Raw genomic sequence first — 71,820 nt, 5'->3', positions numbered from 1 at the left:
ACACACGTCGCCCAGGACCGAAGCCCAGGGTCCATATCCGGATGCCTGCCGCTCTGGACTGTCTGAATCCCCGGTCCCCGGCACTGCGTAACTCCGAGCCGCTGAACGACAGCCTCCACTTCTCGACACGGCTGGCAGCCACAGCGCTTGTGGCCGGACAACCGTGTCGTAGGATCTCCTTCCCGAGGCGCCCGAAATGGGATCCGGACCCCGGTGCGGCGAGGAAACACGACACCCAGGATGGAATCAAAGGGCTCGGGAAGCCGGACCCACGCTGCCCGTGGAGGGACACTCTTGTCCTGCGATCGAAAGAGCTGAGCCGACCGAGGTCCCACCCGGTCCCCAGTGCGGCTAGCACACACGTCGCCCAGAATAAAAGCGTGCTTGTTCGGGACGGACGGCTGCCGCTCCGGAGAGGACAGAACCCCATGTCCCCGCGACTGCCAGCCCACGAGCCGGCGGAGGACAGCCACACGCTTCGCGGCAAGGCTGGCAGCCACACCGCTTGTGGCGGGTCACCCGTATCTTGCGATCATTTTAGTCGAGCCGCCCAAGGCGGGACCCGGACCCCGGTGCGGCTAGCACACACGTCGCGCAGGACCGGAGCCTAGGGGCTCGGGAAGCCGGACCCACGCTGCCCGTAGAGGGACACACGTTTCCTGCGATCGAAATAGCGGAGCCGACAGAGGTTCGACCGGGTCCTAGTGCGGCTAGCACACACATCGCCCGGGACCGGAGCGTGGCTGTTCGGGAAGGACGGCCGCCGCTCCGGACAGGACAGAAGCTTTCGTCTCGGGGACAACCAGCCCCCGAGCCAGAGGATGACAGCCTCTTGTTTCACGACACGGCTGCTACGCATGCAGCTCGTGGCCGGCCACTGTGTCGTGGGATCTCCTTCCCCGATTCGCCCAAGACAGAACCCCGAACCCAGTGCGGCTAGCACACACGTCGCCCAGGATAGGAGCGTGGTTGTTCGGGACGGACGGCTGCCGCTCCGGAGAGGACAGAACCCCTTGGCCCCGCGACTGCCAGCCCACGAGCCGGCGGAGGACAGCCGCACGCTTCGCGGCAAGTCTGGCTCCCATGCCGCTCGTGGCCGGACAACCGTGTCATGGGATCGTTGTCCCCAGTCCGCCCGAAACGGGATTCTTACCCTTGCGCGGCTAGCATACACGTCTCCCAGGACCGGAGTCTTGGCGTTCGGGAAAGACGGCGGCCACTCCGGGACGAATAGTTGCCGAGAGAACGGAACACAGCCTCCTTCTTCGCGGCAAGGCTGGCACCCACACCGCTTGTGGCCGGTTACCCGTGTCTTGCGATCACTTTCGTCGACCCGCCCAAGCCGGGACCCGGACCCCGGCGCGGCTAGAACAAACGTCGCGCAGGACCGGAGCCTAGGGGTTCGGGAAGCCGGAATCACGCTGCCCGTAGAGGGACACACGTTTCCTGCGATCGAAATAGCGGAGCCGACAGAGGTTCGACCGGGTCCTAGTGCGGCTAGCACACACATCGCCCGGGACCGGAGCGTGGCTGTTCGGGAAGGACGGCCGCCGCTCCGGACAGGACAGAAGCTTTCGTCTCGGGGACAACCAGCCCCCGAGCCAGAGGATGACAGCCTCTTGTTTCACGACACGGCTGCTACGCATGCAGCTCGTTGCCGGACCACTGTGTCGTGGGATCTCCTTCCCCGATTCGCCCAAGACAGAACCCGGACCCCAGTGCGGCTAGCACACACGTCGCCCAGGATAGGAGCGTGCTTGTTCGGGACGGACGGCTGCCGCTCCGGAGAGGACAGAACCCCTTGGCCCCGCGACTGCCAGCCCACGAGCCGGCGGAGGACAGCCGCACGCTTCGCGGCAAGTCTGGCTCCCATGCCGCTCGTGGCCGGACAACCGTGTCATGGGATCGTTGTCCCCAGTCCGCCCGAAACGGGATTCTTACCCTTGCGCGGCTAGCATACACGTCTCCCAGGACCGGAGTCTTGGCGTTCGGGAAAGACGGCGGCCACTCCGGGACGAATAGTTGCCGAGAGAACGGAACACAGCCTCCTTCTTCGCGGCAAGGCTGGCACCCACACCGCTTGTGGCCGGTTACCCGTGTCTTGCGATCACTTTCGTCGACCCGCCCAAGCCGGGACCCGGACCCCGGCGCGGCTAGAGCAAACGTCGCGCAGGACCGGAGCCTAGGGGTTCGGGAAGCCGGACCCACGCAGCCCGTAGAGGGACACACGTTTCCTGCGATCGAAATAGCGGAGCCGACAGAGGTTCGACCGGGTCCTAGTGCGGCTAGCACACACATGGCCCGGGACCGGAGCGTGGCTGTTCGGGAAGGACGGCCGCCGCTCCGGACAGGACAGAAGCTTTCGTCTCGGGGACAGCCAGCCCCCGAGCCAGAGGATGACAGCCTCCTGTTTCACGAAACGGCTGCTACGCATGCAGCTCGTGGCCGGACCACTGTGTCGTGGGATCTCCTTCCCCGTGCCGCCCAAGACAGAACCCGGAACCCAGTGCGGCTAGCACACACGTCGCCCAGGACCGAAGCCCAGGGTCCACATCCAGACGCCTGCCGCTCTGGATTGTCTGAATCCCCTCTACCCGGCACTGCGTAACGCCGAGCCGCTGAACGACAGCCTCCACTTCTCGACACGGTTGGCAGCCACAGCGCTTGTGGCCGGACAACCGTGTCGTAGGATCTCCTTCCCCGAGGCGCCCGAAATGGGATCCGGACCCCGGTGCGGCGAGCAAACACGACACCCAGGATGGAGTCAAAGGGCTCGGGAAGCCGGACCCACGCTGCCCGTGGAGGGACACTCGTGTCCAGCGATCGAAATAGCGGAGCCGACAGAGGTTCGACCGGGTCCTACTGCGGCTAGCACACACATCGCCCGGGACCGGAGCGTGGGTGTTCCGGACGGACGGCCGCCGCTCCGGACAGGACAGAAGCTTTCGTCTCGGGGACAACCAGCCCCCGAGCCAGAGGATGACAGCCTCTTGTTTCACGACACGGCTGCTACGCATGCAGCTCGTGGCCGGACCACTGTGTCGTGGGATCTCCTTCCCCGATTCGCCCAAGACGGAACCCGGACCCCAGTGCGGCTAGCACACACGTCGCCCAGGATAGGAGCGTGGGTGTTCGGGACGGACGGCTGCCGCTCCGGAGAGGACAGAACCCCTTGGCCCCGCGACTGCCAGCCCACGAGCCGGCGTTGGACAGCCGCACGCTTCGCGGCAAGTCTGGCTCCCATGCCGCTCGTGGCCGGACAACCGTGTCATGGGATCGTTGTCCCCAGTCCGCCCGAAACGGGATTCTTACCCTTGCGCGGCTAGCATACACGTCTCCCAGGACCGGAGTCTTGGCGTTCGGGAAAGACGGCGGCCACTCCGGGACGAATAGTTGCCGAGAGAACGGAACATAGCCTCCTTCTTCGCGGCAAGGCTGGCACCCACACCGCTTGTGGCCGGTTACCTGTGTCTTGCGATCACTTTCGTCGACCCTCCCAAGGTGGGACCCGGACCCCGTGCGGCTAGAACACACGTCGCGCAGGACCGGAGCCTAGGGGCTCGGGAACCCGGACCCACGCAGCCCGTAGAGGGACACACGTTTCCTGCGATCGAAATAGCGGAGCCGACAGAGGTTCGACCGGGTCCTAGTGCGGCTAGCACACACATCGCCCGGGACCGGAGCGTGGCTGTTCGGGAAGGACGGCCGCCGCTCCGGGCAGGACAGAAGCTTTCGTCTCGGGGACAACCAGCCCCCGAGCCAGAGGATGACAGCCTCTTGTTTCACGACACGGCTGCTACGCATGCAGCTCGTGGCCGGACCACTGTGTCGTGGGATCTCCTTCCCCGATTCGCCCAAGACAGAACCCGGACCCCAGTGCGGCTAGCACACACGTCGCCCAGGATAGGAGCGTGGTTGTTCGGGACGGACGGCTGCCGCTCCGGAGAGGACAGAACCCCATGTCCCCGCGACTGCCAGCCTTCGAGCCGGCGGAGGACAGCCACACGCTTCGCGGCAAGGCTGGCACCCACACCGCTTGTGGCGGGTCACCCGTATCTTGCGATCATTTTAGTCGAGCCGCCCAAGGTGGGACCCGGACCCCGGTGCGGCTAGCACACACGTCACCCAGGACCGAAGCCCAGGGTCCACATCCGGACGCCTGCCGCTCAGGATTGTCTGAATCCACGGTCCCCGGCACTGCGTAACGCCGAGCCTCTGAACGACAGCCTCCACTTCTCGACACGGCTGGCAGCCACAGCGCTTGTGGCCGGACAACCGTGTCGTAGGATCTCCTTCCCCGAGGCGCCCGAAATGGGATCCGGACCCCGGTGCGGCGAGCAAACACGACACCCAGGATGGAGTCAAAGGGCTCGGGAAGCCGGACCCACGCTGCCCGTGGAGGGACACTCGTGTCCTGCGATCGAAAGAGCTGAGCCGACCGAGGTCCCACCCGGACCCCAGTGCGGCTAGCACACACGTCGCCCAGGACCGGAGTCTTGGCGTTCGGGAAAGACGGCGGCCACTCCGGGACGAATAGTTGCCGAGAGAAAGGAACACAGCCTCCTTCTTCGCGGCAAGGCTGGCACCCACACCGCTTGTGGCCGGTTACCCGTGTCTTGCGATCACTTTCGTCGACCCGCCCAAGCCGGGACCCGGACCCCGGCGCGGCTAGAACAAACGTCGCGCAGGACCGGAGCCTAGGGGTTCGGGAAGCCGGACCCACGCAGCCCGTAGAGGGACACACTTTTCCTGCGATCGAAATAGCGGAGCCGAGAGAGGTTCGACCGGGTCCTACTGCGGCTAGCACACACATCGCCCGGGACCGGAGCGTGGCTGTTCGGGACGGACGGCCGCCGCTCCGGACAGGACAGAAGCTTTCGTCTCGGGGACAACCAGCCCCCGAGCCAGAGGATGACAGCCTCTTGTTTCACGACACGGCTGCTACGCATGCAGCTCGTGGCCGGACCACTGTGTCGTGGGATCTCCTTCCCAGATTCGCCCAAGACAGAACCCGGAACCCAGTGCGGCTAGCACACACGTCGCCCAGGACCGAAGCCCAGGGTCCACATCCAGACGCCTGCCGCTCTGGACTGTCTGAATCCCCTCTACCCGGCACTGCGTAACGCCGAGCCGCTGAACGACAGCCTCCACTTCTCGACACGGCTGGCAGCCACAGCGCTTGTGGCCGGACAACCGTGTCGTAGGATCTCCTTCCCCGAGGCGCCCGAAATGGGATCCGGACCCCGGTGCGGCGAGCAAACACGACACCCAGGATGGAGTCAAAGGGCTCGGGAAGCCGGACCCACGCTGCCCGTGGAGGGACACTCGTGTCCAGCGATCGAAATAGCGGAGCCGACAGAGGTTCGACCGGGTCCTACTGCGGCTAGCACACACATCGCCCGGGACCGGAGCGTGGGTGTTCCGGACGGACGGCCGCCGCTCCGGACAGGACAGAAGCTTTCGTCTCGGGGACAACCAGCCCCCGAGCCAGAGGATGACAGCCTCTTGTTTCACGACACGGCTGCTACGCATGCAGCTCGTGGCCGGACCACTGTGTCGTGGGATCTCCTTCCCCGATTCGCCCAAGACGGAACCCGGACCCCAGTGCGGCTAGCACACACGTCGCCCAGGATAGGAGCGTGGGTGTTCGGGACGGACGGCTGCCGCTCCGGAGAGGACAGAACCCCTTGGCCCCGCGACTGCCAGCCCACGAGCCGGCGTTGGACAGCCGCACGCTTCGCGGCAAGTCTGGCTCCCATGCCGCTCGTGGCCGGACAACCGTGTCATGGGATCGTTGTCCCCAGTCCGCCCGAAACGGGATTCTTACCCTTGCGCGGCTAGCATACACGTCTCCCAGGACCGGAGTCTTGGCGTTCGGGAAAGACGGCGGCCACTCCGGGACGAATAGTTGCCGAGAGAACGGAACATAGCCTCCTTCTTCGCGGCAAGGCTGGCACCCACACCGCTTGTGGCCGGTTACCTGTGTCTTGCGATCACTTTCGTCGACCCTCCCAAGGTGGGACCCGGACCCCGTGCGGCTAGAACACACGTCGCGCAGGACCGGAGCCTAGGGGCTCGGGAACCCGGACCCACGCAGCCCGTAGAGGGACACACGTTTCCTGCGATCGAAATAGCGGAGCCGACAGAGGTTCGACCGGGTCCTAGTGCGGCTAGCACACACATCGCCCGGGACCGGAGCGTGGCTGTTCGGGAAGGACGGCCGCCGCTCCGGGCAGGACAGAAGCTTTCGTCTCGGGGACAACCAGCCCCCGAGCCAGAGGATGACAGCCTCTTGTTTCACGACACGGCTGCTACGCATGCAGCTCGTGGCCGGACCACTGTGTCGTGGGATCTCCTTCCCCGATTCGCCCAAGACAGAACCCGGACCCCAGTGCGGCTAGCACACACGTCGCCCAGGATAGGAGCGTGGTTGTTCGGGACGGACGGCTGCCGCTCCGGAGAGGACAGAACCCCATGTCCCCGCGACTGCCAGCCTTCGAGCCGGCGGAGGACAGCCACACGCTTCGCGGCAAGGCTGGCACCCACACCGCTTGTGGCGGGTCACCCGTATCTTGCGATCATTTTAGTCGAGCCGCCCAAGGTGGGACCCGGACCCCGGTGCGGCTAGCACACACGTCACCCAGGACCGAAGCCCAGGGTCCACATCCGGACGCCTGCCGCTCAGGATTGTCTGAATCCACGGTCCCCGGCACTGCGTAACGCCGAGCCTCTGAACGACAGCCTCCACTTCTCGACACGGCTGGCAGCCACAGCGCTTGTGGCCGGACAACCGTGTCGTAGGATCTCCTTCCCCGAGGCGCCCGAAATGGGATCCGGACCCCGGTGCGGCGAGCAAACACGACACCCAGGATGGAGTCAAAGGGCTCGGGAAGCCGGACCCACGCTGCCCGTGGAGGGACACTCGTGTCCTGCGATCGAAAGAGCTGAGCCGACCGAGGTCCCACCCGGACCCCAGTGCGGCTAGCACACACGTCGCCCAGGACCGGAGTCTTGGCGTTCGGGAAAGACGGCGGCCACTCCGGGACGAATAGTTGCCGAGAGAAAGGAACACAGCCTCCTTCTTCGCGGCAAGGCTGGCACCCACACCGCTTGTGGCCGGTTACCCGTGTCTTGCGATCACTTTCGTCGACCCGCCCAAGCCGGGACCCGGACCCCGGCGCGGCTAGAACAAACGTCGCGCAGGACCGGAGCCTAGGGGTTCGGGAAGCCGGACCCACGCAGCCCGTAGAGGGACACACTTTTCCTGCGATCGAAATAGCGGAGCCGAGAGAGGTTCGACCGGGTCCTACTGCGGCTAGCACACACATCGCCCGGGACCGGAGCGTGGCTGTTCGGGACGGACGGCCGCCGCTCCGGACAGGACAGAAGCTTTCGTCTCGGGGACAACCAGCCCCCGAGCCAGAGGATGACAGCCTCTTGTTTCACGACACGGCTGCTACGCATGCAGCTCGTGGCCGGACCACTGTGTCGTGGGATCTCCTTCCCAGATTCGCCCAAGACAGAACCCGGAACCCAGTGCGGCTAGCACACACGTCGCCCAGGACCGAAGCCCAGGGTCCACATCCAGACGCCTGCCGCTCTGGACTGTCTGAATCCCCTCTACCCGGCACTGCGTAACGCCGAGCCGCTGAACGACAGCCTCCACTTCTCGACACGGCTGGCAGCCACAGCGCTTGTGGCCGGACAACCGTGTCGTAGGATCTCCTTCCCCGAGGCGCCCGAAATGGGATCCGGACCCCGGTGCGGCGAGCAAACACGACACCCAGGATGGAGTCAAAGGGCTCGGGAAGCCGGACCAACGCTGCCCGTGGAGGGACACTCGTGTCCTGCGATCGAAAGAGCTGAGCCGACCGAGGACCCACCCGGACCCCAGTGCGGCTAGCACACACGTCGCCCAGGATAGGAGCGTGGGTGTTCGGGACGGACGGCTGCCGCTCCGGAGAGGACAGAACCCCTTGGCCCCGCGACTGCCAGCCCACGAGCCGGCGTTGGACAGCCGCACGCTTCGCGGCAAGTCTGGCTCCCATGCCGCTCGTGGCCGGACAACCGTGTCATGGGATCGTTGTCCCCAGTCCGCCCGAAACGGGATTCTTACCCTTGCGCGGCTAGCATACACGTCTCCCAGGACCGGAGTCTTGGCGTTCGGGAAAGACGGCGGCCACTCCGGGACGAATAGTTGCCGAGAGAACGGAACATAGCCTCCTTCTTCGCGGCAAGGCTGGCACCCACACCGCTTGTGGCCGGTTACCCGTGTCTTGCGATCACTTTCGTCGACCCTCCCAAGGTGGGACCCGGACCCCGTTGCGGCTAGAACACACGTCGCGCAGGACCGGAGCCTAGGGGCTCGGGAACCCGGACCCACGCAGCCCGTAGAGGGACACACGTTTCCTGCGATCGAAATAGCGGAGCCGACAGAGGTTCGACCGGGTCCTAGTGCGGCTAGCACACACATCGCCCGGGACCGGAGCGTGGCTGTTCGGGAAGGACGGCCGCCGCTCCGGGCAGGACAGAAGCTTTCGTCTCGGGGACAACCAGCCCCCGAGCCAGAGGATGACAGCCTCTTGTTTCACGACACGGCTGCTACGCATGCAGCTCGTGGCCGGACCACTGTGTCGTGGGATCTCCTTCCCCGATTCGCCCAAGACAGAACCCGGACCCCAGTGCGGCTAGCACACACGTCGCCCAGGATAGGAGCGTGGTTGTTCGGGACGGACGGCTGCCGCTCCGGAGAGGACAGAACCCCATGTCCCCGCGACTGCCAGCCCACGAGCCGGCGGAGGACAGCCACACGCTTCGCGGCAAGGCTGGCACCCACACCGCTTGTGGCGGGTCACCCGTATCTTGCGATCATTTTAGTCGAGCCGCCCAAGGTGGGACCCGGACCCCGGTGCGGCTAGCACACACGTCACCCAGGACCGAAGCCCAGGGTCCACATCCGGACGCCTGCCGCTCTGGATTGTCTGAATCCACGGTCCCCGGCACTGCGTAACGCCGAGCCTCTGAACGACAGCCTCCACTTCTCGACACGGCTGGCAGCCACAGCGCTTGTGGCCGGACAACCGTGTCGTAGGATCTCCTTCCCCGAGGCGCCCGAAATGGGATCCGGACCCCGGTGCGGCGAGCAAACACGACACCCAGGATGGAGTCAAAGGGCTCTGGAAGCCGGACCCACGCTGCCCGTGGAGGGACACTCGTGTCCAGCGATCGAAATAGCGGAGCCGACAGAGGTTCGACCGGGTCCTAGTGCGGCTAGCACACACATCGCCCGGGACCGGAGCGTGGGTGTTCGGGAAGGACGGCCGCCGCTCCGGACAGGACAGAAGCTTTCGTCTCGGGGACAACCAGCCCCCGAGCCAGAGGATGACAGCCTCTTGTTTCACGACACGGCTGCTACGCATGCAGCTCGTGGCCGGACCACTGTGTCGTGGGATCTCCTTCCCCGATTCGCCCAAGACGGAACCCGGACCCCAGTGCGGCTAGCACACACGTCGCCCAGGATAGGAGCGTGGTTGTTCGGGACGGACGGCTGCCGCTCCGGAGAGGACAGAACCCCTTGGCCCCGCGACTGCCAGCCCACGAGCCGGCGGAGGACAGCCGCACGCTTCGCGGCAAGTCTGGCTCCCATGCCGCTCGTGGCCGGACAACGGTGTCATGGGATCGTTGTCCCCAGTCCGCCCGAAACGGGATTCTTACCCTTGCGCGGCTAGCATACACGTCTCCCAGGACCGGAGTCTTGGCGTTCGGGAAAGACGGCGGCCACTCCGGGACGAATAGTTGCCGAGAGAACGGAACACAGCCTCCTTCTTCGCGGCAAGGCTGGCACCCACACCGCTTGTGGCCGGTTACCCGTGTCTTGCGATCACTTTCGTCGACCCGCCCAAGCCGGGACCCGGACCCCGGCGCGGCTAGAGCAAACGTCGCGCAGGACCGGAGCCTAGGGGTTCGGGAAGCCGGACCCACGCAGCCCGTAGAGGGACACACGTTTCCTGCTATCGAAATAGCGGAGCCGACAGAGGTTCGACCGGGTCCTAGTGCGGCTAGCACACACATCGCCCGGGACCGGAGCGTGGCTGTTCGGGAAGGACGGCCGCCGCTCCGGACAGGACAGAAGCTTTCGTCTCGGGGACAGCCAGTCCCCGAGCCAGAGGATGACAGCCTCTTGTTTCACGAAACGGCTGCTACGCATGCAGCTCGTGGCCGGACCACTGTGTCGTGGGATCTCCTTCCCAGATTCAACCAAGACAGAACCCGGACCCCAGTGCGGCTAGCACACACGTCGCCCAGGATAGGAGCGTGGTTGTTCGGGACGGACGGCTGCCGCTCCGGAGAGGACAGAACCCCATGTCCCCGCGACTGCCAGCCCACGAGCCGGCGGAGGACAGCCACACGCTTCGCGGCAAGGCTGGCACCCACACCGCTTGTGGCGGGTCACCCGTATCTTGCGATCATTTTAGTCGAGCCGCCCAAGGTGGGACCCGGACCCCGGTGCGGCTAGCACACACGTCACCCAGGACCGAAGCCCAGGGTCCACATCCGGACGCCTGCCGCTCTGGACTGTCTGAATCCCCTCTACCCGGCACTGCGTAACGCCGAGCCTCTGAACGACAGCCTCCACTTCTCGACACAGCTGGCAGCCACAGCGCTTGTGGCCGGACAACCGTGTCGTAGGATCTCCTTCCCCGAGGCGCCCGAAATGGGATCCGGACCCCGGTGCGGCGAGCAAACACGACACCCAGGATGGAGTCAAAGGGCTCGGGAAGCCGGACCCACGCTGCCCGTGGAGGGACACTCGTGTCCAGCGATCGAAATAGCGGAGCCGACAGAGGTTCGACCGGGTCCTAGTGCGGCTAGCACACACATCGCCCGGGACCGGAGCGTGGCTGTTCGGGAAGGACGGCCGCCGCTCCGGGCAGGACAGAAGCTTTCGTCTCGGGGACAACCAGCCCCCGAGCCAGAGGATGACAGCCTCTTGTTTCACGACACGGCTGCTACGCATGCAGCTCGTGGCCGGACCACTGTGTCGTGGGATCTCCTTCCCCGATTCGCCCAAGACAGAACCCGGACCCAGTGCGGCTAGCACACACGTCGCCCAGGATAGGAGCGTGGTTGTTCGGGACGGACGGCTGCCGCTCCGGAGAGGACAGAACCCCATGTCCCCGCGACTGCCAGCCCACGAGCCGGCGGAGGACAGCCACACGCTTCGCGGCAAGGCTGGCACCCACACCGCTTGTGGCGGGTCACCCGTATCTTGCGATCATTTTAGTCGAGCCGCCCAAGGTGGGACCCGGACCCCGGTGCGGCTAGCACACACGTCACCCAGGACCGAAGCCCAGGGTCCACATCCGGACGCCTGCCGCTCTGGATTGTCTGAATCCACGGTCCCCGGCACTGCGTAACGCCGAGCCTCTGAACGACAGCCTCCACTTCTCGACACGGCTGGCAGCCACAGCGCTTGTGGCCGGACAACCGTGTCGTAGGATCTCCTTCCCCGAGGCGCCCGAAATGGGATCCGGACCCCGGTGCGGCGAGCAAACACGACACCCAGGATGGAGTCAAAGGGCTCGGGAAGCCGGACCCACGCTGCCCGTGGAGGGACACTCGTGTCCTGCGATCGAAAGAGCTGAGCCGACCGAGGTCCCACCCGGACCCCAGTGCGGCTAGCACACACGTCGCCCAGGACCGGAGTCTTGGCGTTCGGGAAAGACGGCGGCCACTCCGGGACGAATAGTTGCCGAGAGAACGGAACACAGCCTCCTTCTTCGCGGCAAGGCTGGCACCCACACCGCTTGTGGCCGGTTACCCGTGTCTTGCGATCACTTTCGTCGACCCGCCCAAGCCGGGACCCGGACCCCGGCGCGGCTAGAACAAACGTCGCGCAGGACCGGAGCCTAGGGGTTCGGTAAGCCGGACCCACGCAGCCCGTAGAGGGACACACGTTTCCTGCGATCGAAATAGCGGAGCCGAGAGAGGTTCGACCGGGTCCTACTGCGGCTAGCACACACATCGCCCGGGACCGGAGCGTGGCTGTTCGGGACGGACGGCCGCCGCTCCGGACAGGACAGAAGCTTTCGTCTCGGGGACAACCAGCCCCCGAGCCAGAGGATGACAGCCTCTTGTTTCACGACACGGCTGCTACGCATGCAGCTCGTGGCCGGACCACTGTGTCGTGGGATCTCCTTCCCAGATTCGCCCAAGACAGAACCCGGAACCCAGTGCGGCTAGCACACACGTCGCCCAGGACCGAAGCCCAGGGTCCACATCCAGACGCCTGCCGCTCTGGACTGTCTGAATCCCCTCTACCCGGCACTGCGTAACGCCGAGCCGCTGAACGACAGCCTCCACTTCTCGACACGGCTGGCAGCCACAGCGCTTGTGGCCGGACAACCGTGTCGTAGGATCTCCTTCCCCGAGGCGCCCGAAATGGGATCCGGACCCCGGTGCGGCGAGCAAACACGACACCCAGGATGGAGTCAAAGGGCTCGGGAAGCCGGACCCACGCTGCCCGTGGAGGGACACTCGTGTCCTGCGATCGAAAGAGCTGAGCCGACCGAGGTCCCACCCGGACCCCAGTGCGGCTAGCACACACGTCGCCCAGGATAGGAGCGTGGGTGTTCGGGACGGACGGCTGCCGCTCCGGAGAGGACAGAACCCCTTGGCCCCGCGACTGCCAGCCCACGAGCCGGCGTTGGACAGCCGCACGCTTCGCGGCAAGTCTGGCTCCCATGCCGCTCGTGGCCGGACAACCGTGTCATGGGATCGTTGTCCCCAGTCCGCCCGAAACGGGATTCTTACCCTTGCGCGGCTAGCATACACGTCTCCCAGGACCGGAGTCTTGGCGTTCGGGAAAGACGGCGGCCACTCCGGGACGAATAGTTGCCGAGAGAACGGAACATAGCCTCCTTCTTCGCGGCAAGGCTGGCACCCACACCGCTTGTGGCCGGTTACCCGTGTCTTGCGATCACTTTCGTCGACCCTCCCAAGGTGGGACCCGGACCCCGTTGCGGCTGGAACACACGTCGCGCAGGACCGGAGCCTAGGGGCTCGGGAACCCGGACCCACGCAGCCCGTAGAGGGACACACGTTTCCTGCGATCGAAATAGCGGAGCCGACAGAGGTTCGACCGGGTCCTAGTGCGGCTAGCACACACATCGCCCGGGACCGGAGCGTGGCTGTTCGGGAAGGACGGCCGCCGCTCCGGGCAGGACAGAAGCTTTCGTCTCGGGGACAACCAGCCCCCGAGCCAGAGGATGACAGCCTCTTGTTTCACGACACGGCTGCTACGCATGCAGCTCGTGGCCGGACCACTGTGTCGTGGGATCTCCTTCCCCGATTCGCCCAAGACAGAACCCGGACCCCAGTGCGGCTAGCACACACGTCGCCCAGGATAGGAGCGTGGTTGTTCGGGACGGACGGCTGCCGCTCCGGAGAGGACAGAACCCCATGTCCCCGCGACTGCCAGCCCACGAGCCGGCGGAGGACAGCCACACGCTTCGCGGCAAGGCTGGCACCCACACCGCTTGTGGCGGGTCACCCGTATCTTGCGATCATTTTAGTCGAGCCGCCCAAGGTGGGACCCGGACCCCGGTGCGGCTAGCACACACGTCACCCAGGACCGAAGCCCAGGGTCCACATCCGGACGCCTGCCGCTCTGGATTGTCTGAATCCACGGTCCCCGGCACTGCGTAACGCCGAGCCTCTGAACGACAGCCTCCACTTCTCGACACGGCTGGCAGCCACAGCGCTTGTGGCCGGACAACCGTGTCGTAGGATCTCCTTCCCCGAGGCGCCCGAAATGGGATCCGGACCCCGGTGCGGCGAGCAAACACGACACCCAGGATGGAGTCAAAGGGCTCGGGAAGCCGGACCCACGCTGCCCGTGGAGGGACACTCGTGTCCAGCGATCGAAATAGCGGAGCCGACAGAGGTTCGACCGGGTCCTAGTGCGGCTAGCACACACATCGCCCGGGACCGGAGCGTGGGTGTTCGGGAAGGACGGCCGCCGCTCCGGACAGGACAGAAGCTTTCGTCTCGGGGACAACCAGCCCCCGAGCCAGAGGATGACAGCCTCTTGTTTCACGACACGGCTGCTACGCATGCAGCTCGTGGCCGGACCACTGTGTCGTGGGATCTCCTTCCCCGATTCGCCCAAGACGGAACCCGGACCCCAGTGCGGCTAGCACACACGTCGCCCAGGATAGCAGCGTGGTTGTTCGGGACGGACGGCTGCCGCTCCGGAGAGGACAGAACCTCTTGGCCCCGCGACTGCCAGCCCACGAGCCGGCGGAGGACAGCCGCACGCTTCGCGGCAAGTCTGGCTCCCATGCCGCTCGTGGCCGGACAACCGTGTCATGGGATCGTTGTCCCCAGTCCGCCCGAAACGGGATTCTTACCCTTGCGCGGCTAGCATACACGTCTCCCAGGACCGGAGTCTTGGCGTTCGGGAAAGACGGCGGCCACTCCGGGACGAATAGTTGCCGAGAGAACGGAACACAGCCTCCTTCTTCGCGGCAAGGCTGGCACCCACACCGCTTGTGGCCGGTTACCCGTGTCTTGCGATCACTTTCGTCGACCCGCCCAAGCCGGGACCCGGACCCCGGCGCGGCTAGAGCAAACGTCGCGCAGGACCGGAGCCTAGGGGTTCGGGAAGCCGGACCCACGCAGCCCGTAGAGGGACACACTTTTCCTGCGATCGAAATAGCGGAGCCGACAGAGGTTCGACCGGGTCCTACTGCGGCTAGCACACACATCGCCCGGGACCGGAGCGTGGCTCTTCGGGACGGACGGCCGCCGCTCCGGACAGGACAGAAGCTTTCGTCTCGGGGACAACCAGCCCCCGAGCCAGAGGATGACAGCCTCTTGTTTCACGACACGGCTGCTACGCATGCAGCTCGTGGCCGGACCACTGTGTCGTGGGATCTCCTTCCCAGATTCAACCAAGACAGAACCCGGAACCCAGTGCGGCTAGCACACACGTCGCCCAGGATAGGAGCGTGGTTGTTCGGGACGGACGGCTGCCGCTCCGGAGAGGACAGAACCCCTTGGCCCCGTGACTGCCAGCCCACGAGCCGGCGGAGGACAGCCGCACGCTTCGCGGCAAGTCTGGCTCCCATGCCGCTCGTGGCCGGACAACCGTGTCATGGGATCGTTGTCCCCAGTCCGCCCGAAACGGGATTCTTACCCTTGCGCGGCTAGCATACACGTCTCCCAGGACCGGAGTCTTGGCGTTCGGGAAAGACGGCGGCCACTCCGGGACGAATAGTTGCCGAGAGAACGGAACACAGCCTCCTTCTTCGCGGCAAGGCTGGCACCCACACCGCTTGTGGCCGGTTACCCGTGTCTTGCGATCACTTTCGTCGACCCGCCCAAGCCGGGACCCGGACCCCGGCGCGGCTAGAACAAACGTCGCGCAGGACCGGAGCCTAGGGGTTCGGGAAGCCGGACCCACGCAGCCCGTAGAGGGACACACTTTTCCTGCGATCGAAATAGCGGAGCCGACAGAGGTTCGACCGGGTCCTACTGCGGCTAGCACACACATCGCCCGGGACCGGAGCGTGGCTGTTCGGGAAGGACGGCCGCCGCTCCGGACAGGACAGAAGCTTTCGTCTCGGGGACAGCCAGTCCCCGAGCCAGAGGATGACAGCCTCTTGTTTCACGAAACGGCTGCTACGCATGCAGCTCGTGGCCGGACCACTGTGTCGTGGGATCTCCTTCCCCGTGCCGCCCAAGACAGAACCCGGAACCCAGTGCGGCTAGCACACACGTCGCCCAGGACCGAAGCCCAGGGTCCACATCCAGACGCCTGCCGCTCTGGACTGTCTGAATCCCCTCTACCCGGCACTGCGTAACGCCGAGCCGCTGAACGACAGCCTCCACTTCTCGACACGGCTGGCAGCCACAGCGCTTGTGGCCGGACAACCGTGTCGTAGGATCTCCTTCCCCGAGGCGCCCGAAATGGGATCCGGACCCCGGTGCGGCGAGCAAACACGACACCCAGGATGGAGTCAAAGGGCTCGGGAAGCCGGACCCACGCTGCCCGTGGAGGGACACTCGTGTCCAGCGATCGAAATAGCGGAGCCGACAGAGGTTCGACCGGGTCCTACTGCGGCTAGCACACACATCGCCCGGGACCGGAGCGTGGGTGTTCGGGAAGGACGGCCGCCGCTCCGGACAGGACAGAAGCTTTCGTCTCGGGGACAACCAGCCCCCGAGCCAGAGGATGACAGCCTCTTGTTTCACGACACGGCTGCTACGCATGCAGCTCGTGGCCGGACCACTGTGTCGTGGGATCTCCTTCCCCGATTCGCCCAAGACGGAACCCGGACCCCAGTGCGGCTAGCACACACGTCGCCCAGGATAGGAGCGTGGTTGTTCGGGACGGACGGCTGCCGCTCCGTAGAGGACAGAACCCCTTGGCCCCGCGACTGCCAGCCCACGAGCCGGCGGAGGACAGCCGCACGCTTCGCGGCAAGTCTGGCTCCCATGCCGCTCGTGGCCGGACAACCGTGTCATGGGATCGTTGTCCCCAGTCCGCCCGAAACGGGATTCTTACCCTTGCGCGGCTAGCATACACGTCTCCCAGGACCGGAGTCTTGGCGTTCGGGAAAGACGGCGGCCACTCCGGGACGAATAGTTGCCGAGAGAACGGAACACAGCCTCCTTCTTCGCGGCAAGGCTGGCACCCACACCGCTTGTGGCCGGTTACCCGTGTCTTGCGATCACTTTCGTCGACCCGCCCAAGCCGGGACCCGGACCCCGGCGCGGCTAGAGCAAACGTCGCGCAGGACCGGAGCCTAGGGGTTCGGGAAGCCGGACCCACGCAGCCCGTAGAGGGACACACGTTTCCTGCGATCGAAATAGCGGAGCCGACAGAGGTTCGACCGGGTCCTAGTGCGGCTAGCACACACATCGCCCGGGACCGGAGCGTGGCTGTTCGGGAAGGACGGCCGCCGCTCCGGACAGGACAGAAGCTTTCGTCTCGGGGACAGCCAGTCCCCGAGCCAGAGGATGACAGCCTCTTGTTTCACGAAACGGCTGCTACGCATGCAGCTCGTGGCCGGACCACTGTGTCGTGGGATCTCCTTCCCAGATTCAACCAAGACAGAACCCGGACCCCAGTGCGGCTAGCACACACGTCGCCCAGGATAGGAGCGTGGTTGTTCGGGACGGACGGCTGCCGCTCCGGAGAGGACAGAACCCCATGTCCCCGCGACAGCCAGCCCACGAGCCGGCGGAGGACAGCCACACGCTTCGCGGCAAGGCTGGCACCCACACCGCTTGTGGCGGGTCACCCGTATCTTGCGATCATTTTAGTCGAGCCGCCCAAGGTGGGACCCGGACCCCGGTGCGGCTAGCACACACGTCACCCAGGACCGAAGCCCAGGGTCCACATCCGGACGCCTGCCGCTCTGGATTGTCTGAATCCACGGTCCCCGGCACTGCGTAACGCCGAGCCTCTGAACGACAGCCTCCACTTTTCGACACGGCTGGCAGCCACAGCGCTTGTGGCCGGACAACCGTGTCGTAGGCTCTCCTTCCCCGAGGCGCCCGAAATGGGATCCGGACCCCGGTGCGGCGAGCAAACACGACACCCAGGATGGAGTCAAAGGGCTCGGGAAGCCGGACCCACGCTGCCCGTGGAGGGACACTCGTGTCCTGCGATCGAAAGAGCTGAGCCGACCGAGGTCCCACCCGGACCCCAGTGCGGCTAGCACACACGTCTCCCAGGACCGGAGTCTTGGCGTTCGGGAAAGACGGCGGCCACTCCGGGACGAATAGTTGCCGAGAGAAAGGAACACAGCCTCCTTCTTCGCGGCAAGGCTGGCACCCACACCGCTTGTGGCCGGTTACCCGTGTCTTGCGATCACTTTCGTCGACCCGCCCAAGCCGGGACCCGGACCCCGGCGCGGCTAGAACAAACGTCGCGCAGGACCGGAGCCTAGGGGTTCGGGAAGCCGGACCCACGCAGCCCGTAGAGGGACACACTTTTCCTGCGATCGAAATAGCGGAGCCGAGAGAGGTTCGACCGGGTCCTACTGCGGCTAGCACACACATCGCCCGGGACCGGAGCGTGGGTGTTCGGGAAGGACGGCCGCCGCTCCGGACAGGACAGAAGCTTTCGTCTCGGGGACAACCAGCCCCCGAGCCAGAGGATGACAGCCTCTTGTTTCACGACACGGCTGCTACGCATGCAGCTCGTGGCCGGACCACTGTGTCGTGGGATCTCCTTCCCCGAGCCGCCCAAGACGGAACCCGGACCCCAGTGCGGCTAGCACACACGTCGCCCAGGATAGGAGCGTGGTTGTTCGGGACGGACGGCTGCCGCTCCGGAGAGGACAGAACCCCTTGGCCCCGTGACTGCCAGCCCACGAGCCGGCGGAGGACAGCCGCACGCTTCGCGGCAAGTCTGGCTCCCATGCCGCTCGTGGCCGGACAACCGTGTCATGGGATCGTTGTCCCCAGTCCGCCCGAAACGGGATTCTTACCCTTGCGCGGCTAGCATACACGTCTCCCAGGACCGGAGTCTTGGCGTTCGGGAAAGACGGCGGCCACTCCGGGACGAATAGTTGCCGAGAGAACGGAACACAGCCTCCTTCTTCGCGGCAAGGCTGGCACCCACACCGCTTGTGGCCGGTTACCCGTGTCTTGCGATCACTTTCGTCGACCCGCCCAAGCCGGGACCCGGACCCCGGCGCGGCTAGAACAAACGTCGCGCAGGACCGGAGCCTAGGGGTTCGGGAAGCCGGACCCACGCAGCCCGTAGAGGGACACACTTTTCCTGCGATCGAAATAGCGGAGCCGACAGAGGTTCGACCGGGTCCTACTGCGGCTAGCACACACATCGCCCGGGACCGGAGCGTGGGTGTTCGGGACGGACGGCCGCCGCTCCGGACAGGACAGAAGCTTTCGTCTCGGGGACAACCAGCCCCCGAGCCAGAGGATGACAGCCTCTTGTTTCACGAAACGGCTGCTACGCATGCAGCTCGTGGCCGGACCACTGTGTCGTGGGATCTCCTTCCCCGATTCGCCCAAGACGGAACCCGGACCCCAGTGCGGCTAGCACACACGTCGCCCAGGATAGGAGCGTGGGTGTTCGGGACGGACGGCTGCCGCTCCGGAGAGGACAGAACCCCTTGGCCCCGCGACTGCCAGCCCACGAGCCGGCGGAGGACAGCCACACGCTTCGCGGCAAGTCTGGCTCCCATGCCGCTCGTGGCCGGACAACCGTGTCATGGGATCGTTGTCCCCAGTCCGCCCGAAACGGGATTCTTACCCTTGCGCGGCTAGCATACACGTCTCCCAGGACCGGAGTCTTGGCGTTCGGGAAAGACGGCGGCCACTCCGGGACGAATAGTTGCCGAGAGAACGGAACACAGCCTCCTTCTTCGCGGCAAGGCTGGCACCCACACCGCTTGTGGCCGGTTACCCGTGTCTTGCGATCACTTTCGTCGACCCGCCCAAGCCGGGACCCGGACCCCGGCGCGGCTAGAACAAACGTCGCGCAGGACCGGAGCCTAGGGGTTCGGGAAGCCGGACCCACGCAGCCCGTAGAGGGACACACGTTTCCTGCGATCGAAATAGCGGAGCCGACAGAGGTTCGACCGGGTCCTACTGCGGCTAGCACACACATCGCCCGGGACCGGAGCGTGGCTGTTCGGGAAGGACGGCCGCCGCTCCGGACAGGACAGAAGCTTTCGTCTCGGGGACAACCAGCCCCCGAGCCAGAGGATGACAGCCTCTTGTTTCACGACACGGCTGCTACGCATGCAGCTCGTGGCCGGACCACTGTGTCGTGGGATCTCCTTCCCCGTGCCGCCCAAGACAGAACCCGGACCCCAGTGCGGCTAGCACACACGTCGCCCAGGACCGAAGCCCAGGGTCCACATCCAGACGCCTGCCGCTCTGGACTGTCTGAATCCCCTCTACCCGGCACTGCGTAACGCCGAGCCTCTGAACGACAGCCTCCACTTCTCGACACAGCTGGCAGCCACAGCGCTTGTGGCCGGACAACCGTGTCGTAGGATCTCCTTCCCCGAGGCGCCCGAAATGGGATCCGGACCCCGGTGCGGCGAGCAAACACGACACCCAGGATGGAGTCAAAGGGCTCGGGAAGCCGGACCCACGCTGCCCGTGGAGGGACACTCGTGTCCAGCGATCGAAATAGCGGAGCCGACAGAGGTTCGACCGGGTCCTACTGCGGCTAGCACACACATCGCCCGGGACCGGAGCGTGGGTGTTCGGGACGGACGGCCGCCGCTCCGGACAGGACAGAAGCTTTCGTCTCGGTAACAACCAGCCCCCGAGCCAGAGGATGACAGCCTCTTGTTTCACGACACGGCTGCTACGCATGCAGCTCGTGGCCGGACCACTGTGTCGTTAGATCTCCTTCCCCGATTCGCCCAATACAGAACCCGGACCCCAGTGCGGCTAGCACACACGTCGCCCAGGATAGGAGCCTGGGTGTTCGGGACGGACGGCTGCCGCTCCGGAGAGGACAGAACCCCATGTCCCCGCGACTGCCAGCCCACGAGCCGGCGGAGGACAGCCACACGCTTCGCGGCAAGGCTGGCACCCACACCGCTTGTGGCGGGTCACCCGTATCTTGCGATCATTTTAGTCGAGCCGCCCAAGGCGGGACCCGGACCCCGGCGCGGCTAGAACAACGTCGCGCAGGAGCGGAGCCTAGGGGCTCGGGAAGCCGGACCCACGCAGCCCGTAGAGGGACACACGTTTCCTGCGATCGAAATAGCGGAGCCGACAGAGGTTCGACCGGGTCCTACTGCGGCTAGCACACACATCGCCCGGGACCGGAGCGTGGCTGTTCGGGAAGGACGGCCGCCGCTCCGGACAGGACAGAAGCTTTCGTCTCGGGGACAACCAGCCCCCGAGCCAGAGGATGACAGCCTCTTGTTTCACGACACGGCTGCTACGCATGCAGCTCGTGGCCGGACCACTGTGTCGTGGGATCTCCTTCCCCGATTCGCCCAAGACAGAACCCGGACCCCAGTGCGGCTAGCACACACGTCGCCCAGGATAGGAGCGTGGTTGTTCGGGACGGACGGCTGCCGCTCCGGAGAGGACAGAACCCCATGTCCCCGCGACAGCCAGCCCACGAGCCGGCGGAGGACAGCCACACGCTTCGCGGCAAGGCTGGCAGCCACACCGCTTGTGGCGGGTCACCCGTATCTTGCGATCATTTTAGTCGAGCCGCCCAAGGCGGGACCCGGACCCCGGTGCGGCTAGCACACACGTCACCCAGGACCGAAGCCCAGGGTCCACATCCGGACGCCTGCCGCTCTGGATTGTCTGAATCCACGGTCCCCGGCACTGCGTAACTCCGAGCCGCTGAACGACAGCCTCCACTTCTCGACACGGCTGGCAGCCACAGCGCTTGTGGCCGGACAACCGTGTCGTAGGATCTCCTTCCCCGAGGCGCCCGAAATGGGATCCGGACCCCGGTGCGGCGAGCAAACACGACACCCAGGATGGAGTCAAAGGGCTCGGGAAGCCGGACCCACGCTGTCCGTGGAGGGTCACTCGTGTCCAGCGATCGAAATAGCGGAGCCGATAGAGGTTCGACCGGGTCCTACTGCGGCTAGCACACACATCGCCCGGGACCGGAGCGTGGGTGTTCGGGACGGACGGCCGCCGCTCCGGACAGGACAGAAGATTTCGTCTCGGGGACAACCAGCCCCCGAGCCAGAGGATGACAGCCTCTTGTTTCACGACACGGCTGCTACGCATGCAGCTCGTGGCCGGACCACTGTGTCGTGGGATCTCCTTCCCCGATTCGCCCAAGACAGAACCCGGACCCCAGTGCGGCTAGCACACACGTCGCCCAGGATAGGAGCGTGGTTGTTCGGGACGGACGGCTGCCGCTCCGGAGAGGACAGAACCCCTTGGCCCCGCGACTGCCAGCCCACGAGCCGGCGGAGGACAGCCGCACGCTTCGCGGCAAGTCTGGCTCCCATGCCGCTCGTGGCCGGACAACCGTGTCATGGGATCGTTGTCCCCAGTCCGCCCGAAACGGGATTCTTACCCTTGCGCGGCTAGCATACACGTCTCCCAGGACCGGAGTCTTGGCGTTCGGGAAAGACGGCGGCCACTCCGGGACGAATAGTTGCCGAGAGAACGGAACACAGCCTCCTTCTTCGCGGCAAGGCTGGCACCCACACCGCTTGTGGCCGGTTACCCGTGTCTTGCGATCACTTTCGTCGACCCGCCCAAGGCGGGACCCGGACCCCGGCGCGGCTAGAACAAACGTCGCGCAGGACCGGAGCCTAGGGGTTCGGGAAGCCGGACCCACGCAGCCCGTAGAGGGACACACGTTTCCTGCGATCGAAATAGCGGAGCCGACAGAGGTTCGACCGGGTCCTAGTGCGGCTAGCACACACATCGCCCGGGACCGGAGCGTGGCTGTTCGGGAAGGACGGCCGCCGCTCCGGACAGGACAGAAGCTTTCGTCTCGGGGACAGCCAGTCCCCGAGCCAGAGGATGACAGCCTCTTGTTTCACGAAACGGCTGCTACGCATGCAGCTCGTGGCCGGACCACTGTGTCGTGGGATCTCCTTCCCCGTGCCGCCCAAGACAGAACCCGGAACCCAGTGCGGCTAGCACACACGTCGCCCAGGACCGAAGCCCAGGGTCCACATCCAGACGCCTGCCGCTCTGGACTGTCTGAATCCCCTCTACCCGGCACTGCGTAACGCCGAGCCGCTGAACGACAGCCTCCACTTCTCGACACGGCTGGCAGCCACAGCGCTTGTGGCCGGACAACCGTGTCGTAGGATCTCCTTCCCCGAGGCGCCCGAAATGGGATCCGGACCCCGATGCGGCGAGCAAACACGACACCCAGGATGGAGTCAAAGGGCTCGGGAAGCCGGACCCACGCTGCCCGTGGAGGGACACTCGTGTCCTGCGATCGAAAGAGCGGAGCCGACCGAGGTCCCACCCGGACCCCAGTGTGGCTAGCACACACGTCGCCCAGGATAGGAGCGTGGGTGTTCGGGACGGACGGCTGCCGCTCCGGAGAGGACAGAACCCCTTGGCCCCGCGACTGCCAGCCCACGAGCCGGCGGTGGACAGCCGCACGCTTCGCGGCAAGTCTGGCTCCCATGCCGCTCGTGGCCGGACAACCGTGTCATGGGATCGTTGTCCCCAGTCCGCCCGAAACGGGATTCTTACCCTTGCGCGGCTAGCATACACGTCTCCCAGGACCGGAGTCTTGGCGTTCGGGAAAGACGGCGGCCACTCCGGGACGAATAGTTGCCGAGAGAACGGAACACAGCCTCCTTCTTCGCGGCAAGGCTGGCACCCACACCGCTTGTGCCGCACAACCGTGTCTTGCGATCACTTTCGTCGACCCGCCCAAGGCGGGACCCGGACCCCGGCGCGGCTAGAACACACGTCGCGCAGGACCGGAGCCTAAGGGTTCGGGAAGCCGGACCCACGCAGCCCGTAGAGGGACACACGTTTCGTGCGATCGAAATAGCGGAGCAGACAGAGGTTCGACCGGGTCCAAGTGCAGCTAGCGCACACTTCGCCCAGGACCGGAGCGTGGCTGTTCGGGAAGGACGGCCGCCGTTCCGGACAGTACAGAAGCTTTCGTCTCGGGGACAGCCAGCCCCCGAGCCAGAGGATGACGGCCTCTTGTTTCACGACACGGCTGCTACGCATGCAGCTCGTGGCCGGACCACTGAGTCGTGGGATCTCCTTCCCCGATTCGCCCAAGACAGAACCCAAGTGCCCCCAAAGGAAGGCTTTGGGTAAAAGTGAACTCCCCAGGGGAGCCTTTACGCAGCCCCACATGCAACTGGACCCTCCGGGTTCACTCTTTCACCGCAAGCCTAAATATAGCCCTAGCACGCCTGGCAGTCGACTGAAAGCTCGGGCCACAGAAAATGTGTTACGAGCCCCATTCGCCCATCCAAAAGTGCCCCCAAAGGAAGGTTTTGGGTACATCTGAACTCCCCAGGGGAGCCTTTACGCAGCCCCACATGCAACTGGACCCTCCGTGTTCGCTCTTTACAGCAACCCTAAATATAACCCTAGCCAGCATGGCAGAAGACTGAAAACTCGGGCAACAGAAAAAGCGTTTCAAGCCCCTTTCGCCCATCCAGAAGTACTCCCAAAGGAAGGCTTTGAGTACAAGTGAACTCGCCAGGGGAGCCTTTATGCAGCCCCACATGCAACTGGACCCTCCTTGTTCACTGTTTACGAGCAACACTAAATATACCCCTAGCCACCAAGACAGAAGACTGAAAACTCGGGCTCCAGAAAATGCGTTTCATGCCCCATTCACCCACCCAGAAGTGCCCCCAAAGGAAGGCTTTGGGTACAACTGAACTCCCCAGGGGAGCCTTCACGCAGCCCCACATGCAACTGGACCCTCCGTATTCGCTCTTTCACAGCAACCCTAAATATAGCCCTGGCCCGCCTGGCAGTTGACTGAAAACTCGGGCCCCAGAAAATGCATTAAAAGCCTAATTCGCCCATCCAAAAGTGCCCCCAGAGGAAGGCTTTGGGTACAACTGAACTCCCCAGGGGAGCCTTCACGCAGCCCCACATGCAACTGGACCCTCCTTGTTCACTGTTTACGAGCAACCCTAAATATACCCCTAGCCACCATGGCAGAAGACTGAAAACTCGGGCTCCAGGAAATGCGTTTCAAGCCCCATTCGACCATCCAAAAGTGCCCCCAAAGGAAGGCTTTGGGTACAACTGAACTCCCCAGGGGAGCCTTTATGCAGGCCCATACGCAACTGGACCCCCCGTGTTCGCTGTTTACAAGCAACCCTAAATATTACACTAGCCAGCATGGCAGAAAACTGAAAACTCGGGCCACAGAAAAAGTGTTTCAAGCCCCATTCACCCATCCAGAAGTGCCCCCAAAGGAAGGCTTTGGGTACAAGTGAACTCCCCAGGGGAGCCTTTATGCAGCCCCACATGCAACTGGACCCTCCGGGTTCACTCTTTCACAGCAACCCTAAATATAGCCCTGGCCCGCCTGGCAGTCGACTGAAAGCTCGGGCCCCAGAAAATGCGTTAAAAGCCTAATTCGCCCATCCAAAAGTGCCCCCAGAGGAAGGCTTTGGGTACAACTGAACTCCCCAGGGGAGCCTTAACGCAGCCCCACATGCAACTGGACCGTCCGTGTTCGCTCTTTACAGCAACCCTAAATATAACCCTAGCCAACATGGCAGAAGGATGAAAACTCGGGCTCCAGGAAATGCGTTTCAAGCCCCATTCACCCATCCAGAAGTGCCCCAAAGGAAGGCTTTGGGTACAAGTGAACTCCCCAGGGGAGCCTTTATGCAGCCCCACATGCAACTGGACCCTCCGTATTCGCTCTTTCACAGCAACCCTAAATATAACCCTGGCCCGCATGGCAGACGACTGAAAAATCGGGCCCCAGAAAACGTGCTACAAGCCCCATTAGACCATCCAAAAGTGCCCCCAAAGGAAGGCTTTGGGCACAACTGAACTCCCCAGGGGAGCCTTTATGCAGGCCCATACGCAACTGGACCCCCCGTGTTCGCTGTTTACAAGCAACCCTAAATATAACACTAGCCAGCATGGCAGAAGACTGAAAACTCGGGCCACAGAAAAAGTGTTTCAAGCCCCATTCACCCATCCAGAAGTGCCCCCAAAGGAAGGCTTTGGGTACAAGTGAACTCCCCAGGGGAGCCTTTATGCAGCCCCACATGCAACTGGACCCTCCGGGTTCACTCTTTCACCGCAACCCTAAATATAGCCCTGGCCCGCCTGGCAGTGGACTGAAAACTCGGGCCACAGAAAATGTGTTACGAGCCCCATTCGCCCATCCAAAAGTGCCCCCAAAGGAAGGCTTTGGGTACATCTGAACTCCCCAGGGGAGCCTTTATGCAGCCCCACATGCAACTGGACCCTCCGGGTTCACTCTTTCACCGCAAGCCTAAATATATCCCTCGGCGCAATGGGAGAAGACTGAAAAAGTGGGCCTCAAAAAACGCATTGCGATTCCCCTTGGACCATCCAAAAGTGCTCCCAAAGGAAGGCTATGGGTACAACTGGACTCCCCAGGGGAGCCTTAACGCAGCCCCACATGCAACTGGACCCTCCGTATTCGCTCTTTCACAGCAATCCTAAATATAGCCCTGGCCTGCCTGGCAGTCGACTTAAAACTCGGGCCCCAGAAAATGCATTAAAAGCCTATTTCGCCCATCCAAAAGTGCCCCCAGAGGAAGGCTTTGGGTACAACTGAACTCCCCAGGGGAGCCTTTATGCAGCCCCACATGCAACTGGACCCTCCGTATTCGCTCTTTCACAGCACCCTAAATATAACCCTGGCCCGCATGGCAGACGACTGAAAAATCGGGCCCCAGAAAACGTGCTACAAGCCCCATTAGACCATCCAAAAGTGCCCCCAAAGGAAGGCTTTGGGCACAACTGAACTCCCCAGGGGAGCCTTTATGCAGGCCCATACGCAACTGGACCCCCCGTGTTCGCTGTTTACAAGCAACCCTAAATATAACACTAGCCAGCATGGCAGAATGCTGAAAACTCGGGCTCCAGAAAATGCGTTTCAAGCCCCATTCACCCATCCAGAAGTGCCCCAAAGGAAGGCTTTGGGTACAACTGAACTCCCCAGGGGAGCCTTTATGCAGCCCCACATGCAACTGGACCCTCCGGGTTCACTCTTTCACAGCAACCCTAAATATAGCCCTGGCCCGCCTGGCAGTCGACTGAAAACTCGGGCCCCAGAAAATGCGTTAAAAGCCTAATTCGCCCATCCAAAAGTGCCCCCAGAGGAAGGCTTTGGGTACAACTGGACTCCCCAGGGGAGCCTTTATGCAGCCCCACATGCAACTGGACCCTCCGTATTCGCTCTTTCACAGCAACCCTAAATATAGCCCTGGCACGCCTGGCAGTCGACTGAAAACTCGGGCCCCAGAAAATGCATTAAAAGCCTAATTCGCCCATCCAAAAGTGCCCCCAGAGGAAGGCTTTGGGTACAAGTGAACTCCCCAGGGGAGCCTTCACGCAGCCCCACATGCAACTGGACCCTCCTTGTTCACTGTTTACGAGCAACCCTAAATATACCCATAGCCACCATGGCAGAAGACTGAAAATTCGGGCTCCAGAAAATGCGTTTCAAGCCCCATTCACCCATCCAGAAGTGTCCCCAAAGGAAGGCTTTGGGTACATCTGAACTCCCCAGGGGAGCCTTTACACAGCCCCACATGCAACTGGACCCTCCGTGTTCGCTCTTTACAGCAACCCTAAATATAACCCTAGCCAGCATGGCAGAAGACTGAAAACTCGGGCCAGAGAAAAAGCGTTTCAAGCCCCTTTCGCCCATCCAGAAGTGCCCCCAAAGGAAGGCTTTGGGTACATCTGAACTCCCCAGGGGAGCCTTTATGCAGCCCCACATGCAACTGGACCCTCCTTGTTCACTGTTAACGAGCAACCCTAAATATACCCCTAGCCACCATGGCAGAAGACTGAAAACTCGGGCCCCAGAAAATGCGTTTCAAGCCCCATTCACCCACCCAGAAGTGCCCCCAAAGGAAGGCTTTGGGTACAAGTGAACTCCCCAGGGGAGCCTTTATGCAGCCCCACATGCAACTGGACCCTCCGGGTTCACTCTTTCACCGCAAGCCTAAATGTAGCCCTCGGCACAATGGGAGAAGACTGAAAAAGCGGGCCTCAGAAAACGCATTGCGATTCCCCTTGGACCATCCCAAAGTGCCCCCAAAGGAAGGCTTTGGGTACAACTGGACTCCCCAGGGGAGCCTTAACGCAGCCCCACATGCAACTGGACCCTCCGTATTCGCTCTTTCACAGCAACCCTAAATATAGCCCTGGCCCGCCTGGCAGTTGACTGAAAACTCGGGCCCCAGAAAATGCATTAAAAGCCTAATTCGCCCATCCAAAAGTGCCCCCAGAGGAAGGCTTTGGGTACAACTGAACTCCCCAGGGGAGCCTTCACGCAGCCCCACATGCAACTGGACCCTCCTTGTTCACTGTTTACGAGCAACCCTAAATATACCCCTAGCCACCATGGCAGAAGACTGAAAACTCGGGCTCCAGGAAATGCGTTTCAAGCCCCATTCGACCATCCAAAAGTGCCCCCAAAGGAAGGCTTTGGGTACAACTGAACTCCCCAGGGGAGCCTTTATGCAGGCCCATACGCAACTGGACCCCCCGTGTTCGCTGTTTACAAGCAACCCTAAATATTACACTAGCCAGCATGGCAGAAAACTGAAAACTCGGGCCACAGAAAAAGCGTTTCAAGCCCCATTCACCCATCCAGAAGTGCCCCCAAAGGAAGGCTTTGGGTACAAGTGAACTCCCCAGGGGAGCCTTTATGCAGCCCCACATGCAACTGGACCCTCCGGGTTCACTCTTTCACAGCAACCCTAAATATAGCCCTGGCCCGCCTGGCAGTCGACTGAAAGCTCGGGCCCCAGAAAATGCGTTAAAAGCCTAATTCGCCCATCCAAAAGTGCCCCCAGAGGAAGGCTTTGGGTACAACTCAACTCCCCAGGGGAGCCTTAACGCAGCCCCACATGCAACTGGACCGTCCGTGTTCGCTCTTTACAGCAACCCTAAATATAACCCTAGCCAACATGGCAGAAGGATGAAAACTCGGGCTCCAGGAAATGCGTTTCAAGCCCCATTCACCCATCCAGAAGTGCCCCAAAGGAAGGCTTTGGGTACAACTGAACTCCCCAGGGGAGCCTTTATGCAGCCCCACATGCAACTGGACCCTCCGTATTCGCTCTTTCACAGCAACCCTAAATATAACCCTGGCCCGCATGGCAGACGACTGAAAAATCGGGCCCCAGAAAACGTGCTACAAGCCCCATTAGACCATCCAAAAGTGCCCCCAAAGGAAGGCTTTGGGCACAACTGAACTCCCCAGGGGAGCCTTTATGCAGGCCCATACGCAACTGGACCCCCCGTGTTCGCTGTTTACAAGCAACCCTAAATATAACACTAGCCAGCATGGCAGAAGACTGAAAACTCGGGCCACAGAAAAAGTGTTTCAAGCCCCATTCACCCATCCAGAAGTGCCCCCAAAGGAAGGCTTTGGGTACAAGTGAACTCCCCAGGGGAGCCTTTATGCAGCCCCACATGCAACTGGACCCTCCGGGTTCACTCTTTCACCGCAACCCTAAATATAGCCCTGGCCCGCCTGGCAGTGGACTGAAAACTCGGGCCACAGAAAATGTGTTACGAGCCCCATTCGCCCATCCAAAAGTGCCCCCAAAGGAAGGCTTTGGGTACATCTGAACTCCCCAGGGGAGCCTTTATGCAGCCCCACATGCAACTGGACCCTCCGGGTTCACTCTTTCACCGCAAGCCTAAATATATCCCTCGGCGCAATGGGAGAAGACTGAAAAAGTGGGCCTCAAAAAACGCATTGCGATTCCCCTTGGACCATCCAAAAGTACTCCCAAAGGAAGGCTATGGGTACAACTGGACTCCCCAGGGGAGCCTTAACGCAGCCCCACATGCAACTGGACCCTCCGTATTCGCTCTTTCACAGCAATCCTAAATATAGCCCTGGCCTGCCTGGCAGTCGACTTAAAACTCGGGCCCCAGAAAATGCATTAAAAGCCTATTTCGCCCATCCAAAAGTGCCCCCAGAGGAAGGCTTTGGGTACAAGTGAACTCCCCAGGGGAGCCTTTATGCAGCCCCACATGCAACTGGACCCTCCGTATTCGCTCTTTCACAGCACCCTAAATATAACCCTGGCCCGCATGGCAGACGACTGAAAAATCGGGCCCCAGAAAACGTGCTACAAGCCCCATTAGACCATCCAAAAGTGCCCCCAAAGGAAGGCTTTGGGCACAACTGAACTCCCCAGGGGAGCCTTTATGCAGGCCCATACGCAACTGGACCCCCCGTGTTCGCTGTTTACAAGCAACCCTAAATATAACACTAGCCAGCATGGCAGAATGCTGAAAACTCGGGCTCCAGAAAATGCGTTTCAAGCCCCATTCACCCATCCAGAAGTGCCCCAAAGGAAGGCTTTGGGTACAAGTGAACTCCCCAGGGGAGCCTTTATGCAGCCCCACATGCAACTGGACCCTCCGGGTTCACTCTTTCACCGCAAGCCTAAATATATCCCTCGGCGCAATGGGAGAAGACTGAAAAAGTGGGCCTCAAAAAACGCATTGCGATTCCCCTTGGACCATCCAAAAGTGCTCCCAAAGGAAGGCTATGGGTACAACTGGACTCCCCAGGGGAGCCTTAACGCAGCCCCACATGCAACTGGACCCTCCGTATTCGCTCTTTCACAGCAAGCCTAAATATAGCCCTGGCCTGCCTGGCAGTCGACTTAAAACTCGGGCCCCAGAAAATGCATTAAAAGCCTATTTCGCCCATCCAAAAGTGCCCCCAGAGGAAGGCTTTGGGTACAACTGAACTCCCCAGGGGAGCCTTTATGCAGCCCCACATGCAACTGGACCCTCCGTATTCGCTCTTTCACAGCAACCCTAAATATAACCCTGGCCCGCATGGCAGACGACTGAAAAATCGGGCCCCAGAAAACGTGCTACAAGCCCCATTAGACCATCCAAAAGTGCCCCCAAAGGAAGGCTTTGGGCACAACTGAACTCCCCAGGGGAGCCTTTATGCAGGCCCATACGCAACTGGACCCCCCGTGTTCGCTGTTTACAAGCAACCCTAAATATAACACTAGCCAGCATGGCAGAATGCTGAAAACTCGGGCTCCAGAAAATGCGTTTCAAGCCCCATTCACCCATCCAGAAGTGCCCCAAAGGAAGGCTTTGGGTACAAGTGAACTCCCCAGGGGAGCCTTTATGCAGCCCCACATGCAACTGGACCCTCCGGGTTCACTCTTTCACCGCAAGCCTAAATATAGCCCTGGCCCGCATGGAAGTCGACTGAAAACTCGGGCCCCAGAAAATGCGTTAAAAGCCTAATTCGCCCATCCAAAAGTGCCCCCAGAGGAAGGCTTTGGGTACAACTGAACTCCCCAGGGGAGCCTTTATGCAGCCCCACATGCAACTGGACCCTCCGTATTCGCTCTTTCACAGCAACCCTAAATATAGCCCTGGCACGCCTGGCAGTCGACTGAAAACTCGGGCCCCAGAAACTGCATTAAAAGCCTAATTCGCCCATCCAAAAGTGCCCCCAGAGGAAGGCTTTGGGTACAAGTGAACTCCCCAGGGGAGCCTTCACGCAGCCCCACATGCAACTGGACCCTCCTTGTTCACTGTTTACGAGCAACCCTAAATATACCCATAGCCACCATGGCAGAAGACTGAAAATTCGGGCTCCAGAAAATGCGTTTCAAGCCCCATTCACCCATCCAGAAGTGTCCCCAAAGGAAGGCTTTGGGTACATCTGAACTCCCCAGGGGAGCCTTTACACAGCCCCACATGCAACTGGACCCTCCGTGTTCGCTCTTTACAGCAACCCTAAATATAACCCTGGCCCGCATGGCAGACGACTGAAAAATCGGGCCCCAGAAAACGTGCTACAAGCCCCATTAGACCATCCAAAAGTGCCCCCAAAGGAAGGCTTTGGGCACAACTGAACTCCCCAGGGGAGCCTTTATGCAGGCCCATACGCAACTGGACCCCCCGTGTTCGCTGTTTACAAGCAACCCTAAATATAACACTAGCCAGCATGGCAGAATGCTGAAAACTCGGGCTCCAGAAAATGTGTTTCAAGCCCCATTCACCCATCCAGAAGTGCCCCAAAGGAAGGCTTTGGGTACAAGTGAACTCCCCAGGGGAGCCTTTATGCAGCCCCACATGCAACTGGACCCTCCGGGTTCACTCTTTCACAGCAACCCTAAATATAGCCCTGGCCCGCCTGGCAGTCGACTGAAAACTCGGGCCCCAGAAAATGCGTTAAAAGCCTAATTCGCCCATCCAAAAGTGCCCCCAGAGGAAGGCTTTGGGTACAACTGGACTCCCCAGGGGAGCCTTCACGCAGCCCCACATGCAACTGGACCCTCCTTGTTCACTGGTTACGAGCAACCCTAAATATACCCCTAGCCACCATGGCAGAAGACTGAAAACTCGGGCTCCAGAAAATGCGTTTCAAGCCCCATTCACCCACCCAGAAGTGCCCCCAAAGGAAGGCTTTGGGTACAAGTGAACTCCCCAGGGGAGCCTTTATGCAGCCCCACATGCAACTGGACCCTCCGGGTTCACTCTTTCACCGCAAGCCTAAATGTAGCCCTCGGCACAATGGGAGAAGACTGAAAAAGCGGGCCTCAGAAAACGCATTGCGATTCCCCTTGGACCATCCCAAAGTGCCCCCAAAGGAAGGCTTTGGGTACAACTGGACTCCCCAGGGGAGCCTTAACGCAGCCCCACATGCAACTGGACCCTCCGTATTCGCTTATTCACAGCAACCCTAAATATAGCCCTGGCCCGCCTGGCAGTTGACTGAAAACTCGGGCCCCAGAAAATGCATTAAAAGCCTAATTCGCCCATCCAAAAGTGCCCCCAGAGGAAGGCTTTGGGTACAACTGAACTCCCCAGGGGAGCCTTTATGCAGCCCCACATGCAACTGGACCCTCCTTGTTCACTGTTTACGAGCAACCCTAAATATACCCCTAGCCACCATGGCAGAAGACTGAAAACTCGGGCTCCAGGAAATGCGTTTCAAGCCCCATTCGACCATCCAAAAGTGCCCCCAAAGGAAGGCTTTGGGTACAACTGAACTCCCCAGGGGAGCCTTTATGCAGGCCCATACGCAACTGGACCCCCCGTGTTCGCTGTTTACAAGCAACCCTAAATATAACACTAGCCAGCATGGCAGAAAACTGAAAACTCGGGCCACAGAAAAAGCGTTTCAAGCCCCATTCACCCATCCAGAAGTGCCCCCAAAGGAAGGCTTTGGGTACAAGTGAACTCCCCAGGGGAGCCTTTATGCAGCCCCACATGCAACTGGACCCTCCGGGTTCACTCTTTCACCGCAAGCCTAAATATAGCCCTGGCCCGCCTGGCAGTCGACTGAAAACTCGGGCCCCAGAAAATGCGTTAAAAGCCTAATTCGCCCATCCAAAAGTGCCCCCAGAGGAAGGCTTTGGGTACAACTGGACTCCCCAGGGGAGCCTTTATGCAGCCCCACATGCAACTGGACCCTCCGTATTCGCTCTTTCACAGCAACCCTAAATATAGCCCTGGCACGCCTGGCAGTCGACTGAAAACTCGGGCCCCAGAAACTGCATTAAAAGCCTAATTCGCCCATCCAAAAGTGCCCCCAGAGGAAGGCTTTGGGTACAAGTGAACTCCCCAGGGGAGCCTTCACGCAGCCCCACATGCAACTGGACCCTCCTTGTTCACTGTTTACGAGCAACCCTAAATATACCCATAGCCACCATGGCAGAAGACTGAAAATTCGGGCTCCAGAAAATGCGTTTCAAGCCCCATTCACCCATCCAGAAGTGTCCCCAAAGGAAGGCTTTGGGTACATCTGAACTCCCCAGGGGAGCCTTTACACAGCCCCACATGCAACTGGACCCTCCGTGTTCGCTCTTTACAGCAACCCTAAATATAACCCTAGCCAGCATGGCAGAAGACTGAAAACTCGGGCCAGAGAAAAAGCGTTTCAAGCCCCTTTCGCCCATCCAGAAGTGCCCCCAAAGGAAGGCTTTGGGTACAAGTGAACTCCCCAGGGGAGCCTTTATGCAGCCCCACATGCAACTGGACCCTCCGGGTTCACTCTTTCACCGCAACCCTAAATATAGCCCTGGCCCGCCTTGCAGTGGACTGAAAACTCGGGCCACAGAAAATGTGTTACGAGCCCCATTCGCCCATCCAAAAGTGCCCCCAAAGGAAGGCTTTGGGTACATCTGAACTCCCCAGGGGAGCCTTTATGCAGCCCCACATGCAACTGGACCCTCCGGGTTCACTCTTTCACCGCAAGCCTAAATATATCCCTCGGCGCAATGGGAGAAGACTGAAAAAGTGGGCCTCAAAAAACGCATTGCGATTCCCCTTGGACCATCCAAAAGTGCTCCCAAAGGAAGGCTATGGGTACAACTGGACTCCCCAGGGGAGCCTTAACGCAGCCCCACATGCAACTGGACCCTCCGTATTCGCTCTTTCACAGCAATCCTAAATATAGCCCTGGCCTGCCTGGCAGTCGACTTAAAACTCGGGCCCCAGAAAATGCATTAAAAGCCTATTTCGCCCATCCAAAAGTGCCCCCAGAGGAAGGCTTTGGGTACAAGTGAACTCCCCAGGGGAGCCTTTATGCAGCCCCACATGCAACTGGACCCTCCGTATTCGCTCTTTCACAGCAACCCTAAATATAACCCTGGCCCGCATGGCAGACGACTGAAAAATCGGGCCCCAGAAAACGTGCTACAAGCCCCATTAGACCATCCAAAAGTGCCCCCAAAGGAAGGCTTTGGGCACAACTGAACTCCCCAGGGGAGCCTTTATGCAGGCCCATACGCAACTGGACCCCCCGTGTTCGCTGTTTACAAGCAACCCTAAATATAACACTAGCCAGCATGGCAGAATGCTGAAAACTCGGGCTCCAGAAAATGCGTTTCAAGCCCCATTCACCCATCCAGAAGTGCCCCAAAGGAAGGCTTTGGGTACAACTGAACTCCCCAGGGGAGCCTTTATGCAGCCCCACATGCAACTGGACCCTCCGGGTTCACTCTTTCACAGCAACCCTAAATATAGCCCTGGCCCGCCTGGCAGTCGACTGAAAACTCGGGCCCCAGAAAATGCGTTAAAAGCCTAATTCGCCCATCCAAAAGTGCCCCCAGAGGAAGGCTTTGGGTACAACTGGACTCCCCAGGGGAGCCTTTATGCAGCCCCACATGCAACTGGACCCTCCGTATTCGCTCTTTCACAGCAACCCTAAATATAGCCCTGGCACGCCTGGCTGTCGACTGAAAACTCGGGCCCCAGAAACTGCATTAAAAGCCTAATTCGCCCATCCAAAAGTGCCCCCAGAGGAAGGCTTTGGGTACAAGTGAACTCCCCAGGGGAGCCTTCACGCAGCCCCACATGCAACTGGACCCTCCTTGTTCACTGTTTACGAGCAACCCTAAATATACCCATAGCCACCATGGCAGAAGACTGAAAATTCGGGCTCCAGAAAATGCGTTTCAAGCCCCATTCACCCATCCAGAAGTGTCCCCAAAGGAAGGCTTTGGGTACATCTGAACTCCCCAGGGGAGCCTTTACACAGCCCCACATGCAACTGGACCCTCCGTGTTCGCTCTTTACAGCAACCCTAAATATAACCCTAGCCAGCATGGCAGAAGACTGAAAACTCGGGCCAGAGAAAAAGCGTTTCAAGCCCCTTTCGCCCATCCAGAAGTGCCCCCAAAGGAAGGCTTTGGGTACAAGTGAACTCCCCAGGGGAGCCTTTATGCAGCCCCACATGCAACTGGACCCTCCGGGTTCACTCTTTCACCGCAAGCCTAAATGTAGCCCTCGGCACAATGGGAGAAGACTGAAAAAGCGGGCCTCAGAAAACGCATTGCGATTCCCCTTGGACCATCCCAAAGTGCCCCCAAAGGAAGGCTTTGGGTACAACTGGACTCCCCAGGGGAGCCTTAACGCAGCCCCACATGCAACTGGACCCTCCGTATTCGCTTATTCACAGCAACCCTAAATATAGCCCTGGCCCGCCTGGCAGTTGACTGAAAACTCGGGCCCCAGAAAATGCATTAAAAGCCTAATTCGCCCATCCAAAAGTGCCCCCAGAGGAAGGCTTTGGGTACAACTGAACTCCCCAGGGGAGCCTTCACGCAGCCCCACATGCAACTGGACCCTCCTTGTTCACTGTTTACGAGCAACCCTAAATATACCCCTAGCCACCATGGCAGAAGACTGAAAACTCGGGCTCCAGGAAATGCGTTTCAAGCCCCATTCGACCATCCAAAAGTGCCCCCAAAGGAAGGCTTTGGGTACAACTGAACTCCCCAGGGGAGCCTTTATGCAGGCCCATACGCAACTGGACCCCCCGTGTTCGCTGTTTACAAGCAACCCTAAATATTACACTAGCCAGCATGGCAGAAAACTGAAAACTCGGGCCACAGAAAAAGCGTTTCAAGCCCCATTCACCCATCCAGAAGTGCCCCCAAAGGAAGGCTTTGGGTACAAGTGAACTCCCCAGGGGAGCCTTTATGCAGCCCCACATGCAACTGGACCCTCCGGGTTCACTCTTTCACAGCAACCCTAAATATAGCCCTGGCCCGCCTGGCAGTCGACTGAAAACTCGGGCCCCAGAAAATGCGTTAAAAGCCTAATTCGCCCATCCAAAAGTGCCCCCAGAGGAAGGCTTTGGGTACAACTGGACTCCCCAGGGGAGCCTTCACGCAGCCCCACTTGCAACTGGACCCTCCTTGTTCACTGTTTACGAGCAACCCTAAATATACCCCTAGCCACCATGGCAGAAGACTGAAAACTCGGGCTCCAGAAAATGCGTTTCAAGCCCCATTCACCCACCCAGAAGTGCCCCCAAAGGAAGGCTTTGGGTACAAGTGAACTCCCCAGGGGAGCCTTTATGCAGCCCCACATGCAACTGGACCCTCCGGGTTCACTCTTTCACCGCAAGCCTAAATGTAGCCCTCGGCACAATGGGAGAAGACTGAAAAAGCGGGCCTCAGAAAACGCATTGCGATTCCCCTTGGACCATCCCAAAGTGCCCCCAAAGGAAGGCTTTGGGTACAACTGGACTCCCCAGGGGAGCCTTAACGCAGCCCCACATGCAACTGGACCCTCCGTATTCGCTCTTTCACAGCAACCCTAAATATAGCCCTGGCCCGCCTGGCAGTTGACTGAAAACTCGGGCCCCAGAAAATGCATTAAAAGCCTAATTCGCCCATCCAAAAGTGCCCCCAGAGGAAGGCTTTGGGTACAACTGAACTCCCCAGGGGAGCCTTCACGCAGCCCCACATGCAACTGGACCCTCCTTGTTCACTGTTTACGAGCAACCCTAAATATACCCCTAGCCACCATGGCAGAAGACTGAAAACTCGGGCTCCAGGAAATGCGTTTCAAGCCCCATTCGACCATCCAAAAGTGCCCCCAAAGGAAGGCTTTGGGTACAACTGAACTCCCCAGGGGAGCCTTTATGCAGGCCCATACGCAACTGGACCCCCCGTGTTCGCTGTTTACAAGCAACCCTAAATATAACACTAGCCAGCATGGCAGAAAACTGAAAACTCGGGCCACAGAAAAAGCGTTTCAAGCCCCATTCACCCATCCAGAAGTGCCCCCAAAGGAAGGCTTTGGGTACAACTGGACTCCCCAGGGGAGCCTTTATGCAGCCCCACATGCAACTGGACCCTCCGGGTTCACTCTTTCACCGCAACCCTAAATATAGCCCTGGCCCGCCTGGCAGTCGACTGAAAACTCGGGCCCCAGAAAATGCGTTAAAAGCCTAATTCGCCCATCCAAAAGTGCCCCCAGAGGAAGGCTTTGGGTACAACTGGACTCCCCAGGGGAGCCTTTATGCAGCCCCACATGCAACTGGACCCTCCGTATTCGCTCTTTCACAGCAACCCTAAATATAGCCCTGGCACGCCTGGCAGTCGACTGAAAACTCGGGCCCCAGAAACTGCATTAAATGCCTAATTCGCCCATCCAAAAGTGCCCCCAGAGGAAGGCTTTGGGTACAAGTGAACTCCCCAGGGGAGCCTTCACGCAGCCCCACATGCAACTGGACCCTCCTTGTTCACTGTTTACGAGCAACCCTAAATATACCCATAGCCACCATGGCAGAAGACTGAAAATTCGGGCTCCAGAAAATGCGTTTCAAGCCCCATTCACCCATCCAGAAGTGTCCCCAAAGGAAGGCTTTGGGTACATCTGAACTCCCCAGGGGAGCCTTTACACAGCCCCACATGCAACTGGACCCTCCGTGTTCGCTCTTTACAGCAACCCTAAATATAACCCTAGCCAGCATGGCAGAAGACTGAAAACTCGGGCCAGAGAAAAAGCGTTTCAAGCCCCTTTCTCCCATCCAGAAGTGCCCCCAAAGGAAGGCTTTGGGTACAAGTGAACTCCCCAGGGGAGCCTTTATGCAGCCCCACATGCAACTGGACCCTCCGGGTTCACTCTTTCACCGCAAGCCTAAATATATCCCTCGGCGCAATGGGAGAAGACTGAAAAAGTGGGCCTCAAAAAACGCATTGCGATTCCCCTTGGACCATCCAAAAGTGCTCCCAAAGGAAGGCTATGGGTACAACTGGACTCCCCAGGGGAGCCTTAACGCAGCCCCACATGCAACTGGACCCTCCGTATTCGCTCTTTCACAGCAATCCTAAATATAGCCCTGGCCTGCCTGGCAGTCGACTTAAAACTCGGGCCCCAGAAAATGCATTAAAAGACTATTTCGCCCATCCAAAAGTGCCCCCAGAGGAAGGCTTTGGGTACAAGTGAACTCCCCAGGGGAGCCTTTATGCAGCCCCACATGCAACTGGACCCTCCGTATTCGCTCTTTCACAGCAACCCTAAATATAACCCTGGCCCGCATGGCAGACGACTGAAAAATCGGGCCCCAGAAAACGTGCTACAAGCCCCATTAGACCATCCAAAAGTGCCCCCAAAGGAAGGCTTTGGGCACAACTGAACTCCCCAGGGGAGCCTTTATGCAGGCCCATACGCAACTGGACCCCCCGTGTTCGCTGTTTACAAGCAACCCTAAATATAACACTAGCCAGCATGGCAGAATGCTGAAAACTCGGGCTCCAGAAAATGCGTTTCAAGCCCCATTCACCCATCCAGAAGTGCCCCAAAGGAAGGCTTTGGGTACAACTGAACTCCCCAGGGGAGCCTTTATGCAGCCCCACATGCAACTGGACCCTCCGGGTTCACTCTTTCACAGCAACCCTAAATATAGCCCTGGCACGCCTGGCAGTCGACTGAAAACTCGGGCCCCAGAAAATGCGTTAAAAGCCTAATTCGCCCATCCAAAAGTGCCCCCAGAGGAAGGCTTTGGGTACAACTGGACTCCCCAGGGGAGCCTTTATGCAGCCCCACATGCAACTGGACCCTCCGTATTCGCTCTTTCACAGCAACCCTAAATATAGCCCTGGCACGCCTGGCAGTCGACTGAAAACTCGGGCCCCAGAAACTGCATTAAAAGCCTAATTCGCCCATCCAAAAGTGCCCCCAGAGGAAGGCTTTGGGTACAAGTGAACTCCCCAGGGGAGCCTTCACGCAGCCCCACATGCAACTGGACCCTCCTTGTTCACTGTTTACGAGCAACCCTAAATATACCCATAGCCACCATGGCAGAAGACTGAAAATTCGGGCTCCAGAAAATGCGTTTCAAGCCCCATTCACCCATCCAGAAGTGTCCCCAAAGGAAGGCTTTGGGTACATCTGAACTCCCCAGGGGAGCCTTTACACAGCCCCACATGCAACTGGACCCTCCGTGTTCGCTCTTTACAGCAACCCTAAGTATAACCCTAGCCAGCATGGCATTCGACTGAAAACTCGGGCCAGAGAAAAAGCGTTTCAAGCCCCTTTCGCCCATCCAGAAGTGCCCCCAAAGGAAGGCTTTGGGTACAAGTGAACTCCCCAGGGGAGCCTTTATGCAGCCCCACATGCAACTGGACCCTCCTTGTTCACTGTTAACGAGCAACCCTAAATATACCCCTAGCCACCATGGCAGAAGACTGAAAACTCGGGCTCCAGGAAAATGCGTTTCAAGCCCCATTCACCCACCCAGAAGTGCCCCCAAAGGAAGGCTTTGGGTACAAGTGAACTCCCCAGGGGAGCCTTTATGCAGCCCCACATGCAACTGGACCCTCCGGGTTCACTCTTTCACCGCAAGCCTAAATGTAGCCCTCGGCACAATGGGAGAAGACTGAAAAAGCGGGCCTCAGAAAACGCATTGCGATTCCCCTTGGACCATCCCAAAGTGCCCCCAAAGGAAGGCTTTGGGTACAACTGGACTCCCCAGGGGAGCCTTAACGCAGCCCCACATGCAACTGGACCCTCCGTATTCGCTTATTCACAGCAACCCTAAATATAGCCCTGGCCCGCCTGGCAGTTGACTGAAAACTCGGGCCCCAGAAAATGCATTAAAAGCCTAATTCGCCCATCCAAAAGTGCCCCCAGAGGAAGGCTTTGGGTACAACTGAACTCCCCAGGGGAGCCTTCACGCAGCCCCACATGCAACTGGACCCTCCTTGTTCACTGTTTACGAGCAACCCTAAATATACCGCTAGCCACCATGGCAGAAGACTGAAAACTCGGGCTCCAGGAAATGCGTTTCAAGCCCCATTCGACCATCCAAAAGTGCCCCCAAAGGAAGGCTTTGGGTACAACTGAACTCCCCAGGGGAGCCTTTATGCAGGCCCATACGCAACTGGACCCCCCGTGTTCGCTGTTTACAAGCAACCCTAAATATTACACTAGCCAGCATGGCAGAAAACTGAAAACTCGGGCCACAGAAAAAGCGTTTCAAGCCCCATTCACCCATCCAGAAGTGCCCCCAAAGGAAGGCTTTGGGTACAACTGGACTCCCCAGGGGAGCCTTTATGCAGCCCCACATGCAACTGGACCCTCCGGGTTCACTCTTTCACCGCAAGCCTAAATATAGCCCTGGCCCGCCTGGCAGTCGACTGAAAGCTCGGGCCCCAGAAAATGCGTTAAAAGCCTAATTCGCCCATCCAAAAGTGCCCCCAGAGGAAGGCTTTGGGTACAACTGAACTCCCCAGGGGAGCCTTAACGCAGCCCCACATGCAACTGGACCGTCCGTGTTCGCTCTTTACAGCAACCCTAAATATAACCCTAGCCAACATGGCAGAAGGATGAAAACTCGGGCTCCAGGAAATGCGTTTCAAGCCCCATTCACCCATCCAGAAGTGCCCCAAAGGAAGGCTTTGGGTACAACTGAACTCCCCAGGGGAGCCTTTATGCAGCCCCACATGCAACTGGACCCTCCGTATTCGCTCTTTCACAGCAACCCTAAATATAACCCTGGCCCGCATGGCAGACGACTGAAAAATCGGGCCCCAGAAAACGTGCTACAAGCCCCATTAGTCCATCCAAAAGTGCCCCCAAAGGAAGGCTTTGGGCACAACTGAACTCCCCAGGGGAGCCTTTATGCAGGCCCATACGCAACTGGACCCCCCGTGTTCGCTGTTTACAAGCAACCCTAAATATAACACTAGCCAGCATGGCAGAAGACTGAAAACTCGGGCCACAGAAAAAGTGTTTCAAGCCCCATTCACCCATCCAGAAGTGCCCCCAAAGGAAGGCTTTGGGTACAAGTGAACTCCCCAGGGGAGCCTTTATGCAGCCCCACATGCAACTGGACCCTCCGGGTTCACTCTTTCACCGCAACCCTAAATATAGCCCTGGCCCTCCTTGCAGTGGACTGAAAACTCGGGCCACAGAAAATGTGTTACGAGCCCCATTCGCCCATCCAAAAGTGCCCCCAAAGGAAGGCTTTGGGTACATCTGAACTCCCCAGGGGAGCCTTTACACAGCCCCACATGCAACTGGACCCTCCGTGTTCGCTCTTTACAGCAACCCTAAATATAACCCTAGCCAGCATGGCAGAAGACTGAAAACTCGGGCCAGAGAAAAAGCGTTTCAAGCCCCTTTCGCCCATCCAGAAGTGCCCCCAAAGGAAGGCTTTGGGTACAAGTGAACTCCCCAGGGGAGCCTTTATGCAGCCCCACATGCAACTGGACCCTCCGGGTTCACTCTTTCACCGCAACCCTAAATATAGCCCTGGCCCGCCTTGCAGTGGACTGAAAACTCGGGCCACAGAAAATGTGTTACGAGCCCCATTCGCCCATCCAAAAGTGCCCCCAAAGGAAGGCTTTGGGTACATCTGAACTCCCCAGGGGAGCCTTTATGCAGCCCCACATGCAACTGGACCCTCCGGGTTCACTCTTTCACCGCAAGCCTAAATATATCCCTCGGCGCAATGGGAGAAGACTGAAAAAGTGGGCCTCAAAAAACGCATTGCGATTCCCCTTGGACCATCCAAAAGTGCTCCCAAAGGAAGGCTATGGGTACAACTGGACTCCCCAGGGGAGCCTTAACGCAGCCCCACATGCAACTGGACCCTCCGTATTCGCTCTTTCACAGCAATCCTAAATATAGCCCTGGCCTGCCTGGCAGTCGACTTAAAACTCGGGCCCCAGAAAATGCATTAAAAGCCTATTTCGCCCATCCAAAAGTGCCCCCAGAGGAAGGCTTTGGGTACAAGTGAACTCCCCAGGGGAGCCTTTATGCAGCCCCACATGCAACTGGACCCTCCGTATTCGCTCTTTCACAGCAACCCTAAATATAACCCTGGCCCGCATGGCAGACGACTGAAAAATCGGGCCCCAGAAAACGTGCTACAAGCCCCATTAGACCATCCAAAAGTGCCCCCAGAGGAAGGCTGTGGGCACAACTGAACTCCCCAGGGGAGCCTTTATGCAGGCCCATACGCAACTGGACCCCCCGTGTTCGCTGTTTACAAGCAACCCTAAATATAACACTAGCCAGCATGGCAGAATGCTGAAAACTCGGGCTCCAGAAAATGCGTTTCAAGCCCCATTCACCCATCCAGAAGTTCCCCAAAGGAAGGCTTTGGGTACAACTGAACTCCCCAGGGGAGCCTTTATGCAGCCCCACATGCAACTGGACCCTCCGGGTTCACTCTTTCACAGCAACCCTAAATATAGCCCTGGCCCGCCTGGCAGTCGACTGAAAACTCGGGCCCCAGAAAATGCGTTAAAAGCCTAATTCGCCCATCCAAAAGTGCCCCCAGAGGAAGGCTTTGGGTACAACTGAACTCCCCAGGGGAGCCTTTATGCAGCCCCACATGCAACTGGACCCTCCGTATTCGCTCTTTCACAGCAACCCTAAATATAGCCCTGGCACGCCTGGCAGTCGACTGAAAACTCGGGCCCCAGAAACTGCATTAAAAGCCTAATTCGCCCATCCAAAAGTGCCCCCAGAGGAAGGCTTTGGGTACAAGTGAACTCCCCAGGGGAGCCTTCACGCAGCCCCACATGCAACTGGACCCTCCTTGTTCACTGTTTACGAGCAACCCTAAATATACCCATAGCCACCATGGCAGAAGACTGAAAATTCGGGCTCCAGAAAATGCGTTTCAAGCCCCATTCACCCATCCAGAAGTGTCCCCAAAGGAAGGCTTTGGGTACATCTGAACTCCCCAGGGGAGCCTTTACACAGCCCCACATGCAACTGGACCCTCCGTGTTCGCTCTTTACAGCAACCCTAAGTATAACCCTAGCCAGCATGGCAGAAGACTGAAAACTCGGGCCAGAGAAAAAGCGTTTCAAGCCCCTTTCGCCCATCCAGAAGTGCCCCCAAAGGAAGGCTTTGGGTACAAGTGAACTCCCCAGGGGAGCCTTTATGCAGCCCCACATGCAACTGGACCCTCCGGGTTCACTCTTTCACCGCAAGCCTAAATGTAGCCCTCGGCACAATGGGAGAAGACTGAAAAAGCGGGCCTCAGAAAACGCATTGCGATTCCCCTTGGACCATCCCAAAGTGCCCCCAAAGGAAGGCTTTGGGTACAACTGGACTCCCCAGGGGAGCCTTAACGCAGCCCCACATGCAACTGGACCCTCCGTATTCGCTTATTCACAGCAACCCTAAATATAGCCCTGGCCCGCCTGGCAGTTGACTGAAAACTCGGGCCCCAGAAAATGCATTAAAAGCCTAATTCGCCCATCCAAAAGTGCCCCCAGAGGAAGGCTTTGGGTACAACTGAACTCCCCAGGGGAGCCTTCACGCAGCCCCACATGCAACTGGACCCTCCTTGTTCACTGTTTACGAGCAACCCTAAATATACCGCTAGCCACCATGGCAGAAGACTGAAAACTCGGGCTCCAGGAAATGCGTTTCAAGCCCCATTCGACCATCCAAAAGTGCCCCCAAAGGAAGGCTTTGGGTACAACTGAACTCCCCAGGGGAGCCTTTATGCAGGCCCATACGCAACTGGACCCCCCGTGTTCGCTGTTTACAAGCAACCCTAAATATTACACTAGCCAGCATGGCAGAAAACTGAAAACTCGGGCCACAGAAAAAGCGTTTCAAGCCCCATTCACCCATCCAGAAGTGCCCCCAAAGGAAGGCTTTGGGTACAAGTGAACTCCCCAGGGGAGCCTTTATGCAGCCCCACATGCAACTGGACCCTCCGGGTTCACTCTTTCACCGCAAGCCTAAATATAGCCCTGGCCCGCCTGGCAGTCGACTGAAAGCTCGGGCCCCAGAAAATGCGTTAAAAGCCTAATTCGCCCATCCAAAAGTGCCCCCAGAGGAAGGCTTTGGGTACAACTGAACTCCCCAGGGGAGCCTTAACGCAGCCCCACATGCAACTGGACCGTCCGTGTTCGCTCTTTACAGCAACCCTAAATATTACCCTAGCTAACATGGCAGAAGGATGAAAACTCGGGCTCCAGGAAATGCGTTTCAAGCCCCATTCACCCATCCAGAAGTGCCCCAAAGGAAGGCTTTGGGTACAACTGAACTCCCCAGGGGAGCCTTTATGCAGCCCCACATGCAACTGGACCCTCCGTATTCGCTCTTTCACAGCAACCCTAAATATAACCCTGGCCCGCATGGCAGACGACTGAAAAATCGGGCCCCAGAAAACGTGCTACAAGCCCCATTAGTCCATCCAAAAGTGCCCCCAAAGGAAGGCTTTGGGCACAACTGAACTCCCCAGGGGAGCCTTTATGCAGGCCCATACGCAACTGGACCCCCCGTGTTCGCTGTTTACAAGCAACCCTAAATATAACACTAGCCAGCATGGCAGAAGACTGAAAACTCGGGCCACAGAAAAAGTGTTTCAAGCCCCATTCACCCATCCAGAAGTGCCCCCAAAGGAAGGCTTTGGGTACAAGTGAACTCCCCAGGGGAGCCTTTATGCAGCCCCACATGCAACTGGACCCTCCGGGTTCACTCTTTCACCGCAACCCTAAATATAGCCCTGGCCCTCCTTGCAGTGGACTGAAAACTCGGGCCACAGAAAATGTGTTACGAGCCCCATTCGCCCATCCAAAAGTGCCCCCAAAGGAAGGCTTTGGGTACATCTGAACTCCCCAGGGGAGCCTTTATGCAGCCCCACATGCAACTGGACCCTCCGGGTTCACTCTTTCACCGCAAGCCTAAATATATCCCTAGCCAGCATGGCAGAAGACTGAAAACTCGGGCCAGAGAAAAAGCGTTTCAAGCCCCTTTCGCCCATCCAGAAGTGCCCCCAAAGGAAGGCTTTGGGTACAAGTGAACTCCCCAGGGGAGCCTTTATGCAGCCCCACATGCAACTGGACCCTCCGGGTTCACTCTTTCACCGCAAGCCTAAATATAGCCCTAGCACGCCTGGCAGTCGAATGAAAGTTCGAGCCACAGAAAAAGCGTTTCAAGCCCCATTCGCCCATCCAGAAGTGCCCCCAAAGGAAGGCTTTGAGTACAAGTGAACTCCCCAGGGGAGCCTTTATGCAGCCCCACATGCAACTGGACCCTCCTTGTTCACTGTTTACGAGCAACCCTAAATATACCCCTAGCCACCATGGCAGAAGACTGAAAACTCGGGCTCCAGAAAATGCGTTTCAAGCCCCATTCACCCACCCAGAAGTGCCCCCAAAGGAAGGCTTTGGGTACAAGTGAACTCCCCAGGGGAGCCTTTATGCAGCCCCACATGCAACTGGACCCTCCGGGTTCACTCTTTCACCACAAGCCTAAATATAGCCCTGGCCCGCCTGGCAGTCGACTGAAAGCTCGGGCCCCAGAAAATGCGTTAAAAGCCTAATTCGCCCATCCAAAAGTGCCCCCAGAGGAAGGCTTTGGGTACAACTGAACTCCCCAGGGGAGCCTTAACGCAGCCCCACATGCAACTGGACCCTCCGTATTCGCTCTTTCACAGCAACCCTAAATATAGCCCTGGCCCGCCTGGCAGTCGACTGAAAACTCCGGCCCCAGAAAAACTGTTAAAAGCCTAATTCGCCCATCCAAAAGTGCCCCCAGAGGAAGGCTTTGGGTACAACTGAACTCCCCAGGGGAGCCTTTATGCAGCCCCACATGCAACAGGACCCTCCTTGTTCACTGTTTACGAGCAACCCTAAATATAACCCTAGCCAGCATGGCAGAAGACTGAAAACTCGGGCTCCAGAAAATGCGTTTCAAGCCCCATTCACCCATCCAGAAGTGCCCCAAAGGAAGGCTTTGGGTACAACTGAACTCCCCAGGGGAGCCTTTATGCAGCCCCACATGCAACTGGACCCTCCGGGTTCACTCTTTCACCGCAAGCCTAAATATAGCCCTAGCACGCCTGGCTGTCGACTGAAAGCTCGGGCCACAGAAAATGTGTTACGAGCCCCATTCGCCCATCCAGAATTGCCCCCAAAGGAAGGCTTTGGGTACATCTGAACTCCCCAGGGGAGCCTTTATGCAGCCCCACATGCAACTGGACCCTCCGGGTTCACTCTTTCACCGCAAGCCTAAATATATCCCTCGGCGCAATGGGAGAAGACTGAAAAAGTGGGCCTCAAAAAACGCATTGCGATTCCCCTTGGACCATCCAAAAGTGCTCCCAAAGGAAGGCTTTGGGTACAACTGGACTCCCCAGGGGAGCCTTAACGCAGCCCCACATGCAACTGGACCGTCCGTATTCACTCTTTCACAGCAACCCTAAATATAGCCCTGGCCCGCCTGGCAGTCGACTGAAAACTCGGGCCCCAGAAAATGCATTAAAAGCCTAATTCGCCCATCCAAAAGTGCCCCCAGAGGAAGGCTTTGGGTACAACTGAACTCCCCAGGGGAGCCTTTATGCAGCCCCACATGCAACTGGACCCTCCGTATTCGCTCTTTCACAGCAACCCTAAATATAACCCTGGCCCGCATGGCAGACGACTGAAAAATCGGGCCCCAGAAAACGTGCTACAAGCCCCATTAGACCATCCAAAAGTGCCCCCAGAGGAAGGCTGTGGGCACAACTGAACTCCCCAGGGGAGCCTTTATGCAGGCCCATACGCAACTGGACCCCCCGTGTTCGCTGTTTACAAGCAACCCTAAATATAACACTAGCCAGCATGGCAGAAGACTGAAAACTCGGGCCATAGAAAAAGTGTTTCAAGCCCCATTCACCCATCCAGAAGTGCCCCCAAAGGAAGGCTTTGGGTATAAGTGAACTCCCCAGGGGAGCCTTTATGCAGCCCCACATGCAACTGGACCCTCCGGGTTCACTCTTTCACCGCAACCCTAAATATAGCCCTGGCCAGCCTGGCAGTGGACTGAAAACTCGGGCCCCAGAAAATGCATTAAAAGCCTAATTCGCCCATCCAAAAGTGCCCCCAGAGGAAGGCTTTGGGTACAAGTGAACTCCCCAGGGGAGCCTTTATGCAGCCCCACATGCAACTGGACCCTCCGTGTTCGCTCTTTCACAGCAACCCTAAATATAACCCTGGCCCGCATGGCAGACGACTGAAAAATCGGGCCCCAGAAAACGTGCTACAAGCCCCATTAGACCATCCAAAAGTGCCCCCAGAGGAAGGCTGTGGGCACAACTGAACTCCCCAGGGGAGCCTTTATGCAGGCCCATACGCAACTGGACCCCCCGTGTTCGCTGTTTACAAGCAACCGTAAATATAACCCTAGCCAGCATGGCAGAAGGCTGAAAACTCGGGCTCCAGAAAATGCGTTTCAAGCCCCATTCACCCATCCAGAAGTGCCCCAAAGGAAGGCTTTGGGTACAAGTGAACTCCCCAGGGGAGCCTTTATGCAGCCCCACATGCAACTGGACCCTCCGGGTTCACTCTTTCACAGCAACCCTAAATATAGCCCTGGCCCGCCTGGCAGTCGACTGAAAACTCGGGCCCCAGAAAATGCATTAAAAGCCTAATTCAACCATCCAAAAGTGCCCCCAAAGGAAGGCTTTGGGTACAAGTGAACTCCCCAGGGGAGCCTTTACGCAGCCCCACATGCAACTGGACCCTCCTTGTTCACTGTTTACGAGCAACCCTAAATATACCCCTAGCCACCATGGAATAAGACTAAAAATTCGGGCTCCAGAAAATGCGTTTCAAGCCCCATTCACCCATCCAGAAGTGTCCCCAAAGGAAGGCTTTGGGTACATCTGAGCTCCCCAGGGGAGCCTTTACACAGCCGCACATGCAACTGGACCCTCCGTGTTCGCTCTTTACAGCAACCCTAAATATAACACTAGCCAGCATGGCAGAAAACTGAAAGCTCGGGCCACAGAAAAAGCGTTTCAAGCCCCATTCACCCATCCAGAAGTGCCCCCAAAGGAAGGCTTTGGGTACAAGTGAGCTCCCCAGGGGAGCCTTTATGCAGCCCCACATGCAACTGGACCCTCCGGGTTCACTCTTTCACAGCAACCCTAAATATAGCCCTGGCCCGCCTGGCAGTCGACTGAAAGCTCGGGCCCCTGAAAATGCGTTAAAAGCCTAATTCGCCCATCCAAAAGTGCCCCCAGAGGAAGGCTTTGGGTACATCTGAACTCCCCAGGGGAGCCTTTATGCAGGCCCATACGCAACTGGACCCCCCGTGTTCGCTGTTTACAAGCAACCCTAAATATAACACTAGCCAGCATGGCAGAAGACTGAAAACTCGGGCTCCAGAAAATATGTTTAAAGCCCCATTCACCCGTCCAGAAGTGCCCCCACAGGAAGGCTTTGGGTACAAGTGAACTCCCCAGGGGAGCCTTTATGCAGCCCCACATGCAACTGGACCCTCCGGGTTCACTCTTTCACCGCAAGCCGAAATATAGCCCTAGCACGCCTGGCATTCGACTGAAAGCTCGGGCCACAGAAAATGTGTTACGAGCCCCATTCGCCCATCCAAAAGTGCCCCCAAAGGAAGGCTTTGGGTACAAGTGAACTCCCCAGGGGAGTCTTTACGCAGCCCCACATGCAACTGGAGACTCCGTGTTCGCTCTTTACAGCAACCCTAAATATAACCCTAGCCAGCATGGCAGAAGACTGAAAACTCGGGCCATAGAAAATGCGTTTCAAGGCCCATTCACCCATCCAGAAGTGCCCCCAAAGGAAGGCTTTGGGTACAAGTGAACTCCCCAGGGGAGCCTTTATGCAGCCCCACATGCAACTGGACCCTCCGTGTTCGCTCTTTACAGCAACCCTAAATATAACCCTAGCCAGCATGGCAGAAGACTGAAAACTCGGGCTCCAGAAAATGCGTTTCAAGCCCCATTCACCCATCCAGAAGAGCCCCCAGAGGAAGGCTTTGAGTACAAGTGAACTCCCCAGGGGAGCCTTTACGCAGCCCCACATGCAATTGGACCCTCCTTGTTCACTGTTTATGAGCAACCCTAAATATACCCCTAGCCACCATGGCAGAAGACTGAAAACTCGGGCTCCAGAAAATGCGTTTCAAGCCCCATTCACCCATCCAGAAGTGCCCCCAAAGGAAGGCTTTGGGTACAAGTGAACTCCCCAGGGGAGCCTTTATGCAGCCCCACATGCAACTGGACCCTCCGGGTTCACTCTTTCACCGCAAGCCTAAATGTAGCCCTCGGCACAATGGGAGAAGACTGAAAAAGCGGGCCTCAGAAAACGCATTGCGATTCCCCTTGGACCATCCCAAAGTGCCCCCAAAGGAAGGCTTTGGGTACAACTGGACTCCCCAGGGGAGCCTTAACGCAGCCCCACATGCAACTGGACCCTCCGTATTCGCTCTTTCACAGCAACCCTAAATATAGCCCTGGCCCGCATGGCAGACGACTGAAAAATCGGGCCCCAGAAAACGTGCTACAAGCCCCAGTCGACCATCCAAAAGTGCCCCCAAAGGAAGGCTTTGGGTACAACTGAACTCCCCAGGGGAGCCTTAACGCAGCCCCACATGCAACTGGACCCTCCGTATTCGCTCTTTCACAGCAACCCTAAATATAGCCCTGGCCCGCATGGCAGACGACTGAAAAATCGGGCCCCAGAAAACGTGCTACAAGCCCCAGTCGACCATCCAAAAGTGCTCCCAAAGGAAGGCTTTGGGTACATCTGAACTCCCCAGGGGAGCCTTTATGCAGCCCCACATGCAACTGGACCCTCCGTGTTCGCTCTTTACAGCAACCCTAAATATAACCCTAGCCAGCATGGCAGAAGACTGAAAACTCGGGCCACAGAAAAAGCGTTTCAAGCCCCTTTCGCCCATCCAGAAGTACTCCCAAAGGAAGGCTTTGAGTACAAGTGAACTCCCCAGGGGAGCCTTTATGCAGCCCCACATGCAACTGGACCCTCCTTGTTCACTGTTTACGAGCAACCCTAAATATACCCCTAGCCACCATGGCAGAAGACTGAAAACTCGGGCTCCAGAAAATGCGTTTCAAGCCCCATTCACCCACCCAGAGGTGCCCCCAAAGGAAGGCTTTGGGTACAAGTGAACTCCCCAGGGGAGCCTTTATGCAGCCCCACATGCAACTGGACCCTCCGGGTTCACTCTTTCACCGCAAGCCTAAATGTAACCCTCGGCACAATGGGAGAAGTCTGAAAAAGCGGGCCTCAGAAAACGCATTGCGATTCCCCTTGGACCATCCCAAAGTGCCCCCAAAGGAAGGCTTTGGGTACAACTGGACTCCCCAGGGGAGCCTTAACGCAGCCCCACATGCAACTGGACCCTCCATATTCGCTCTTTCACAGCAACCCTAAATATAGCCCTGGCCCGCATGGCAGACGACTGAAAAATTAGGCCCCAGAAAACGTGCTACAAGCCCCAGTCGACCATCCAAAAGTGCCCCCAAAGGAAGGCTTTGGGTACAACTGAACTCCCCAGGGAGCCTTAACGCAGCCCCACATGCAACTGGACCCTCCGTATTCGCTCTTTCACAGCAACCCTAAATATAGCCCTGGCCCGCCTGGCAGTCGACTGAAAACTCGGGCCCCAGAAAATGCATTAAAAGCCTAATTCGCCCATCCAAAAGTGCCCCCAGAGGAAGGCTTTGGGTACAACTGAACTCCCCAGGGGAGCCTTTACGCAGCCCCACATGCAACTGGACCCTCCGTGTTCGCTCTTTACAGCAACCCTAAATATAACCCTAGCCAGCATGGCAGAAGACTGAAAACTCGGGCCACAGAAAAAGCGTTTCAAGCCCCTTTCGCCCATCCAGAAGTACTCCCAAAGGAAGGCTTTGAGTACAAGTGAACTCCCCAGGGGAGCCTTTATGCAGCCCCACATGCAACTGGACCCTCCTTGTTCACTGTTTACGAGCAACCCTAAATATACCCCTAGGCACCATGGCAGAAGACTGAAAACTCGGGCTCCAGAAAATGCGTTTCAAGCCCCATTCACCCACCCAGAAGTGCCCCCAAAGGAAGGCTTTGGGTACAAGTGAACTCCCCAGGGGAGCCTTTATGCAGCCCCACATGCAACTGGACCCTCCGGGTTCACTCTTTCACCGCAAGCCTAAATGTATCCCTCGGCACAATGGGAGAAGACTGAAAAAGCGGGCCTCAGAAAACACATTGCGATTCCCCTTGGACCATCCCAAAGTGCCCCCAAAGGAAGTCTTTGGGTACAACTGGACTCCCCAGGGGAGCCTTAACGCAGCTCCACATGCAACTGGACCCTCCGTATTCGCTTATTCACAGCAACCCTAAATATAGCCCTGGCCCGCCTGGCAGTTGACTGAAAACTCGGGCCCCAGAAAATGCATTAAAAGCCTAATTCGCCCATCCAAAAGTGCCCCCAGAGGAAGGCTTTGGGTACAAGTGAACTCCCCAGGGGAGCCTTCACGCAGCCCCACATGCAACTGGACCCTCCTTGTTCACTGTTTACGAGCAACCCTAAATATACCCCTAGCCACCATGGCAGAAGACTGAAAACTCGGGCTCCAGGAAATGCGTTTCAAGCCCCATTCGACCATCCAAAAGTGCCCCCAAAGGAAGGCTTTGGGCACAACTGAACTCCCCAGGGGAGCCTTTATGCAGGCCCATACGCAACTGGACCCCCCGTGTTCGCTGTTTACAAGCAACCCTAAATATTACACTAGCCAGCATGGCAGAAAACTGAAAACTCGGGCACAGAAAAAGCGTTTCAAGCCCCATTCACCCATCCAGAAGTGCCCCCAAAGGAAGGCTTTGGGTACAAGTGAACTCCCCAGGGGAGCCTTTATGCAGCCCCACATGCAACTGGACCCTCCGGGTTCACTCTTTCACCGCAAGCCTAAATATAGCCCTGGCCCGCCTGGCAGTCGACTGAAAGCTCGGGCCCCAGAAAATGCGTTAAAAGCCTAATTCGCCCATCCAAAAGTGCCCCCAGAGGAAGGCTTTGGGTACAACTGAACTCCCCAGGGGAGCCTTAACGCAGCCCCACATGCATCTGGACCGTCCGTGTTCGCTCTTTACAGCAACCCTAAATATAACCCTAGCCAACATGGCAGAAGGATGAAAACTCGGGCTCCAGGAAATGCGTTTCAAGCCCCATTCACCCATCCAGAAGTGCCCCAAAGGAAGGCTTTGGGTACAACTGAACTCCCCAGGGGAGCCTTTATGCAGCCCCACATGCAACTGGACCCTCCGTATTCGCTCTTTCACAGCAACCCTAAATATAACCCTGGCCCGCATGGCAGACGACTGAAAAATCGGGCCCCAGAAAACGTGCTACAAGCCCCATTAGACCATCCAAAAGTGCCCCCAAAGGAAGGCTTTGGGCACAACTGAACTCCCCAGGGGAGCCTTTATGCAGGCCCATACGCAACTGGACCCCCCGTGTTCGCTGTTTACAAGCAACCCTAAATATAACACTAGCCAGCATGGCAGAAGACTGAAAACTCGGGCCACAGAAAAAGTGTTTCAAGCCCCATTCACCCATCCAGAAGTGCCCCCAAAGGAAGGCTTTGGGTACAAGTGAACTCCCCAGGGGAGCCTTTATGCAGCCCCACATGCAACTGGACCCTCCGGGTTCACTCTTTCACCGCAACCCTAAATATAGCCCTGGCCCTCCTTGCAGTGGACTGAAAACTCGGGCCACAGAAAATGTGTTACGAGCCCCATTCGCCCATCCAAAAGTGCCCCCAAAGGAAGGCTTTGGGTACATCTGAACTCCCCAGGGGAGCCTTTACACAGCCCCACATGCAACTGGACCCTCCGTGTTCGCTCTTTACAGCAACCCTAAATATAACCCTAGTCAGCATGGCAGAAGACTGAAAACTCGGGCCAGAGAAAAAGCGTTTCAAGCCCCTTTCGCCCATCCAGAAGTGCCCCCAAAGGAAGGCTTTGGGTACAAGTGAACTCCCCAGGGGAGCCTTTATGCAGCCCCACATGCAACTGGACCCTCCGGGTTCACTCTTTCACCGCAACCCTATATATAGCCCTGGCCCGCCTTGCAGTGGACTGAAAACTCGGGCCACAGAAAATGTGTTACGAGCCCCATTCGCCCATCCAAAAGTGCCCCCAAAGGAAGGCTTTGGGTACATCTGAACTCCCCAGGGGAGCCTTTATGCAGCCCCACATGCAACTGGACCCTCCGGGTTCACTCTTTCACCGCAAGCCTAAATATATCCCTCGGCGCAATGGGAGAAGACTGAAAAAGTGGGCCTCAAAAAACGCATTGCGATTCCCCTTGGACCATCCAAAAGTGCTCCCAAAGGAAGGCTATGGGTACAACTGGACTCCCCAGGGGAGCCTTTATGCAGCCCCACATGCAACTGGACCCTCCGTATTCGCTCTTTCACAGCAATCCTAAATATAGCCCTGGCCTGCCTGGCAGTCGACTTAAAACTCGGGCCCCAGAAAATGCATTAAAAGCCTATTTCGCCCATCCAAAAGTGCCCCCAGAGGAAGGCTTTGGGTACAAGTGAACTCCCCAGGGGAGCCTTTATGCAGCCCCACATGCAACTGGACCCTCCGTATTCGCTCTTTCACAGCAACCCTAAATATAACCCTGGCCCGCATGGCAGACGACTGAAAAATCGGGCCCCAGAAAACGTGCTACAAGCCCCATTAGACCATCCAAAAGTGCCCCCAAAGGAAGGCTTTGGGCACAACTGAACTCCCCAGGGGAGCCTTTATGCAGGCCCATACGCAACTGGACCCCCCGTGTTCGCTGTTTACAAGCAACCCTAAATATAACACTAGCCAGCATGGCAGAATGCTGAAAACTCGGGCTCCAGAAAATGCGTTTCAAGCCCCATTCACCCATCCAGAAGTGCCCCAAAGGAAGGCTTTGGGTACAACTGAACTCCCCAGGGGAGCCTTTATGCAGCCCCACATGCAACTGGACCCTCCGGGTTCACTCTTTCACAGCAACCCTAAATATAGCCCTGGCCCGCCTGGCAGTCGACTGAAAACTCGGGCCCCAGAAAATGCGTTAAAAGCCTAATTCGCCCATCCAAAAGTGCCCCCAGAGGAAGGCTTTGGGTACAACTGGACTCCCCAGGGGAGCCTTTATGCAGCCCCACATGCAACTGGACCCTCCGTATTCGCTCTTTCACAGCAACCCTAAATATAGCCCTGGCACGCCTGGCAGTCGACTGAAAACTCGGGCCCCAGAAACTGCATTAAAAGCCTAATTCGCCCATCCAAAAGTGCCCCCAGAGGAAGGCTTTGGGTACAAGTGAACTCCCCAGGGGAGCCTTCACGCAGCCCCACATGCAACTGGACCCTCCTTGTTCACTGTTTACGAGCAACCCTAAATATACCCATAGCCACCATGGCAGAAGACTGAAAATTCGGGCTCCAGAAAATGCGTTTCAAGCCCCATTCACCCATCCAGAAGTGTCCCCAAAGGAAGGCTTTGGGTACATCTGAACTCCCCAGGGGAGCCTTTACACAGCCCCACATGCAACTGGACCCTCCGTGTTCGCTCTTTACAGCAACCCTAAGTATAACCCTAGCCAGCATGGCAGAAGACTGAAAACTCGGGCCACAGAAAAAGCGTTTCAAGCCCCTTTCGCCCATCCAGAAGTGCCCCCAAAGGAAGGCTTTGGGTACAAGTGAACTCCCCAGGGGAGCCTTTATGCAGCCCCACATGCAACTGGACCCTCCTTGTTCACTGTTAACGAGCAACCCTAAATATACCCCTAGCCACCATGGCAGAAGACTGAAAACTCGGGCTCCAGAAAATGCGTTTCAAGCCCCATTCACCCACCCAGAAGTGCCCCCAAAGGAAGGCTTTGGGTACAAGTGAACTCCCCAGGGGAGCCTTTATGCAGCCCCACATGCAACTGGACCCTCCGGGTTCACTCTTTCACCGCAAGCCTAAATGTAGCCCTCGGCACAATGGGAGAAGACTGAAAAAGCGGGCCTCAGAAAACGCATTGCGATTCCCCTTGGACCATCCCAAAGTGCCCCCAAAGGAAGGCTTTGGGTACAACTGGACTCCCCAGGGGAGCCTTAACGCAGCCCCACATGCAACTGGACCCTCCGTATTCGCTTATTCACAGCAACCCTAAATATAGCCCTGGCCCGCCTGGCAGTTGACTGAAAACTCGGGCCCCAGAAAATGCATTAAAAGCCTAATTCGCCCATTCAAAAGTGCCCCCAGAGGAAGGCTTTGGGTACAACTGAACTCCCCAGGGGAGCCTTCACGCAGCCCCACATGCAACTGGACCCTCCTTGTTCACTGTTTACGAGTAACCCTAAATATACCGCTAGCCACCATGGCAGAAGACTGAAAACTCGGGCTCCAGGAAATGCGTTTCAAGCCCCATTCGACCATCCAAAAGTGCCCCAAAGGAAGGCTTTGGGTACAACTGAACTCCCCAGGGGAGCCTTTATGCAGGCCCATACGCAACTGGACCCCCCGTGTTCGCTGTTTACAAGCAACCCTAAATATTACACTAGCCAGCATGGCAGAAAACTGAAAACTCGGGCCACAGAAAAAGCGTTTCACGCCCCATTCACCCATCCAGAAGTGCCCCCAAAGGAAGGCTTTGGGTACAAGTGAACTCCCCAGGGGAGCCTTTATGCAGCCCCACATGCAACTGGACCCTCCGGGTTCACTCTTTCACCGCAAGCCTAAATATAGCCCTGGCCCGCCTGGCAGTCGACTGAAAGCTCGGGCCCCAGAAAATGCGTTAAAAGCCTAATTCGCCCATCCAAAAGTGCCCCCAGAGGAAGGCTTTGGGTACAACTGAACTCCCCAGGGGAGCCTTAACGCAGCCCCACATGCAACTGGACCGTCCGTGTTCGCTCTTTACAGCAACCCTAAATATAACCCTAGCCAACATGGCAGAAGGATGAAAACTCGGGCTCCAGGAAATGCGTTTCAAGCCCCATTCACCCATCCAGAAGTGCCCCAAAGGAAGGCTTTGGGTACAACTGAACTCCCCAGGGGAGCCTTTATGCAGCCCCACATGCAACTGGACCCTCCGTATTCGCTCTTTCACAGCAACCCTAAATATAACCCTGGCCCGCATGGCAGACGACTGAAAAATCGGGCCCCAGAAAACGTGCTACAAGCCCCATTAGTCCATCCAAAAGTGCCCCCAAAGGAAGGCTTTGGGTACATCTGAACTCCCCAGGGGAGCCTTTATGCAGCCCCACATGCAACTGGACCCTCCGGGTTCACTCTTTCACCGCAAGCCTAAATATATCCCTAGCCAGCATGGCAGAAGACTGAAAACTCGGGCCAGAGAAAAAGCGTTTCAAGCCCCTTTCGCCCTCCAGAAGTGCCCCCAAAGGAAGGCTTTGGGTACAAGTGAACTCCCCAGGGGAGCCTTTATGCAGCCCCACATGCAACTGGACCCTCCGGGTTCACTCTTTCACCGCAAGCCTAAATATAGCCCTAGCACGCCTGGCAGTCGAATGAAAGTTCGAGCCACAGAAAAAGCGTTTCAAGCCCCATTCGCCCATCCAGAAGTGCCCCCAAAGGAAGGCTTTGAGTACAAGTGAACTCCCCAGGGGAGCCTTTATGCAGCCCCACATGCAACTGGACCCTCCTTGTTCACTGTTTACGAGCAACCCTAAATATACCCCTAGCCACCATGGCAGAAGACTGAAAACTCGGGCTCCAGAAAATGCGTTTCAAGCCCCATTCACCCACCCAGAAGTGCCCCCAAAGGAAGGCTTTGGGTACAAGTGAACTCCCCAGGGGAGCCTTTATGCAGCCCCACATGCAACTGGACCCTCCGGGTTCACTCTTTCACCGCAAGCCTAAATATAGCCCTGGCCCGCCTGGCAGTCGACTGAAAGCTCGGGCCCCAGAAAATGCGTTAAAAGCCTAATTCGCCCATCCAAAAGTGCCCCCAGAGGAAAGCTTTGGGTACAACTGAACTCCCCAGGGGAGCCTTAACGCAGCCCCACATGCAACTGGACCCTCCGTATTCGCTCTTTCACAGCAACCCTAAATATAGCCCTGGCCCGCCTGGCAGTCGACTGAAAACTCCGGCCCCAGAAAAACTGTTAAAAGCCTAATTCGCCCATCCAAAAGTGCCCCCAGAGGAAGGCTTTGGGTACATCTGAACTCCCCAGGGGAGCCTTTATGCAGCCCCACATGCAACAGGACCCTCCTTGTTCACTGTTTACGAGCAACCCTAAATATAACCCTAGCCAGCATGGCAGAAGACTGAAAACTCGGGCTCCAGAAAATGCGTTTCAAGCCCCATTCACCCATCCAGAAGTGCCCCAAAGGAAGGCTTTGGGTACAACTGAACTCCCCAGGGGAGCCTTTATGCAGCCCCACATGCAACTGGACCCTCCGGGTTCACTCTTTCACCGCAAGCCTAAATATAGCCCTAGCACGCCTGGCTGTCGACTGAAAGCTCGGGCCACAGAAAATGTGTTACGAGCCCCATTCGCCCATCCAGAATTGCCCCCAAAGGAAGGCTTTGGGTACATCTGAACTCCCCAGGGGAGCCTTTATGCAGCCCCACATGCAACTGGACCCTCCGGGTTCACTCTTTCACCGCAAGCCTAAATATATCCCTCGGCGCAATGGGAGAAGACTGAAAAAGTGGGCCTCAAAAAACGCATTGCGATTCCCCTTGGACCATCCAAAAGTGCTCCCAAAGGAAGGCTTTGGGTACAACTGGACTCCCCAGGGGAGCCTTAACGCAGCCCCACATGCAACTGGACCGTCCGTATTCACTCTTTCACAGCAACCCTAAATATAGCCCTGGCCCGCCTGGCAGTCGACTGAAAACTCGGGCCCCAGAAAATGCATTAAAAGCCTAATTCGCCCATCCAAAAGTGCCCCCAGAGGAAGGCTTTGGGTACAACTGAACTCCCCAGGGGAGCCTTTATGCAGCCCCACATGCAACTGGACCCTCCGTATTCGCTCTTTCACAGCAACCCTAAATATAACCCTGGCCCGCATGGCAGACGACTGAAAAATCGGGCCCCAGAAAACGTGCTACAAGCCCCATTAGACCATCCAAAAGTGCCCCCAGAGGAAGGCTTTGGGCACAACTGAACTCCCCAGGGGAGCCTTTATGCAGGCCCATACGCAACTGGACCCCCCGTGTTCGCTGTTTACAAGCAACCCTAAATATAACACTAGCCAGCATGGCAGAAGACTGAAAACTCGGGCCATAGAAAAAGTGTTTCAAGCCCCATTCACCCATCCAGAAGTGCCCCCAAAGGAAGGCTTTGGGTATAAGTGAACTCCCCAGGGGAGCCTTTATGCAGCCCCACATGCAACTGGACCCTCCGGGTTCACTCTTTCACCGCAACCCTAAATATAGCCCTGGCCAGCCTGGCAGTGGACTGAAAACTCGGGCCCCAGAAAATGCATTAAAAGCCTAATTCGCCCATCCAAAAGTGCCCCCAGAGGAAGGCTTTGGGTACAAGTGAACTCCCCAGGGGAGCCTTTATGCAGCCCCACATGCAACTGGACCCTCCGTGTTCGCTCTTTCACAGCAACCCTAAATATAACCCTGGCCCGCATGGCAGACGACTGAAAAATTGGGCCCCAGAAAACGTGCTACAAGCCCCATTAGACCATCCAAAAGTGCCCCCAGAGGAAGGCTGTGGGCACAACTGAACTCCCCAGGGGAGCCTTTATGCAGGCCAAACGCAACTGGACCCCCCGTGTTCGCTGTTTACAAGCAACCGTAAATATAACACTAGCCAGCATGGCAGAAGGCTGAAAACTCGGGCTCCAGAAAATGCGTTTCAAGCCCCATTCACCCATCCAGAAGTGCCCCAAAGGAAGGCTTTGGGTACAAGTGAACTCCCCAGGGGAGCCTTTATGCAGCCCCACATGCAACTGGACCCTCCGGGTTCACTCTTTCACAGCAACCCTAAATATAGCCCTGGCCCGCCTGGCAGTCGACTGAAAACTCGGGCCCCAGAAAATGCATTAAAAGCCTAATTCAACCATCCAAAAGTGCCCCCAAAGGAAGGCTTTGGGTACAAGTGAACTCCCCAGGGGAGCCTTTACGCAGCCCCACATGCAACTGGACCCTCCTTGTTCACTGTTTACGAGCAACCCTAAATATACCCCTAGCCACCATGGAAGAAGACTAAAAATTCGGGCTCCAGAAAATGCGTTTCAAGCCCCATTCACCCATCCAGAAGTGTCCCCAAAGGAAGGCTTTGGGTACATCTGAACTCCCCAGGGGAGCCTTTACACAGCCGCACATGCAACTGGACCCTCCGTGTTCGCTCTTTACAGCAACCCTAAATATAACACTAGCCAGCATGGCAGAAAACTGAAAGCTCGGGCCACAGAAAAAGCGTTTCAAGCCCCATTCACCCATCCAGAAGTGCCCCCAAAGGAAGGCTTTGGGTACAAGTGAGCTCCCCAGGGGAGCCTTTATGCAGCCCCACATGCAACTGGACCCTCCGGGTTCACTCTTTCACAGCAACCCTAAATATAGCCCTGGCCCGCCTGGCAGTCGACTGAAAGCTCGGGCCCCTGAAAATGCGTTAAAAGCCTAATTCGCCCATCCAAAAGTGCCCCCAGAGGAAGGCTTTGGGTACATCTGAACTCCCCAGGGGAGCCTTTATGCAGGCCCATACGCAACTGGACCCCCCGTGTTCGCTGTTTACAAGCAACCCTAAATATAACACTAGCCAGCATGGCAGAAGACTGAAAACTCGGGCTCCAGAAAATATGTTTAAAGCCCCATTCACCCGTCCAGAAGTGCCCCCACAGGAAGGCTTTGGGTACAAGTGAACTCCCCAGGGGAGCCTTTATGCAGCCCCACATGCAACTGGACCCTCCGGGTTCACTCTTTCACCGCAAGCCGAAATATAGCCCTAGCACGCCTGGCATTCGACTGAAAGCTCGGGCCACAGAAAATGTGTTACGAGCCCCATTCGCCCATCCAAAAGTGCCCCCAAAGGAAGGCTTTGGGTACAAGTGAACTCCCCAGGGGAGTCTTTACGCAGCCCCACATGCAACTGGAGACTCCGTGTTCGCTCTTTACAGCAACCCTAAATATAACCCTAGCCAGCATGGCAGAAGACTGAAAACTCGGGCCATAGAAAATGCGTTTCAAGCCCCATTCACCCATCCAGAAGTGCCCCCAAAGGAAGGCTTTGGGTACAAGTGAACTCCCCAGGGGAGCCTTTATGCAGCCCCACATGCAACTGGACCCTCCGTGTTCGCTCTTTACAGCAACCCTAAATATAACCCTAGCCAGCATGGCAGAAGACTGAAAACTCGGGCTCCAGAAAATGCGTTTCAAGCCCCATTCACCCATCCAGAAGAGCCCCCAAAGGAAGGCTTTGGGTACAACTGGACTCCCCAGGGGAGCCTTAACGCAGCCCCACATGCAACTGGACCCTCCGTATTCGCTCTTTCACAGCAACCCTAAATATAGCCCTGGCCCGCATGGCAGACGACTGAAAAATCGGGCCCCAGAAAACGTGCTACAAGCCCCAGTCGACCATCCAAAAGTGCCCCCAAAGGAAGGCTTTGGGTACAACTGAACTCCCCAGGGGAGCCTTAACGCAGCCCCACATGCAACTGGACCCTCCGTATTCGCTCTTTCACAGCAACCCTAAATATAGCCCTGGCCCGCATGGCAGACGACTGAAAAATCGGGCCCCAGAAAACGTGCTACAAGCCCCAGTCGACCATCCAAAAGTGCTCCCAAAGGAAGGCTTTGGGTACATCTGAACTCCCCAGGGGAGCCTTTATGCAGCCCCACATGCAACTGGACCCTCCGTGTTCGCTCTTTACAGCAACCCTAAATATAACCCTAGCCAGCATGGCAGAAGACTGAAAACTCGGGCCACAGAAAAAGCGTTTCAAGCCCCTTTCGCCCATCCAGAAGTACTCCCAAAGGAAGGCTTTGAGTACAAGTGAACTCCCCAGGGGAGCCTTTATGCAGCCCCACATGCAACTGGACCCTCCTTGTTCACTGTTTACGAGCAACCCTAAATATACCCCTAGCCACCATGGCAGAAGACTGAAAACTCGGGCTCCAGAAAATGCGTTTCAAGCCCCATTCACCCACCCAGAGGTGCCCCCAAAGGAAGGCTTTGGGTACAAGTGAACTCCCCAGGGGAGCCTTTATGCAGCCCCACATGCAACTGGACCCTCCGGGTTCACTCTTTCACCGCAAGCCTAAATGTAACCCTCGGCACAATGGGAGAAGACTGAAAAAGCGGGCCTCAGAAAACGCATTGCGATTCCCCTTGGACCATCCCAAAGTGCCCCCAAAGGAAGGCTTTGGGTACAACTGGACTCCCCAGGGGAGCCTTAACGCAGCCCCACATGCAACTGGACCCTCCATATTCGCTCTTTCACAGCAACCCTAAATATAGCCCTGGCCCGCATGGCAGACGACTGAAAAATTAGGCCCCAGAAAACGTGCTACAAGCCCCAGTCGACCATCCAAAAGTGCCCCCAAAGGAAGGCTTTGGGTACAACTGAACTCCCCAGGGAGCCTTAACGCAGCCCCACATGCAACTGGACCCTCCGTATTCGCTCTTTCACAGCAACCCTAAATATAGCCCTGGCCCGCCTGGCAGTCGACTGAAAACTCGGGCCCCAGAAAATGCATTAAAAGCCTAATTCGCCCATCCAAAAGTGCCCCCAGAGGAAGGCTTTGGGTACAACTGAACTCCCCAGGGGAGCCTTTACGCAGCCCCACATGCAACTGGACCCTCCGTGTTCGCTCTTTACAGCAACCCTAAATATAACCCTAGCCAGCATGGCAGAAGACTGAAAACTCGGGCCACAGAAAAAGCGTTTCAAGCCCCTTTCGCCCATCCAGAAGTACTCCCAAAGGAAGGCTTTGAGTACAAGTGAACTCCCCAGGGGAGCCTTTATGCAGCCCCACATGCAACTGGACCCTCCTTGTTCACTGTTTACGAGCAACCCTAAATATACCCCTAGGCACCATGGCAGAAGACTGAAAACTCGGGCTCCAGAAAATGCGTTTCAAGCCCCATTCACCCACCCAGAAGTGCCCCCAAAGGAAGGCTTTGGGTACAAGTGAACTCCCCAGGGGAGCCTTTATGCAGCCCCACATGCAACTGGACCCTCCGGGTTCACTCTTTCACCGCAAGCCTAAATGTATCCCTCGGCACAATGGGAGAAGACTGAAAAAGCGGGCCTCAGAAAACACATTGCGATTCCCCTTGGACCATCCCAAAGTGCCCCCAAAGGAAGTCTTTGGGTACAACTGGACTCCCCAGGGGAGCCTTTATGCAGCTCCACATGCAACTGGACCCTCCGTATTCGCTTATTCACAGCAACCCTAAATATAGCCCTGGCCCGCCTGGCAGTTGACTGAAAACTCGGGCCCCAGAAAATGCATTAAAAGCCTAATTCGCCCATCCAAAAGTGCCCCCAGAGGAAGGCTTTGGGTACAAGTGAACTCCCCAGGGGAGCCTTCACGCAGCCCCACATGCAACTGGACCCTCCTTGTTCACTGTTTACGAGCAACCCTAAATATACCCCTAGCCACCATGGCAGAAGACTGAAAACTCGGGCTCCAGGAAATGCGTTTCAAGCCCCATTCGACCATCCAAAAGTGCCCCCAAAGGAAGGCTTTGGGCACAACTGAACTCCCCAGGGGAGCCTTTATGCAGGCCCATACGCAACTGGACCCCCCGTGTTCGCTGTTTACAAGCAACCCTAAATATTACACTAGCCAGCATGGCAGAAAACTGAAAACTCGGGCACAGAAAAAGCGTTTCAAGCCCCATTCACCCATCCAGAAGTGCCCCCAAAGGAAGGCTTTGGGTACAAGTGAACTCCCCAGGGGAGCCTTTATGCAGCCCCACATGCAACTGGACCCTCCGGGTTCACTCTTTCACCGCAAGCCTAAATATAGCCCTGGCCCGCCTGGCAGTCGACTGAAAGCTCGGGCCCCAGAAAATGCGTTAAAAGCCTAATTCGCCCATCCAAAAGTGCCCCCAGAGGAAGGCTTTGGGTACAACTGAACTCCCCAGGGGAGCCTTAACGCAGCCCCACATGCATCTGGACCGTCCGTGTTCGCTCTTTACAGCAACCCTAAATATAACCCTAGCCAACATGGCAGAAGGATGAAAACTCGGGCTCCAGGAAATGCGTTTCAAGCCCCATTCACCCATCCAGAAGTGCCCCAAAGGAAGGCTTTGGGTACAACTGAACTCCCCAGGGGAGCCTTTATGCAGCCCCACATGCAACTGGACCCTCCGTATTCGCTCTTTCACAGCAACCCTAAATATAACCCTGGCCCGCATGGCAGACGACTGAAAAATCGGGCCCCAGAAAACGTGCTACAAGCCCCATTAGACCATCCAAAAGTGCCCCCAAAGGAAGGCTTTGGGCACAACTGAACTCCCCAGGGGAGCCTTTATGCAGGCCCATACGCAACTGGACCCCCCGTGTTCGCTGTTTACAAGCAACCCTAAATATAACACTAGCCAGCATGGCAGAAGACTGAAAACTCGGGCCACAGAAAAAGTGTTTCAAGCCCCATTCACCCATCCAGAAGTGCCCCCAAAGGAAGGCTTTGGGTACAAGTGAACTCCCCAGGGGAGCCTTTATGCAGCCCCACATGCAACTGGACCCTCCGGGTTCACTCTTTCACCGCAACCCTAAATATAGCCCTGGCCCTCCTTGCAGTGGACTGAAAACTCGGGCCACAGAAAATGTGTTACGAGCCCCATTCGCCCATCCAAAAGTGCCCCCAAAGGAAGGCTTTGGGTACATCTGAACTCCCCAGGGGAGCCTTTACACAGCCCCACATGCAACTGGACCCTCCGTGTTCGCTCTTTACAGCAACCCTAAATATAACCCTAGTCAGCATGGCAGAAGACTGAAAACTCGGGCCAGAGAAAAAGCGTTTCAAGCCCCTTTCGCCCATCCAGAAGTGCCCCCAAAGGAAGGCTTTGGGTACAAGTGAACTCCCCAGGGGAGCCTTTATGCAGCCCCACATGCAACTGGACCCTCCGGGTTCACTCTTTCACCGCAAGCCTAAATATAGCCCTAGCACGCCTGGCAGTCGAATGAAAGTTCGAGCCACAGAAAAAGCGTTTCAAGCCCCATTCGCCCATCCAGAAGTGCCCCCAAAGGAAGGCTTTGAGTACAAGTGAACTCCCCAGGGGAGCCTTTATGCAGCCCCACATGCAACTGGACCCTCCTTGTTCACTGTTTACGAGCAACCCTAAATATACCCCTAGCCACCATGGCAGAAGACTGAAAACTCGGGCTCCAGAAAATGCGTTTCAAGCCCCATTCACCCACCCAGAAGTGCCCCCAAAGGAAGGCTTTGGGTACAAGTGAACTCCCCAGGGGAGCCTTTATGCAGCCCCACATGCAACTGGACCCTCCGGGTTCACTCTTTCACCGCAAGCCTAAATATAGCCCTGGCCTGCCTGGCAGTCGACTAAAAGCTCGGGCCCCAGAAAATGCGTTAAAAGCCTAATTCGCCCATCCAAAAGTGCCCCCAGAGGAAGGCTTTGGGTACAACTGAACTCCCCAGGGGAGCCTTAACGCAGCCCCACATGCAACTGGACCCTCCGTATTCGCTCTTTCACAGCAACCCTAAATATAGCCCTGGCCCGCCTGGCAGTCGACTGAAAACTCGGGCCCCAGAAAAACTGTTAAAAGCCTAATTCGCCCATCCAAAAGTGCCCCCAGAGGAAGGCTTTGGGTACAACTGAACTCCCCAGGGGAGCCTTTATGCAGCCCCACATGCAACTGGACCCTCCTTGTTCACTGTTTACGAGCAACCCTAAATATAACCCTAGCCACCATGGCAGAAGACTGAAAACTCGGGCCACAGAAAATGCGTTTCAAGCCCCATTCACCCATCCAGAAGTGCCCCAAAGGAAGGCTTTGGGTACAACTGAACTCCCCAGGGGAGCCTTTATGCAGCCCCACATGCAACTGGACCCTCCGGGTTCACTCTTTCACCGCAAGCCTAAATATAGCCCTAGCACGCCTGGCTGTCGACTGAAAGCTCGGGCCACAGAAAATGTGTTACGAGCCCCATTCGCCCATCCAGAATTGCCCCCAAAGGAAGGCTTTGGGTACATCTGAACTCCCCAGGGGAGCCTTTATGCAGCCCCACATGCAACTGGACCCTCCGGGTTCACTCTTTCACCGCAAGCCTAAATATATCCCTCGGCGCAATGGGAGAAGACTGAAAAAGTGGGCCTCAAAAAACGCATTGCGATTCCCCTTGGACCATCCAAAAGTGCTCCCAAAGGAAGGCTTTGGGTACAACTGGACTCCCCAGGGGAGCCTTAACGCAGCCCCACATGCAACTGGACCCTCCGTATTCACTCTTTCACCGCAACCCTAAATATAGCCCTGGCCAGCCTGGCAGTGGACTGAAAACTCGGGCCCCAGAAAATGCATTAAAAGCCTATTTCGCCCATCCAAAAGTGCCCCCAGAGGAAGGCTTTGGGTACAAGTGAACTCCCCAGGGGAGCCTTTATGCAGCCCCACATGCAACTGGACCCTCCGTGTTCGCTCTTTCACAGCAACCCTAAATATAACCCTGGCCCGCATGGCAGACGACTGAAAAATCGGGCCCCAGAAAACGTGCTACAAGCCCCATTAGACCATCCAAAAGTGCCCCCAGAGGAAGGCTGTGGGCACAACTGAACTCCCCAGGGGAGCCTTTATGCAGGCCCATACGCAACTGGACCCCCCGTGTTCGCTGTTTACAAGCAACCGTAAATATAACACTAGCCAGCATGGCAGAAGGCTGAAAACTCGGGCTCCAGAAAATGCGTTTCAAGCCCCATTCACCCATCCAGAAGTGCCCCAAAGGAAGGCTTTGGGTACAAGTGAACTCCCCAGGGGAGCCTTTATGCAGCCCCACATGCAACTGGACCCTCCGTGTTCGCTCTTTCACAGCAACCCTAAATATAACCCTGGCCCGCATGGCAGACGACTGAAAAATCGGGCCCCAGAAAATGCATTAAAAGCCTAATTCAACCATCCAAAAGTGCCCCCAAAGGAAGGCTTTGGGTACAAGTGAACTCCCCAGGGGAGCCTTTACGCAGCCCCACATGCAACTGGACCCTCCTTGTTCACTGTTTACGAGCAACCCTAAATATACCCCTAGCCACCATGGAAGAAGACTGAAAATTCGGGCTCCAGAAAATGCGTTTCAAGCCCCATTCACCCATCCAGAAGTGTCCCCAAAGGAAGGCTTTGGGTACATCTGAACTCCCCAGGGGAGCCTTTACACAGCAGCACATGCAACTGGACCCTCCGTGTTCGCTCTTTACAGCAACCCTAAATATAACACTAGCCAGCATGGCAGAAAACTGAAAACTCGGGCCACAGAAAAAGCGTTTCAAGCCCCATTCACCCATCCAGAAGTGCCCCCAAAGGAAGGCTTTGGGTACAAGTGAACTCCCCAGGGGAGCCTTTATGCAGCCCCACATGCAACTGGACCCTCCGGGTTCACTCTTTCACAGCAACCCTAAATATAGCCCTGGCCCGCCTGGCAGTCGACTGAAAGCTCAGGCCCCTGAAAATGCGTTAAAAGCCTAATTCGCCCATCCAAAAGTGCCCCCAGAGGAAGGCTTTGGGTACATCTGAACTCCCCAGGGGAGCCTTTACGCAGCCCCACATGCAACTGGAGCCTCTGTGTTCGCTCTTTACAGCAACCCTAAATATAACCCTAGCCAGCATGGAAGAAGACTGAAAACTCGGGCCACAGAAAATGCGTTTCAAGCCCCATTCACCCATCCAGAAGTGCCCCCAAAGGAAGGCTTTGGGTACAACTGAACTCCCCAGGGGAGCCTTTACGCAGCCCCACATGCAACTGGACCCTCTGTGTTCGCTCTTTACAGCAACCCTAAATATAACCCTAGCCAGCATGGCAGAAGACTGAAAACTCGGGCCACAGAAAAAGCGTTTCAAGCCCTTTTCGCCCAACCAGAAGAGCCTCCAGAGGAAGGCTTTGGGTACAAGTGAATTCCCCAGGGGAGCCTTTACGCAGCCCCACATGCAACTGGACCCTCCTTGTTCACTGTTTACGAGCAACCCTAAATATACCCCTAGCCACCATGGCAGAAGACTGAAAACTCGGGCTCCAGAAAATGCGTTTCAAGCCCCATTCACCCATCCAGAAGTGCCCCCAAAGGAAGGCTTTGGGTACAAGTGAACTCCCCAGGGGAGCCTTTATGCAGCCCCACATGCAACTGGACCCTCCTGGTTTACTCTTTAACCGCAAGCCTAAATATAGCCCTAGCACGCCTGGCAGTCCACTGAAAGTTCGAGCCACAGAAAATGTGTTAGGAGCCCCATTCGCCCATCCAAAAGTGCCCCCAAAGGAAGGCTTTGGGTACATCTGAACTCCCCAGGGGAGCCTTTATGCAGGCCCATACGCAACTGGACCCCCCGTGTTCGCTGTTTACAAGCAACCCTAAATATAACACTAGCCAGCATGGCAGAAGACTGAAAACTCGGGCTCCAGAAAATATGTTTAAAGCCCCATTCACCCGTCCAGAAGTGCCCCCACAGGAAGGCTTTGGGTACAAGTGAACTCCCCAGGGGAGCCTTTATGCAGCCCCACATGCAACTGGACCCTCCGGGTTCACTCTTTCACCGCAAGCCTAAATATAGCCCTAGCACGCCTGGCATTCGACTGAAAGCTCGGGCCACAGAAAATGTGTTACGAGCCCCATTCGCCCATCCAAAAGTGCCCCCAAAGGAAGGCTTTGGGTACAAGTGAACTCCCCAGGGGAGCCTTTATGCAGCCCCACATGCAACTGGACCCTCCGTATTCGCTCTTTCACAGCAACCCTAAATATAACCCTGGCCCGCATGGCAGACGACTGAAAAATCGGGCCCCAGAAAACGTGCTACAAGCCCCATTAGACCATCCAAAAGTGCCCCCAAAGGAAGGCTTTGGGCACAACTGAACTCCCCAGGGGAGCCTTTATGCAGGCCCATACGCAACTGGACCCCCCGTGTTCGCTGTTTACAAGCAACCCTAAATATAAAACTAGCCAGCATGGCAGAAGACTGAAAACTCGGGCCACAGAAAAAGTGTTTCAAGCCCCATTCACCCATCCAGAAGTGCCCCCAAAGGAAGGCTTTGGGTACAAGTGAACTCCCCAGGGGAGCCTTTATGCAGCCCCACATGCAACTGGACCCTCCGGGTTCACTCTTTCACCGCAAGCCTAAATATATCCCTAGCCACCATGGCAGAAGACTGAAAACTCGGGCTCCAGAAAATGCGTTTCAAGCCCAATTCACCCACCCAGAAGTGCCCCCAAAGGAAGGCTTTGGGTACAAGTGAACTCCCCAGGGGAGCCTTTATGCAGCCCCACATGCAACTGGACCCTCCGTGTTCGCTCTTTCACCGCAAGCCTAAATATAGCCCTGGCCCGCCTGGCAGTCGACTAAAAGCTCGGGCCCCAGAAAATGCGTTAAAAGCCTAATTCGCCCATCCAAAAGTGCCCCCAGAGGAAGGCTTTGAGTACAAGTGAACTCCCCAGGGGAGCCTTAACGCAGCCCCACATGCAACTGGACCCTCCGTATTCGCTCTTTCACAGCAACCCTAAATATAGCCCTGGCCCGCCTGGCAGTCGACTGAAAGCTCGGGCCCCAGAAAAACTGTTAAAAGCCTAATTCGCCCATCCAAAAGTGCCCCCAGAGGAAGGCTTTGGGTACAACTGAACTCCCCAGGGGAGCCTTTATGCAGCCCCACATGCAACTGGACCCTCCTTGTTCACTGTTTACGAGCAACCCTAAATATAACCCTAGCCACCATGGCAGAAGACTGAAAACTCGGGCTCCAGAAAATGCGTTTCAAGCCCCATTCACCCATCCAGAAGTGCCCCAAAGGAAGGCTTTGGGTACAAGTGAACTCCCCAGGGGAGCCTTTATGCAGCCCCACATGCAACTGGACCCTCCGGGTTCACTCTTTCACCGCAAGCCTAAATATAACCCTAGCACGCCTGGCTGTCGACTGAAAGCTCGGGCCACAGAAAATGTGTTACGAGCCCCATTCGCCCATCCAGAATTGCCCCCAAAGGAAGGCTTTGGGTACATCTGAACTCCCCAGGGGAGCCTTTATGCAGCCCCACATGCAACTGGACCCTCCGGGTTCACTCTTTCACCGCAAGCCTAAATATATCCCTCGGCGCAATGGGAGAAGACTGAAAAAGTGGGCCTCAAAAAACGCATTGCGATTCCCCTTGGACCATCCAAAAGTGCTCCCAAAGGAAGGCTTTGGGTACAACTGGACTCCCCAGGGGAGCCTTAACGCAGCCCCACATGCAACTGGACCCTCCGTATTCACTCTTTCACCGCAACCCTAAATATAGCCCTGGCCAGCCTGGCAGTGGACTGAAAACTCGGGCCCCAGAAAATGCATTAAAAGCCTATTTCGCCCATCCAAAAGTGCCCCCAGAGGAAGGCTTTGGGTACAAGTGAACTCCCCAGGGGAGCCTTTATGCAGCCCCACATGCAACTGGACCCTCCGTGTTCGCTCTTTCACAGCAACCCTAAATATAACCCTGGCCCGCATGGCAGACGACTGAAAAATCGGGCCCCAGAAAACGTGCTACAAGCCCCATTAGACCATCCAAAAGTGCCCCCAGAGGAAGGCTGTGGGCACAACTGAACTCCCCAGGGGAGCCTTTATGCAGGCCCATACGCAACTGGACGCCCCGTGTTCGCTGTTTACAAGCAACCGTAAATATAACACTAGCCAGCATGGCAGAAGGCTGAAAACTCGGGCTCCAGAAAATGCGTTTCAAGCCCCATTCACCCATCCAGAAGTGCCCCAAAGGAAGGCTTTGGGTACAAGTGAACTCCCCAGGGGAGCCTTTATGCAGCCCCACATGCAACTGGACCCTCCAGGTTCACTCTTTCACAGCAACCCTAAATATAGCCCTGGCCCGCCTGGCAGTCGACTGAAAACTCGGGCCCCAGAAAATGCATTAAAAGCCTAATTCGCCCATCCAGAAGTGCCCCCAAAGGAAGGCTTTGGGTACAAGTGAACTCCCCAGGGGAGCCTTTACGCAGCCCCACATGCAACTGGACCCTCCGTGTTCGCTCTTTACAGCAACCCTAAATATAACCCTAGCCAGCATGGCAGAAGACTGAAAACTCGGGCCACAGAAAAAGCGTTTCAAGCCCTTTTCGCCCAACCAGAAGAGCCTCCAGAGGAAGGCTTTGGGTACAAGTGAATTCCCCAGGGGAGCCTTTACGCAGCCCCACATGCAACTGGACCCTCCTTGTTCACTGTTTACGAGCAACCCTAAATATACCCCTAGCCACCATGGCAGAAGACTGAAAACTCGGGCTCCAGAAAATGCGTTTCAAGCCCCATTCACCCATCCAGAAGTGCCCCCAAAGGAAGGCTTTGGGTACAAGTGAACTCCCCAGGGGAGCCTTTATGCAGCCCCACATGCAACTGGACCCTCCTGGTTTACTCTTTAACCGCAAGCCTAAATATAGCCCTAGCACGCCTGGCAGTCCACTGAAAGTTCGAGCCACAGAAAATGTGTTACGAGCCCCATTCGCCCATCCAAAAGTGCCCCCAAAGGAAGGCTTTGGGTACATCTGAACTCCCCAGGGGAGCCTTTATGCAGGCCCATACGCAACTGGACCCCCCGTGTTCGCTGTTTACAAGCAACCCTAAATATAACACTAGCCAGCATGGCAGAAGACTGAAAACTCGGGCTCCAGAAAATATGTTTAAAGCCCCATTCACCCGTCCAGAAGTGCCCCCACAGGAAGGCTTTGGGTACAAGTGAACTCCCCAGGGGAGCCTTTATGCAGCCCCACATGCAACTGGACCCTCCGGGTTCACTCTTTCACCGCAAGCCTAAATATAGCCCTAGCACGCCTGGCATTCGACTGAAAGCTCGGGCCACAGAAAATGTGTTACGAGCCCCATTCGCCCATCCAAAAGTGCCCCCAAAGGAAGGCTTTGGGTACAAGTGAACTCCCCAGGGGAGTCTTTACGCAGCCCCACATGCAACTGGAGACTCCGTGTTCGCTCTTTACAGCAACCCTAAATATAACCCTAGCCAGCATGGCAGAAGACTGAAAACTCGGGCCACAGAAAATGCGTTTCAAGCCCCATTCACCCATCCAGAAGTGCCCCCAAAGGAAGGCTTTGGGTACAAGTGAACTCCCCAGGGGAGCCTTTATGCAGCCCCACATGCAACTGGACCCTCCGTGTTCGCTCTTTACAGCAACCCTAAATATAACCCTAGCCAGCATGGCAGAAGACTGAAAACTCGGGCTCCAGAAAATGCGTTTCAAGCCCCATTCGCCCATCCAGAAGAGCCCCCAGAGGAAGGCTTTGAGTACAAGTGAACTCCCCAGGGGAGCCTTTACGCAGCCCCACATGCAATTGGACCCTCCTTGTTCACTGTTTACGAGCAACCCTAAATATACCCCTAGCCACCATGGCAGAAGACTGAAAACTCGGGCTCCAGAAAATGCGTTTCAAGCCCCATTCACCCATCCAGAAGTGCCCCCAAAGGAAGGCTTTGGGTACAAGTGAACTCCCCATGGGAGCCTTTATGC

Source organism: Anas platyrhynchos, chromosome 8 (genome assembly GCF_047663525.1).
Source record: "Anas platyrhynchos isolate ZD024472 breed Pekin duck chromosome 8, IASCAAS_PekinDuck_T2T, whole genome shotgun sequence".
NCBI lineage: Eukaryota > Metazoa > Chordata > Aves > Anseriformes > Anatidae > Anas > Anas platyrhynchos.
The sequence above is the reverse complement of the archived record's forward strand: the minus strand, read 5'-3'. Positions refer to the sequence as shown.